This window comes from Mytilus galloprovincialis, chromosome 13 (assembly GCF_965363235.1).
Source record: "Mytilus galloprovincialis chromosome 13, xbMytGall1.hap1.1, whole genome shotgun sequence".
Taxonomy (NCBI): Eukaryota; Metazoa; Mollusca; class Bivalvia; order Mytilida; family Mytilidae; genus Mytilus; species Mytilus galloprovincialis.
Genome location: NC_134850.1, coordinates 25,648,855 through 25,707,229, shown reverse-complemented (window position 1 = coordinate 25,707,229; position 58,375 = coordinate 25,648,855). Strand labels below are relative to the sequence as shown.

At 30.9% G+C, this 58,375-nt stretch overlaps 2 protein-coding genes across 2 annotated transcripts; both read right to left on the bottom strand.

Moving 5' to 3' along the window:
* Positions 1–4,913: 4,913 nt before the first annotated feature.
* Positions 4,914–8,810, bottom strand: LOC143057444 (RNA-binding protein FXR1-like). Its single transcript, XM_076230751.1, has 5 exons — positions 8,754–8,810; positions 7,124–7,176; positions 6,798–6,894; positions 5,188–5,336; positions 4,914–4,941 (listed from the first exon to the last, which is right to left on the bottom strand). The coding sequence occupies exons 1-5, from the start codon at positions 8,808–8,810 to the stop codon at positions 4,914–4,916; spliced, it is 384 nt and encodes a 127-aa protein (XP_076086866.1).
* A 10,084-nt stretch (positions 8,811–18,894) lies between these two features.
* LOC143057441 (uncharacterized) lies at positions 18,895–57,624 on the bottom strand. The gene is made up of 15 exons (XM_076230747.1): positions 57,510–57,624; positions 55,099–55,151; positions 54,471–54,567; positions 52,869–53,017; positions 50,384–50,477; positions 46,036–46,137; positions 45,198–45,362; positions 44,047–44,125; positions 42,545–42,633; positions 33,046–33,129; positions 29,327–32,095; positions 28,436–28,666; positions 26,372–26,568; positions 24,798–25,031; positions 18,895–20,660 (listed from the first exon to the last, which is right to left on the bottom strand). The coding sequence occupies exons 1-15, from the start codon at positions 57,564–57,566 to the stop codon at positions 19,820–19,822; spliced, it is 5,241 nt and encodes a 1,746-aa protein (XP_076086862.1). The 5' UTR covers positions 57,567–57,624; the 3' UTR covers positions 18,895–19,819.
* Positions 57,625–58,375: the final 751 nt, after the last annotated feature.

The following is a 58,375-nucleotide window of genomic DNA, read 5'->3' as shown; positions in this document are numbered from 1 at the left end:
CGGACCTACTCCTTTGTCTCAGAAGTTTCAGGAGAAGAACTTTGTAAAAGATTACAAAAATTTACAAAAAATTGTAAAAAATTTACTATGAAGGACAATAACTCCTAAAGGGGTCAATTGATTATTTTGGTCATTTTGAATTTTTCGTAGATCTTACTTTATTGAACAATTTTGCTGTTTACAGTTTATCTCTATCTATTATAATATCAAGAAAATTTCTATAAAATTACTTATTCTGAGACAGCAACTAATCAACAGGTTGACTGATGTGTCTAAAAATTTCAGGGCAGATAGGTCTTGACCTGGTGGACATATGCATCTTGTGAAAGATTTGCTTGAAATGCTTTGGTTTCAGAGCTCGAGATTATAAATTAAGCCAAAAACTTCATTTTACATGTATGTTCTATGTTTATCCATGGAAGCCATCTTGGTTGATGGGCGGGGTCAATAGATACATTTTAAAAACTAGATACCCTAAGAATAATTTAGGCCAAGTTTGGTTTTATTTGGCCCAAAAGTTTTAGAGGAGATTTTTGTAAAAACTTAAGAAAAGGTGTGAAAACTTGACTTTAAAGGGCAATAACTCTTTATGGGGTCAATTGACCATTTTGGTCATGTTGATTTATTTGTAGATCTTACCTTGCTGAATAATTTTGCTATTTACAGTTTATCTCTATCTATTTAAATATTCAAGATAATAACCAAAAACTGTAAAATTTCCTTAAAGTTACCAATTTAGGAGCAGCAACCCAACAACGGGTTGTGTGATGCGTCTAAAAATTTCAGGGCAGATATATCTTAATCTAATGAACATTTTAAACCATGTCAGATTTGCTCTAAATGCTTTAGTTTCAGAGCTATAAGCCAAAAACTGCATTTTACCCCTATATTCTATTTTTAGCCATGGCAGCCATCTTGGTTGGTGGGTCATTGGATACATTCTTTCAACAAGATACCCTAAGGATGATTTAGGCCAAACTTGGTTTCATTTGACACAGTAGTTTCAGAGGAGAAGATTTTTCTAAAAGTTAACGGATGACGACAATGGACGACAGACACCAAGTGATGAGAAAGGTCATCTGGACCTGTGGGCCAGGTGAGCTAATAATATTCAAGATAATAACCAATAACAGAAAAATTTCCTTAAAATTACAAATCTAGAATCTGCAAATCTGAAAATTTCAGGGCAGATAGATCTTGACCTGATAAACAATTTTACCCTCCCACCCATGTCAGATTTGCTCATTTTACAAATGCTTTGGTAACAGAGATATCAGCCCAAACAACATTTTACCCCAATGTTCTATATTTAGCCATGGCTGTCATCTTCATTAGTTGGCCAAGTCATTGGACACATCTTTCTTAAACTAGATACCCCAATCATGATTGTGGCAAAGTTTGGTTAAAGTTGGCCAAGTAATGTAAGAGGAGAAGATTTTTGTAAAAGTGAACGACAACAGATGACGGATGAAGGACAACGGAAGAGAAAAGCTCATTTGGCCCTTTGAGCCAGGTGAGCTAAAAAAACTACGTTTAAGTGTGAATGTTAAAATGTTGGAAAAAAAAGACATTTGTAGTTTGTAGAAAAAAAGTGTACATGCACAAAAAGAGAAGAACAGTTCAGCTAGTCTCACTTTTCTCTCTTTTTCTAAAGGTCGTACAAACAAATGTTAAAATTACTTACAATGTAAAAAATACTGTACATGTTATTCAAAACATAACAACCTGTGAAAATATCCACTTTTACTACATAACATTTGATAAATATCTGTAAAGAACTTACCAAATATTGCCTCTGTTGTAACATTTCTTTTAGTGCCTTCACATGTAAATCTGTTAGAAGTTCAGCCTTCTTGTTTAAATCTTCATTTGTAGACTGTTCAAATGTTAAAATTCAAAAGATTATTCTATAGAAAATTTGAGAAATGATCAGATTTATCTATGTTTCAATGGTTGGAGTTTCAACTTAATCTGAATTTCTGACATAATTTTTTTTTTTTGGTATATAACTAAAAATACACTTCTGTGCTATGATATGTATGAGCATATAGTATACCTTAACACAACTAGTCACCATAATTTCACGATGGTACAAATACTACAAATCGATTAACTGTTTACTTTCGCTTTATTTTTGTAAACTGTCATTTATTTTTAAACCCGAACCAGGCATATGCATTCTGTAATAATGCAAATCTTCGTTCTTTGGTCATTTGGCTTATGGACAGGATAGTTAAATTTAGTGTATCATTTTCAACTCCTACATTATTTTTTTTTTTAAATATATTCAATTAGTTTCTGCATAACACGTGCAATGGCAGTACCTTTCCAATTACTATTCATGTGTTGCGTCTAAATTAAAATTGTAACACTCTATAGTGACTGGAAAGGGTAGAAAATTCGTCAGATGAGAAAATGCTGAAGACACCTGGAAACAGCACCAGATCATACACCTTATCGCTAATCCCGGCTGACCCTGCCGCTTGAACTTTTGACGCATACAACAATCACTTTTCCATTGTGGCTTCAGACGTTTTGTTTTGTGACATCAAAATTTTACGGGAACCTGTGTGATATCCAGTAATGGCGGACAAATAGCGATAAGGTGTATTTATATATTGCATCTAATAAAAAGAAACTGAAATTTGGATAGTTCCACTTCAAGGTAAAACTATATTGTAACAGTGTAGTTAATTAATAAAGATACTATTAAGTGTTTTTCTGTATTGGCCTTGTTATTGGTCCTCTGCCAGCTGTATTGGCCTTTGGCTTGCCTCAGGTCAATACAGCAAGCCTCAGACCAATAACAAGGCCAAAACAGAAATACTTATGTAATAATATCATAATAGTTTAACTTGCATAATATGCAAAAATTAAACAGTAATTTTTTTAACAAAAGTTGCTCTTGAAACACTTACTTATCAGACTCATACCGGGATTGGGTCCTACCTAGATATGAAGAATTTCAGGAAACTCAGAAAAAATGAAACAAAAATTTCATGCATAGATAAAACTTCATAAGTATCCTTAAATGGAAAGTTTATCAGCCATATATTTGAAACACATCAAGCTGTACAGCATGCTCAAACAAATCATTCAGCAAGCTCTACCTGATATGTAATTCCTTTGATTATTTGATATAATTTAACTGTATTGTACCAAATGGTTAAATAACGTTTTTCACAGAGATAGTTTACACCTAATCGCTGTTTGGAAATCTGTTCTACTTGACCCGAGAATCTATTTCGCTTGATCCATGGGGCAGTGGGGGGCTGACCCTCCCCCTTTCGCGGGACAAATTTGGTTGATTATATAGGGAATCATTGAAGCATGACTGGAGTGCCCCCCTTTTTAGGTCAGTCAGCAGGCCCCCCCCCCCCTCAGCTGGTAATGACTGACAAATAGCGATAAGGTGTATTAAAAAAAGCATATCTAGTATAGACATGTTTAGATTAAACTTACTACAAAAATCAAAGATGATGATTCTTGACTGTATATTACTGCAAGTACACCTGAATGTTTGATGAATTCTGAATGTATTCCAGCTTCTTCACAACTACAAAATCATAATTAAGTGTCAAAAACATTCCCTTCAAAGTAACTGCTTTCAAAATTTGAAGAGCCTGGTGATTGTGTTAAATTATACATGTTATATTAGTAAAGAAGTATTTATGGTTTTGGTATTTAGTGGAGTTTTGTCTGAGAATAAACATAGCCTCTGACGTCAAACAACAATCACCATGCATATAATTATGATGTCAAATGTTTCAATTAATTATTGTCATGCAATATTTTGCAGAAACTTGGGTAATTTTATTTTTTAGTTAAATGGCAGAAAAAAATGCATTTAAGTGTAAATTATTACTTCTATTAAAGATAAATTTATTATTAAAGTTGAAGATTTCATCCATACAATACAGTGTGTAATTATAATTTTATATTTACAATGCAACCGTTTTTAAAATGTGTGCAGCAGATGTGTTGAGGAAGTTGAAAATACAAGTTTATAAAAAAATCATTTATCGATAAATAATTAAATGTCATCTGGCAAATATAAACATGTATAATGAAAAGAGAAAAGAAAACATACCTTGTTTTCTATCAAAACAGACAGGCAGAGCATTATTTGAACATTTCTTGTTCAAAAGGTTATATATAGGTTGCAGGAAGGGATGTCACCATACCAAATTATACAATTTCTTACTTCAAGTCAACTGATCTTTGCTATTACACATAATTGTAATAACAATTTAGGGAATTAATGAATCAAATCTTCAAATAAACTTACATGGCTTTGAGATTTTTTGGTACTTTCACAACAAGCTTTCTAAAAAAATCACTAAAAAAGAAATAAAACCACAAAATAGTTGTTTAGTCACAAGAAAACCTATAAACCGTGGATCATAATGTAATACAATTCTTTTTACAATTTTTTTAACTTAGGAAAATGATAATGAAATAGAAAGGCCTATTTCTAAGATGCTGCAAGAAAATACAAATAATTTCCTCCTGATTTTGGCTGTTTTAAGGAGGAACTTTGTGGTCAGCAAATAGTAAAAATATATCATCAGGACTTAAAAGAGCTACAGTTCTGCAGCTAAATTGTTGTCTGTCCTTAGACTAGTGACAGTCATTACAGTATTTTCACAAACTGGAGCAATAGCTTTATATATCCATCTTGGTGCTTAATCCAATGCTACAATTGTCGCAAAACCGTGCTATTTCAAAATTATGTTGCTATTGGGAAATGCTAGGATAAACACTGAATGATCGTATTTTTCTGATTCTTGCTCAAGTGATCCAAAGCAAATACAATCAGAAAATAAAAGAAAGAGATTCTAGAATTTGTTTTCCTCTTAAATATTTTTTTTTTGATTTTACTGCTTGTAAGTTTTAAAAACTGTTATGTTTTCCTAAACTACTGGAATGAAATGAAAAATACTGTAGAATCAAGTAATTTTCTTGGCATAAATTCTCATTTTATGAAACCTCAATATTTTTCAATACAATTCTTTCATATTTGTTTACATGATTATAGTCTTAATCTGCCAGCCTTCATTCTTTACATATTACGATAGGCGTTTTCTTCATCCTTTTTTCTAACTATTGTTGGTTGTGTTTGCAAGATATTTTTTCATTATGCATTGGTAAATACTGAGGTAGAAATATGTGTGCTCTAGAACATACCCATGGTTTATTTGGCGAATGTTGCCCTTCTTCACTAAATCCATGCCATCTCTGTCTATATATTCTATATAACAGTTATCTCCCTTTAGAACTTGAATCTTAGCTTTCCACCATCCTTCAATCTGATCTTCATCAGCCTTTGAATTAACCTATGATAAATACAATAAATAAAATTGAGAATGGAAATAAGAAGTATGTCAAAGAAACAACAACCCGACCAAAGAGCAGAAAACCTCTCTAAATCTTAAACGAGGTAAACCAGAGAACTGCCTTTAAAAATTTACTAGATTAATTTAATGCATACTATTTATTTATTTTAAACTTGTAGTGAGAATGCACCTGCATTATCTGTGAAAATAAGTTATGTGTTGCATAGAGTTGTTCATATACAAATGATCTTTATCATTTCTGTTTAATTGCTATATGTAATGTTCGGGTGTATTTAAATTGGACGAATAAACATAGAATTTCTGTATTGCAATGAACAAGATCTTTAAGCAACTTTTAAAGAATTTAAACCAAAGAGCAAATATAAAATTAAAAGCATGTGGTATGTAATCCATTGAGACAACTCCCCACCAGAGACCAAATTAGTAAACAAAGAAATATAAGCCTGTCTGAAATCAGGAACTTTTCCTTGGTTATTGTTTGTTAACATGATTAAGTTGGCTCTAGCCTATTCGAAGTTTCTATCAGCAATGCCATATTTTTTGTTATTTTAATCTTTACACAGAGTGAATCAATTTGGTCGAAAAAATTGGGGTCCCGGACCGTTTAAGCTCAAAATTTTACTTTTAAGGTTCATCATAACAAATGGACAAATATGGCTGTATTTTCACCTAAAAAACTACTATGTGTACAGGTTTACCTGTGCTGTTTGGAAAGTTTAAGGCCTAGCATCCACTAGATATATAAAAGTTAAATCCGTTTTGTGTTTAAGAAAGATAAAATCTTTTTTGGTTTTGGATGGGCATTGTTTTTCCTTTATGCAGAAGGTGTACAAATAAACAAACACCTGAATTACTTTGATACTGTCCACTCACTGAATCAGATAAACTCTTTAACTCGCCTGTAGTTGTGAAGATACCTCTTGTCAATTAAGGACAATCAAAACAATGCAAACCGGTTTTTTACCTGAGGGAACACTAAAAGTTGTACCACAACTTAGTTAATTTTCACACCTTATGCATGAAGGAAAAAAATGCCCATCAAAATCCAAGAGAGATTTTATCTTTCTGAAACACAAAATGAATTTATATTAACATTAATATATCTAGTGAATGCCAAACATTAAAACTTTTCCAACTTCACAGGTAAGTCTGTACTCAGAGTATTTTTTGGCATGTAAATACTGCCATATTTGTCCGTTTGTTATGATGAACCTTAAACAGGTATGTAAAAGGGACTATTTTTCAATGAAATGATAGGACAAAAATAGAGGTGTTGACATATTTCTATCAAAAAATCGGTCTGTGACACATGACCCAAAACTTTAATATACAAAGATGCAATATAGCTTCAAAGAATAAGCGGCAAGTATGACGCTTAACTGGTACCTCTTATAACTTTTTACCCTCATTTATGTCTTTTTTAACACCATTTACACAAACCTGAATTATGTCCCCTTGTTTGAAATCAAAACTCTCTTCATCATGATGTGGAAGCAGTCTTACTTTTTCAAATGTTACACTGGTTTCTGGCCTCAAACTAAAAAATAGAATTAATGATCAATGAATGATGAATAAAAACAAGGTGATTGTGTTATAAGTCGCTCTTGCTTGTCTTTGATTATTGGTGATTCATGTTGATCACTATCAATTAATTATCTCCACTGTTTTTTTACAGATCAATGAACCAGATATAAAGTTTTGTTCTTTTCCATTACCATTCATTTCAAAATCTCTTTCAGATTTATGTATTCATGTTACTAACTTACTTATCTTTGAAAACAACAAGAATTCCAGATTCTGTAATTTCTTTTATTGAAGCCTGCAATAGATGTGATACTTTATTGCATGATTATGTAAATGTTGTTCAGGGGCAATACTTATATCGTTCATGTTTACCGATATATATTTGAAGATGTATATGTTTAAATTATCTCCTCCTTTGCTTAACACATTATTTTGGAGTCTTTGTAATATATCTTTAATTCATGGATAAAATCATTGCACAATAATTTGTCAATTCTTTTTTTTTAGTTTTCTTACCTTTAATATGCAGGATTTAAGATATATAAGTACTGTTAACCAACTTATTTTCTCACTACCGTTAAATCTATTTTTATGTTTATTCTTTATCGGTAGAATAGCTTTGCAGCTATTAATTTTTGCGATTCTTGCTCCTATTTCCTTGATGTACATTACAATATTAAAGCATGATAAGTGAATATTTATTTTCTATATGTTTGCTACAATTAAGATTTATATATACAGTAAGGTCACAATATTTTTCTACTAGAGAAAGTTTTGAAAATGAATTTTACACCTAAAAAAGTTGCTTAACAGTAGTAAGTATTTGTTGCTTCCTTCTTCTTGTTTTTAAACTTAAGAAAGTTATACACAGGGGGATATATCATATTCATGTAAAGAAGAACATTAAAAAGTCATTTCAAAAGTTAATATACTGTTTGATCATTTAGCAAAGAGAAAATTGATTACCAGCTTACAAAGGGAAAGAGACATGGCTCAACGGAGTTCACTCCTTTAACCAGTAATATATACATATATATATATATATATATATATATATATATATATATATATATATATATATATATATATATATATATCAATAATGGACTTTTGACGAGGTCAATAAGTTTTATATAGACCTGTTCAGATTATATAGACCGAAGACGAAGTACGAGGGTCAATATACATGTAATATGACAGCTAGATCCATATATAACATATTGATTAAGTAAAAATCCTAAATTTCTATATTACATATTTAATGTAACGTGTTAGGAATATGACGTTCAATGTTCTTTCTGTGTATTTTTTAATTGTATTTCGCCAGAATTTTAACATGTTATTGAAAATATCATATTTTTTTTTAATTTTTAAATCAATAGCTTGTTGCAAAAGCATTCTTGTATTCTTATCATCTGCATTTAACATAAAATTCTTGAAATCTCCTGATGAACTAGCAAATTTTCTTTTCTGATGTCACGCTTCCTTTGTGGTTGTTATGTGTTACGTTATCAATCTAAATTTAGTAACATTTTCATATTGACCCCCAATATACGTATACATAGAAACATAGCTTCAATATATATACGTATAAATAGAAACAAGACGTCAGATACCTAGAATAAACTTTGAAACACATTACTGATCCTCATATCCAATGAAAACCGTTGAACATTTGAATGCAACATATAGTTATCTTCATCAATTCTTTTAATGCATTAACGTCAAACAGCATTATAGAAATAATCTGTGTTATTGATTGTACTTAGAAGCTGAGTATATGCTGGGTACCCTAATGTTTGCATCAACCATTGCTATAAATATATTTAAGAGAGTCGTTGATCCTTGATCCAATGATATACTACGACTCACCTGATAACATGCACCATTTGGCAAATAAACCTCTACTTCTGTATTTCTCCAATCCATGCTTTTAAAATGTACTTTTTATCTGAACATAGCTTCCATGTCATGCCGTCGTCTGCTTAAATATTTAAGACAAATCTAAATGTATTTGTAACCTATAAATTCAAAAAAATGATGCATAAAATCTTTCTGAAAGTCACTGACTTGAACATGTTGAATTTAATTTGGCATTTATACTTTAATTTGCTTTTTCAGCATTTTTCCATTACCATAAAATATTTGCGAAAAATATAACTGAGTTCGAAATTGTGAGCCATAAACACGATAAAAGTATGTCTCTTTTGAAATAGTGTCCTACTGGACACTTTTTCACAGAAAAGTATGTTTAAATGTGTCCGATGCAGTGAAAAAGTGTACTTACAATAGAACATAATTTCATTTAAGAATTGAATGCTTCTTTTTGTAATTTTATTCGGGTGTAAAACTGCTGATCGAAGCACTCTTTGAATGAAGCGCAGAAGCGGTTCATTCTAGCGTAACTAGTAAATGAGCGCACAATCAACACTTTTACAACTTGACTTCTGTTACCTGTAACCCATGGCCAGTATTCTGACATACAGTATGTTATATTTATTCTTATAGGTGATTAACTTATAAATTAAGTTCCTTACAGAATAAAGCCTGACAGTGGAGGATCGAGAACTTTTTATAAGGGGAGGGGGGGGGCACTGACTGTTTTAAGAGGGGGCCCGCTTATACGGTGATTTCAGTGATCTCCTATATCAACCAATTTTTTCCCACAAAAAGGTGGGAGCCCCCCTCTAGTTCTTTATTTCAGCCAATTTTAAGAGTAAAGGATATTTGTTCCAAAAGGAACAGGATTTATACCATGCTTTTTAACGTTTTCAATTTTCTGTTCTAGATAGGAGAAACAAACATATGTGTAGCCCATCCCCCTTTTTGTGTCATAAGTCATAAATCATAAAGCTTTATTTAGAGTCGGTATAAACATTGCAATTACAAACATGAGCTTTGAAGAGCTTTTAAAACCGACAAGTAAAACAAAACATACATATCAAGTCATTCACACAAAATTAAACATAAATTATGAGATAAAAACACGATAAAATTGTTTGCACATAAAAGGCACATTAAAAGCACATGAAGTAAAGAAAGTCCCTGCATAAAGTTACTAAAATTAGCACAAAGCAGCAGAAGCACTATAGTTGTGAACCAACCTCAACCACTGTAAGTTTCTGTAATTATTAAATGTCGTTGAGAATAGACTACTTTGGAGAAGATCATTGTTATCTAACAGTCAAGTGTTTATCACAGTGTTATTTATCTTATATCAACCTTTGTGACTCTACTTTCATTTCTGTTTCCAATGGGCTTGTTTATTTATCATCTTAAATCTGAAGTACACCACACGTTGATAGTACTCATCAAAAGTAAACAATGATATGATGATCATTAAACGGTTCAATATTGCATTATCATATTTCTATAGCTATTGATTTTTCTTCAAATATTTAAGATAGTACAATAAACCAACTATTATATAATTTTGAACAATATTCAAATAAAAATGGAAACCAGCGTACTTTTTTTACCGTTTAGTTCTGCCATATTTTTTTGGAAATCAGATGTTAGAAAATGTTCACGAAAGTTTTATGAACACATGATGAACAAATGCAACCTAATATTTATGTCACTTTTAAACATGTCATCCAATGAATAAGATATGTCAAGAAATGTTACTCTTATAATTCTCAAACTGGTAAGTTAAAAATGAAACCACATTTCTAAACAGACAAAACGATATTTACTTCTATATATAAGAATCAAAGTTTATAGTCAATATAAACAATTTTATATGTCACTGAGTATTCTAAATAATTATAGCAACTAATTGACTTTTGATTTCTTGATTGGATAATCAGGGGCAGATCCAGTCATTTTCCAAAGAGTGTGTTCCCAACCCGGGACAAAAGGGAAAAAAAGGGGGGTGTTCCAACCTTTATATCTTTATTCAAATGCATTGAACTTCCACAAATATAGGGTTTCCAACCTCCGGAACCTCCCCCTGGATCCACCACTAAAAATACCTCAGCCAGGACTCTATGTGTTCTGAGAGTCATACTCATATTTGAGAGTTTGTCATGTGATATGATAGTCCAAATAAGTATGACGTGTGGCAAGGCTATTTTAGTTTTTTGTCTGGGACACCTTCCTACATCATTACCTGAAGCCATTTTTAACGTCTGGACTTTGAGAGCAAATTACCATGTCAATTTCCAGCAGAACCGGAAAATATAATATATATCTCGCAGTTGATACAATATTCCAGAGCTTGCATATTCTATCCTTATTTCCTTTTGTAAGTGGTGATTTAGATTTCCTCATTCGGAAATAATACAAACGCTACAGCGAGTTGGTCGACTGTTAAGGAAGATCTCTTTCATAGATCAATATGTTGTAACCACATTCTCGTTTTCTTTCCCCTAATGTGACCTACCAAATGAGCACCTGCGATCATCCTTGTTTTTGTTTCGATTCATGTTGCTCAGATTTTGGAGATTTCTATGTTGTGTTTTGTGTAATGTTTCGTTATTGTCGTCCTACGTCAGTTTGTTTTGACGTTCCAGTTTGAATGTCCCTTTTATCTCTTTCCAAATAGATATATGTACATATATGTTTACAGTGTTTGTTTAAACCATCTAGATACCCTTCAGGATTCTCTCCAATTATGAAGCAAAGTGAGGTGTACATATTCCTATTTAGATATTTTACAAACATTTTAAAAAGTTTGAAGGCTTATGGTTGAAAACTGTACATGAGGGGTGAAAGATATCACAGGGACAGTCAAACTCATAAATCGAAAATAAACTGACAACGCAATGTTTAAAAAAGAAAAAGACAAACAAATAATAGCACACAAGAAACAACTTAGAAAACTACAGACTAAGCAACACAAACCCCATCTATAACTTGGGGTATTATCAGGTGCTCCGGAAGGGAAAGCAGATGAATACAAAAACAAGTATCTTCTTTCCTCTGCTGGTCAATAGACTTTTTTAATACTCATTGGTGCAAGTCTTTTTTTTTTTATTATACTGCCAATTGGATATGCATGTCATGCCACCTGGTCTATAAAACGGAAGAAATTATCAGATGAATAATTTCAGTTCAGATAATCCTTAATATGAAAATGACAATTCCTTTATCATCTTAATTAATATATGATTAAAGTCACATTTGTAAATTTATTTCTAAATGCATTTCAATACAAAATGACAGACATGTTAAGAAACATTTGTACTTTGTAACAATATAGAGTTCTAAATACAGGTCAAACTATAAAAAGCTCAACCAAATACTTTCTGACTGATGCACAAAATATCTTTACAACTGCAATGTGAGTCTAATGCATTAAAGTTATCCAACTGTCTTGTGTTTCCGAAAAACAAAAATAAAAAAATGAGAATTCTTCTGAAGTTATAAGTTATAACTTCAGAAGAATTATCATTTTTTTATTTTTGTTTTTATTAAGCAGTTACTAGGTTCTTCTAACATTGTTTAGGTATACTTTCTATATAACAAATGTCCATCATAACTACTTAAAGATAATTGTTTCATATCCAATTGAAAGTCATATCAATACACACTTGAACAAAGGAGGTATAATCAGAACCATTATTTCATCCATAGAATTACCCATTTTCCAAACAATGAATTTTACAGAAAGGCTAATTTAAATTTATATATTTGTTATTTAAAATGTAGATTTGTTTTTAATCAAAAAAAAATTATGTATTATAGTTTATAACAGTGTTAACTGATGGATATTTTCATAAGGAATATTACAGCCTTCAAGACCATTATAACTGACTGAGGACCAATAAGAGGGTCAATTTGAAAACACCCATTTCTTTACACTTTTATAAACCAAACCATCATGTGTAAATAAGATTTTGTGTGTGGAGAAGAAATATATTTATATAATTATTACAAATGCAATACTATTAAATAATTGATGCCCCGCTTGCATTTTGTATAAAATTATAAAGGGACTTATAATAAGTGAAGAAAAGTATAAGTGACTCTACTCAAATTTGTACTTGATATGATTGTTGTGGTAATTAATAAACATTTTGTATAAGAATCATAACATTTCGTTGAGGCAAACTAAAATTAGAGAACATAAACTTGTAACTTTTTATTGTGATGCAATGGAATAACATGTAAATGAAACTATAATTTTATTGTTGCCCTATTTAAAGTAATGTATCCCATATAAAATACAAGATTTCATTCGGGATTTTAAAACTCAAAATTATTTGATACACATCATGGAATGCATCATGTAATTATTAATGTGACAACTTGTTCAGTTCTAATAAGTCATGATTTTTTATACCTTTCAATTTCTTTATGTTTCTTTTCCCCCTAAATACCCTTGAGTTGGTAACAACTGAAAAACATTTATAGCCCTGATTAGCTATAATTTCCTTTTTTTTCATAAAATCCATATTTTTCATAATGACCTTGTTTTGTCCTAATGTTTTTCTTAATGGCTCTTTTTAAACATTATAGCCCTATTTATTTATAATGATCCTGTATTAATGCCCTGTTAGTCTGTAATGGACCCAGTTTTGTTTTTAAAAATAAATGGGCAGTTTCATAAATAGAGCACTAAATTGGTTAATAGATTATTTTACGACAGTTTCAAAAGTTTGTAAGGGTTCCTTGGAACCCAGTGTCTCTCCTAACTGTGCTGTTCGTCGCAGGCTGAAAAAAGAGGAGAACTCATTGAAAATGTTCCTTAAGGTACCAGTTCTTGAATGTAAGAAGCTCCTGTCCAAATTTGGTAGAAATCCAGGATGGTTTATGAATGCAATACATGTTCTAAAAAATTTCAGTGCAGACTGTTACAGTGTTTGTAATGTTAACTTGAAGAAAAAACTATAAAGTCCATTTATCATTGTTTATAAGTAATATACAGAAAAACAAGAAATAAACTATACAACATTTCCCTCTAGATACAAGCTTTTGATTATGAACAAGCTTCTGTCCAAGTTTGGTACAAATCAAGGATAGTTTAAGAAAGTTATTAAAAATTTTAAAACTTTAACCACAGAGTGAATGTTATGTTAACTGGCATAAAAAGTAAGTCTATTTATAAGTAAAATACTAATAAAAAGGATTGTTTTAAAAAAAATACTTCTGGATACTATCTTATGATCATAATAAAGCTTCTGTCTAAGTTTGGTACGAATCCAGGATAGATTAAGCAAGTTATTGAAATTTTATAACAAACAAATATGAATACATATAGATGATTGGTACCTTAAAAGAAATGTATGTGTTATTCTGTACATATATGGAATAAATACTTTTACATGATTAAGTCATAAAATAAATGTAAGAACATAGAAAATATATCCGAGATTCATTAGAAAAATACATGTAAATATTGTAGTGATAAATGCATTTATTATACCTTTTTAACATTTGGTTAGCATATATATATATACCTAATCACTGGTTAAAGCATACACCAAAACAGCATACAAGATAGTTCTTTACAGTTGATACAATGCCTAATTGTTCACAATAACAACAAGAAGCTCCTAGCAAACTGTTTTTTTCTTAACCTGTGAACACAGGCACTTGTCTCAGACTTTTCCCCCTATATATACCTTACAGGCATATGATACAGTTACAGGGGAGGTAATGACATTGCTAAAGTAAATTGTTATTTTCGCGACATCAAGCTTATAATGACTTATCAGGAAAAGATTTAGTTTTAGATTGATTTTTATCATTCTAACTTTTTTAACTTGAAAACAAATTTATGGACCCCTATTTTTTAAAATGCCATTTGGTTTGATTATGGGAGAAGATTATGTATGCCAATTTTCAGGAAAACATAAATAGTGCAGTTTTTTTTAAATTTGATAAATATACAGCATAAAATGATGTTTACTTCTACATTCATGAACATTTGATAAATATGAGTTATTTCTGAATAAACATGTATAATAAATTTTAAGGATACTTATAAAATACAGAAATTGCAAATTATTTAACAAAAAAACTGTGTTTATCTTTTAAAACAACAAAAGTTTTGTCTTGTTTTCTAAAGTGAAAACAGGGCCACAAATCTGAATTATTAGCAAATATACAAAAATTCGACCTCATTTTACTCAAAAGGTAGCACATGCAGGTATATTTTTTATTACATATTTCATTTACTCAGGTAAAAATTAGTCTATATGGATTTTCTTTTATCAAAATGTAAATAGAGGGTCAAAACTGTCTTGTATGCCCTTAATATAGCACTATAAAGGTATATAGGGGAAAAAATTCAGAGACAAGTTCCTGTGCCTGTGAACTAAGTTGTTGTAGAATAGTTAAAATAAATATAGCTAGTAGTGAAATAACCAACAACATTAAATGAATATTTTCCAAAGTATGAACAAGTTTTGCTAAGTTAATCAATTAACAAAAAAATGGTACTCCTCTTACATTATTCATAAATAATAATTTAATTTTGGATGTAACGCGTCTTCTGATTGGCTGAGTTTATTTTCTTATGAGCCCATAGACATAATTTAGTCATGTGACCGTGACGTCATCAACGTCTTTTCATGGTTTTCTACGGTTTAAAATGAAATTTAGAATTAAATTATAAGAAATGACTGTAATATTTTCTGTCTATTCGAAATAACATAAAAAATGTGGTGCACACTGTTAAATAACCCGCTACGCACGTTATTCAGTGTGCACCAAATTTTTAATGTTATTTCTTCATAGACAGAAAAAATATTACAGTCATTCCTTAAATGTATTGTTGTAACATGAAATGTTGTAATATAAAAGAAAATTGAAAACAACACTGCAGCTCTAGTCTAGACTAAAAATCCTCCTAAATTTTGTAGTGATCTTGTATTCTGAACCTATAACACATCAAGCTTGTGATGTTTAATGTTTTACAATTAATAACAGGACTTTATCTTGTCTAAAACAATCATGTCAAATAAGTTTCATCCCAATCATGGTTATGGAATGTGCAAATTGTAAGTCTAGGTTAGTCTTTTCATGCATGGCTTTCCTTGAAATTATGCTGAATTAAATATAATTTTTTTCTTTTGGTCTTTAGTAAAATCTATCTAAATATTTCCAATGAACACAATGACAACACATGGTTTCTTTGCAATGCACAACTACAAATATTCATAAACAGAAGTCAGTATTCTTATAAAACGTATAACATATTAAATAATATTAATGATTAATTCATAACATGTTCTTAGCAAATAAAATTCTTATCTAGTAGTTGACATCTTAAAAAAAAGAAATCAGTTGTGTCTGATATGGTCATTGCACCAAAAAACTATGACAATACACAATTATTTGTTAATAATCTAGCCGATAGATGCTAAAAATCAACTAACAAAAAATCAAAGATAATAGTTTTTGTGTTGTTTTTTTTAATTTCCAAGTAAAAACTGGAAGATTGATTATAATATATATATATACATGAATATAGATGGCACATTTTCTTCAGGCATTACCACAATTTTTCAATTCAGGACATTGTACTGAACATGCATAAAATACTTGCCATTGGACATCAGAAAAACATAATCAATCTATGAATTATGTATTGACAAAATATATCAATTTCCTTAAAAAAGTTTTAAAAAACATTTCTTAGTTACCTTAATTTCCTATCAGGAGGTTTCATAGTTAAAACTGTTTAGTGTACAAACATGACAAACTAATTGCATGCCATGATGATAAATTATCACAGTTTTAAGATAGCTTTGTACTCTAATCAAGGTATAAAGGACTATATGTGTTTCTCTTTATCTAAATGAAAGAAACTTGCAATTGTCAAAAAACTTTTTTTTATCCAAACATTTTAATAGCAGGATATTTAATAAAAGTGGTTGTAAGCACTGAAGGGTAAAGATTGCTTCAATTTATCAGTGGGAAGTTTGTTTTTATAGTGATCAAGATTATAACACAATGTTGACTGCTGTACCCCTATTTTTGACTTTTTTACCTTTTATGTCCATATGTCTGTTTGTTTTGTTTACGGATCATTGTCAATATAATAAAATTTGATGCAACTGTCATAAATGCGTGTGGTTTAACTAGCTAAAAACAGGTTCTATCCTCCATTTACTACTTAACAAAATGTCTGTACCAAGTCTGAGTAATATGACAGTTGTTATTCATTCGTTTGATGTATTTGAGCTTTTGATTTTGTCAATTAATAAGGGACTCTTCTTTTGCAGTTTAGTATTTTTGTGATTTTACTTTTTAGATATTGCACTGGTTGTAGTTGATGTAACAGCAATTCTAGACAAAGGAAGATAATTCCAATTTTTAAAGATGACTTTAACAATGACATCATTTATATTTTCAAAACAGATATTATATTCCTGCACCCTGCAAAAGTAATGTAATTTCTTGACAAGTGTAATATCATTTTGTGCCTTAAATATCTGAGCATGTATTACACATCAATATATTTCTTGAAATGTTCATGGATAGGATGTATTGAATGTTATGATAAATGCACTATATATGAGCATCAAAAAGGTAGTGATAAGCCTTGAAAGAATCAGATTTCAAGTCAGTACAATAAAGTTGTGATTGCATTCACTACCTAAATGTGAATGTGAAAACTGATCACAAACAATTTAGTTTAATTTGGAACACATCATTTTATCTTCAAATAGCCACTGGAAATTTCTGTTTTAATATCTTGACTACAATACAATGAAACCTTTCCCTTTTGGTCATTAATGCATAGTTACTTACTACATGGAAAAAGTATATATATGTATGTACTCTGAAAATTAAAAGTCAAATTCAAGCCATTTGATTGGACAATAAGTTGTAAGTATGCGATAATTATGGTTTCTTAGAGTTGGCTGTACTGCCTTAAATAAAGGCAACAGTAGTATACCACTATTTTAAATTCATAAATCGATTGAGAAAAAAAAATCTGTGTTACAAGCTAGAACTGAGGGAAACACATTGAATACAAGAGAAGAACTACGACACAACAGAAACACAACACTAAAATGTAACACACACAGAAACTAACTATAATGTAACAATGGCCATTTTCCTGACTTGGTACAGGACATTTTAAGAAAAAAATGGTAGTTTGAACCTAGTTTTGTGGCTAGACAAACCTCCCGCTTTTATGGCAATGCCAAATATAACATTAAAATGACAACATTACATGACAGGACTTTAATACAAATTAAAAACCAATTGTTCAGAGAACAATTGAAGGTGTTTTCGCTAGTAAAGATCTATTTTGATATTGAAATATGAAAAATCAGTTTGAAATGTTAGTTTCTATGGCTTTATGATGTATTTATATGAATTTAAAACAAAGGTCAAAATCTAGAACGTCCTATTAACCTATGACCTTGACCTCAATTTCAAGGTCACAAACCCAGGACCTTAAATCAAAAGACCCTAGGTATTTAATATGTTTGGTTTATGAGTAATAGCACTTTACGTGTAATTCTAAATGTAAGATGGACAAAAACTCCCATTTATTGTATGCACATTCTTTCAACCAAAATATACAAGTAAGGATATGGCGCAACTAACAATTTAGTGAAAATAATTTGTCGATATCTTATACGGTTTTTGAAAAGAAATCAAAATAAGCCAAAATAAAAAAATTAAAAATATGACCTTGACCTACTTTTTATTATTTTTGACCAAGGACCTCAAATCTAAAGACCCTTGGTTTCTATCACTTATGGTTTACCATTTAGAAATGCATATCACTTAAGTCAATGAAAAAGGGGGAATAACTCTCATATGGAGTCTCCGTAAAGCTTAGGTCCAAATGAATATCCTAATCCTGAAGATGTAACCAGCAATTTGGTAAAAAAAAATTGTCGTAATCTTTTAAGGTTGCGAAGGAGCAGTGGCCACAAGAAAAAGTGTTTGGGGAGATAACTCTTACAACGTAAAAAAGTATTTTGTTACGCGGTTGTAAATTTTTAAAGCGTATAATCTATACGATATCATATTCCAAATATCTAAGCGACATCTTTTGAAACATCAATACTACGCAAGAAAAAAATATTAGGCGAAAGAAAAAAAAAAGAGAAATAAATAATAATAATGAGAACAAAATCAATAGGTCTTTCCACGGAAAGGTGGAAAGACCTAATAAACATGATAAATGGGAGTGCATATAGAACAGAGAAACAAACGCATAATAGCTATCAAAAGTACCAGGTTTATAATTTAATACGCCAGAAGCATGCCTCGTTGACATAATTTACCGGTGATGTTCAGATAAAAAATGTTCAGACGCCAAAACAAGTACAAAGTTGAAGAGCACTGAGGACCAAAAATTCAAAAAAGTTGTGCCTAATACGGCTAAGGTTTTCTGCCTGTAATAAGAACATCCTTATTATTTAGAATAATTCATACTTTTGCAACAGTAAATTCATAAAAATGACTATATAATAGATATACATGGCAACACCAAAGTGGTGACTAACTACAGAAAAAATATGAATACATAAAACAACCTATACCAGCACATAAAATGCCACAGCCTAGTTAGCTGAAGAGATCAACGCAAAAAGTTACTTCACATTTCTAAATTTGTCCTAAAAACTTACCAAAAATAGGATAGAATAAGGACAGAATAAATTATTCAAGATTAGGTTTGTAATAATATTATTACATTAATATAAGCTTAAACTCCATGATCATTTTATAACTTGACCTCTCACATTTGATATATTAATGTGTTCCTTTTGGCAAACTAAGTAAGCACTCATGGAGAACAATTTAAAAACAAATAGCAAACTTAAGCTAAACAATATTAATTTATCAATAATTGCATTTCTTGGCTTTTAAAAATATCAATAACCACTTAAACATCTTAAATAGGATAACAATTACTTTTTTTACAAAATCCATGTGATAATCCCTTCAACAATCAAGGCATAACTTTTGGTTAGTTGATAAATGCCTCTATCTTTTTACTAGTGTATAAACTGTTGTAATTACAATATAACACAATCTTTGTCCTGCTTTCTTCTTCTGCCTTTGATATTGATTGTAGGATTACTGTTGCCAGAATTTAAATTAGATTGAGAAGTCTGAACATTGGATGAATGCATATTTGAATTTGATGACATTGAACTGTTTCCCATACTTGTGGCTGGAATAGAAACAAGATTGTGTCTTGTTGCAGCTCCAGAACTGGTTCCCCTTGACACATTGGATCCGGAAATAGAATTAGAATTATAACTTGTTGCTGTTTGTAAACTGGTTCCTCCTGTGGAGTGAGCATAAGCACTTGTGGAAGGCATACTTGAGTGTACTGGTTGCTGAAAGGCTGACAAAACTGGAGGGATCTGCACTGAACTTAGTGCTGTTACTGGAGAGATTCTCCTCTGACCATAGTCCTTCTCTCTGTAGTTAATAAGGTATTCTGGATAACTTTGGCTCCGATCAAAAATGACAAAAATTGATGGATCTATTGGGTGGTCAACACAAGAATCATACAATTTATGACTCTGCCCTGGTATTTCTGGTGGTCTGCGATAGGTTCTACTACCTTGTGTAAATTTTCCAACTAACACTTTGGCTCTGAACATGTATCTATCACCGAAATCTGAGGACGGTTTTGTGTAATTATGACTATAGATTGCATCCCTAGCAAAATATGATCCCTCTCCAAAAACTGTTGCGTTTTTACCACTTTTTCGAAAATCAAAATTGTTTATGCAAATGCCTCTGCAAATGTCTAGAGAATCTGTGCCATGAAACAAAGTTCGTTCATCTATTGATGAAAACGTGGGATTGTCTTTTTCTGCATCAGCATGCATGTGTTTCTTCTTTCTTTAGTCAAAAAAATAAAAACATTATAATGATTACAATTTTCAATAATTTTTCATGGTACTATATTAATTGCACATTAAACAAATTTATTTTAATTTGATTGCTATAAAGGATTAGGTTAAACAAATGTTAAAATTTGCCCAAAGATTTTGATGTTCTGAAATTTCACATAGAAATAGGTGTTATACATTATTATTATTACTTCAAAATAATTTCGTTTTGTCACATCACAATTTAAACAAGAATGTCTCCAAAGTACACAGATGCCCCACTTGCACTATCATTTTCCATGGTCAATGGACCATGAAATTGGGTACAAAAACTTATTTGGCATTGAATAAGAAAAATCATACCATAATGAACATGTGTACTAAGTTTCAAGTTGATTGGGCTTCATCAAAAACTATCATGACCAAAAACTTTAACTTGAAACCCCCACTTTCATTTTCTATGTTCAGTGGACAGTGAAATTGCAGTTAAATGTCAAATTTTTGCTTTATAATTAGAAAAATCATATCATAAGCAACAAGTGTACTGAGTTCATGTTGATTGGACTTCAGCTTCATAAAAAAACTAACTTGACGGAAGAAAGGATGCACGGATGGATGGACGAACGTACAGACCAGAAAACATAATACCCCTCTATCATAGGTGGAGTATAAAAAGTCAGTTTTGTCAATTAACATTATAAATTAACTCCTTACAAAAAGATATTTTTTTGAATACTAAGGCTTTGTACTGTATTTGACCTTTTTAACTTTTTTTTTATTTGAGTGTCACGGATGAGTCCTTTGTATACGTAGACAAAAGGCTTGTCTGGTGTAAACTCAAAATTTTAATAGAGGTATCTATAATGAGTTTATTTACAACCACTGAGTCAATGCCACTACTGGTACAATTTTTATTCCCCAAGGGTATCACCAGCCCAGTAGTCTGCACTTCAGTGTTGACATTTATAAATTAACTGCCTACAAAACATTGATTTTTTTTAAATACTTAAGGCTTTTCTACCTCAGGAGTAGATTACCTCAGCTATATTTGGCAAAACTTTCAGGAACTTTTGGTCCTCAATGCTATTCAACTTCATACTTTATTTGACCTTTTTAACTTTTTTTAATTTCAAGAATCATTGAGTCTTTTGTAGACAAAACGTGAATACAAAATTTCAATCCTGGTATTGTGGGTAATATTTTCAATTATTCTATCAGTTAAATGTATAATTCACTGTGATCTCAACCCATGATAATTTAATAATAGCAACTTTTGGTTAGAGATCATTCTTTTTCTAGATTGCAGCCAAGGGTTTTCTCTAGCTTTTAAGTCCAAAAAATGCACAAAATTTTAGTATTTGGAATATTATATATTCAAAATGTGCTGCTTTTGAAGCCAATAATGTACTCTTATGAACAGATTTAGTTTTACAGAGCAGTAAGGCTTTTAAAATAGATCCACTTAAAAACCAAATTATTGCCAATGTGGAATATACATTTGGATCCTTACTATTTCAAAAAAAGATAGAAAAGTTTTTGTCCAAAATTTTATGGGAAACCCAGCAGATCTGTTTTATAGAAGTATGCAATAAGACACTTGGTATTTTATTTTTTTCATGGAAACAGCAGAAATATTAAAGTCATACAATAATATAAAATTAAGGTTTCCATATAGTCTTGAAACTCGATGCTCCGCAGGGCGTAGCTTTATACGACCGCAGAGGTTGAACCCTGAACGGTTGGGGCAAGTATGGACACAACATTCAAGCTGGATTCAGCTCTAAATTTGGATTGTGATTAAATAGTTGACACAGCATAGGTTTCTGACACAGAATGAATGTGTTCTAATGAACTTAAAATTTTTGTTTTCTCTTAGAGCAATTCACTATGCTGTTGAATATTAATCCTCTCAAAAAAATGTTTGAAGAAATTTTCTTTTTTATTTATGAAATTTCAAATGAGAAAAATTGAACCCAATTTTTTTAATCACATCCCCCTTTCCCTTATTCCAAAACTAATCTCAATTAAAATTTCTAATGGAGTTTGTAACAATAACTACTCATTTAAATACATCATAAAATATTAAGATGTAAAAAAACTGCTTGTTATCACTGAATGGTAAAGATTATTTTAATTTATCAGTTGGTAGTAAAAAGTGAATATACATTGTATATTAGTGAATATACATTGTATATTGTATATAACAAAGATTTAAGTTGATTCTGGACAAAGAAAGATAACTCCAATTAAAAAAAATTCTTGCTATTGCACAATATTTTGCAATTAGATATTTCTTGCTTACTATTCTGGACAAAGAAAGATAACTCTAATTAAAAAAAAATTTGCTATTTCACAATATTGTGCAATTAGATATTTCTTGCCATTGCGCAATACTGTGCAATTGAAAAGACTTGCTATTGCACAATACTTAATATAATAATTTTAGATCCTGATTTGGACCAACTTGAAAACTGGGCCCATAATTAAAAATCTAAGTACATTTTTGGATTCAGCATATCAAAGAACCCCAAGATTTCAATTTTTGTTAAAATCAGACAAAGTTTAATTTTGGACCCTTTGGACTTTAGTGTAGACCAATTTGAAAACAGGACCAAAAATGAAGAATCTACATACACAGTTAGATTTGGTATATCAAAGAACCCCATTTATTCAATTTTTGATGAAATCAAACAAAGTTTAATTTTGGACCCCGATTTGGACCAACTTGAAAACTGGGCCAATAATCAAGAAGTTAAGTACATTTTTAGATTCAGCATATCAAAGAACCTAACTGATTCATTTTTTGTCAAAATCAAACTAAGTTTAATTTTGGACCCTTTGGACCTTAATGTAGACCAATTTGAAAACGGGACCAAAAGTTAAGAATCTACATACACAGTCATGACAGTTAGATTCGGTATATCAAAGAACCCCAATTATTCAATTTTGATGAAATCAAACAAAGTTTAATTTTGGACCCTTTGGGCCCCTTATTCTGTTGGGACCAAAACTCCCAAAATCAATACCAACCTTCCTTTTATGGTCATAAACCTTGTGTTTAAATTTCATAGATTTCTATTCACTTATACTAACGTTATGGTGCGAAAACCAAGAAAAATGCTTATTTGGGTCCCTTTTTGGCCCCTAATTCCTAAACTGTTGGGACCTAAACTCCCAAAATCAATACCAACCTTCCTTTTGTAGTCATTAACATTGTGTTTAAATTTCATTGATTTCTATTTACTTAAACTAAAGTTATTGTGCGAAAACCAAGAATAATGCTTATTTGGGCCCTTTTTTGGCCCCTAATTCCTAAACTGTTGAAACCAAAACTCCCAAAATCAATCCCAACCGTTCTTTTGTGGTCATAAACCTTGTGTCAAAATTTCATAGATTTCTATTAACTTAAACTAAAGTTATAGTGCGAAAACCAAGAAAATGCTTATTTGGGCCCTTTTTGGCCACTAATTCCTAAAATGTTGGGATCAAAACTCCCAAAATCAATACCAACCTTCCTTTTGTGGTCATAAACCTTGTGTTAAAATTTCATAGATTTCCATTCACTTTTACTAAAGTTAGAGTGCGAAAACTAAAAGTATTCGGACGACGACGACGACGACGCCAACGTGATAGCAATATACGACGAAAATTTTTTCAAATTTTGCGGTCGTATAAAAACTAACAGAAAGTTTCTAATCAAATGGCAAAATCAAAAGCTCAAATACATCCAACAAATGACTAATAACTGTCATATTCCTGACTTGGTACTTATTTAGAAAATGGTGGATAATAAATACACCTGGTTTTGTAGTTAGCGAAACATCCCATTTGTATGAGTGTCACATTAAATTCCAACACAAATATGTATGAACAAAACAAACAGACAAACAAAGTTAAAAAAAAGTCACAAACAGAAATGACACGATTGAAACTTATAGGGTTGTGTCATACTATCATTATGCATTGTCCAGGGTAATAAAAGGCAAACATATAATTTAAATTGTACTTTCCATTTTTGTAAAACTGTTCAACACTAACTATAGCAACTATCAAATATTGCCCAAAGAAGAAAAATAATATAGTATCACATTGCAGGCAACAATTAAGATTGACCTTTCAATAAAAAGCTTTTTCTTTTTAAACTTACGTTTCATAATCAGACCACAGTTTCCTGCTCTGGACTCTATAAATTGATCTAACTTCATAATTTCCCCGATTCATGGTCTTCTGGAATGAACTGAGGACATTGTTGTATTCACTATTAAATGAAGAAACTGTTTCAACCAATTCAAACTCGTTAGCAAGATCCCAAGGATAAAAATGTGCTGGTTTAGAATCTTCACCATAAAGTTCAATTGCTTTACTCACAATTTTCTGTGCACTGAGAAAGAACAATCATAATTTTAACACATTAACATTCTGTTTTTAGACTTCATTCTTTGTTCATTAAATAAATAATTTAAAGAGATGCTTGAAAAATAATTAATTTCTTCCCTCTTCATGTTAAATCAGTGCATATTTTTCTTTTTGTCATTTAAGAATGTGTTTTGATGGTCAAAATCATGAACGTTTTATTTAATTTAAATACAATTTTCTAGACTTAATGGAATTTAGAGATTGACTTTTGATGAAGACAGTGTGTTGAGTAAATTCCTACAAAGTGACAATTCTTACTATTGAGAAGATCATTTTTTGCTTAAGAAAATCTTTCAAAAATCATTCAGTTTGAAAATAATCATAAGATGTGGATGTGAACAAACTATTAAATGATGAAATATTTGAAAATGGCAATTAAGTACTATTCAAATCTCCAAAATGTTCACAGTTATGGCATTTTTATTCCAGAGATATCTTCTCTTCTTGTGTTGAATTTTCCTACTTGCACTAATTTATTTATCAAAATTGTAATGATTTTTTTTTGCTGTATTCATTAGTAATTTCCTGTCAAGCTTTCTAAAATAAATCTTGATGTGCCTCTTGGTTGTCTAAATGTATTTACATGTATTGTTTCTAATGAGTAACAATACTTTATCAGAGTGATTAATTGTCTTGCAGTTTAAAATTTATGACTGCAACTGTTAGAATTTTTACCAGGTATAATTAGAATTTGTTGGTATTACACTATACATGCTATATATAGTCACACAAACAGGTCTTAAATATACAGTGGTAGTGTGATTGACATTTAACAAAGTACTGTCAGTTGAAATTGGTGCTAAAGGGCCATATTCTATAGAAATTAATGTAGGCTTCCAAGGGGTATATCTCTTATAAAATAATTGAATGTACTGATTTTTAAATGATATTGCTGATATAAATTTGATAAAAATCTGGCAGACTAATATTTCCAAAGGACATAACTCTTTTAAAAAAAAAGTTGATTAGCACTGATCATACAAAAATTTATGTAAAAGTGCTTACGAAGATGATCGATGGATTGACACACGGTGGAACTATTAGTTTGGTACTACTTTTTCCTTTGGGGATAAAACTCAAAATAGCATTATAACTTGTGTCCTCTATTTCTTTAATTGTTTTATAGATATGTTTTGTCTAAATTATCCTCATTTGTTTACCCCATACATCAATGGAGTTTACAAATATCTGTGTATACAACAACACAAAATGAATGATAACTATATTTTGCACTGAAAGTATAACATAAATATTATCAAGTCTTCTTTTTCAAACAGTTGTACCAGTTGATATAAAAACACTTACTATTTTTTCTTTTCAAGATCCTCTTCTGAAACAAATAATGGACGTCTCATGAGCACTCTAGTTGTTCCATATTCCAAGTTGACCTGTTCCATTGAATTGAAGGATAGTCTATACTTTTGTTTATAGTTTTCTCTTGAAAATAAGTAAGTCTTTTGTTGTTTTAGAAATTTCACCTCCAATGTATAAGTTTGTAAATCCTAAAATAAAGAGATAATTGAATTAGTTTTGATATAACAACAGAAGAAGTTACCATAAATGCATTATCTAACTAATTTGAATGTGAATAATATTATATGATATATGTCCCAGGTTAGGGGGAGGGTTGGGATCCCGCTAACATGTTTAACCCCACCACATTATTTATGTATGTGCCTGTCCCAAGTCAGGAGCCTGTAATTCAGTGGTTGTCGTTTATGTGTGACATAATTGTTTTTCATTTATTTTTTTTTATATAAATAATGCCGTTAGTTTTCTCGTTTGAATTGTTTTACATTTTCTTATCGGGGCCTTTTATAGCTGACTATGCGGTATGGGCTTTGCTCATTGTTGAAGGCCATACGGTGACCAATAGTTTTTAATTAATGCCTGTGTCATTTTGGTCTTTTGTGGATAGTTGTCTCCTTGGCAATCATACAACATTTTCTTTTTTATACTTTCTTTCTTTGAAATTTATTTTTCATGGTTTTTAGTCCATTTTCATGACCCTGCCTTCTGACCTCAGGTTTCTAGATGGTTTGTGCTAAAACCAACATTTAACAATTTGAATAAACAGACAGAGAAGGATTTTCAAATAAAATTATTTATATTATAAAAACTTTACATCCGACCAAAAATAGAAGAGCAATCATCTCTCAAAAAAGGGACAGCATGAACAAAAATCACCAAAAAATTGATTATTTGTCATCATTTCTGCGTTTCATATATAATATAAACACTTCTGTTAGGTATTATTAAGTTACAGATCAAAACTCTCTTCATATCAACACTGTTGATTTGTTCAAATCATTCTTGTGAATATGTTTGAAACTTTTACTTAATACAAGAGCAAAAGATACACTTGTACACTTGTACAATTTCTTCCATATGTACAGTAAATGGTAACAGATCATTCTCTGCTAATAACTTTTATTTTTTTTTATTAAAAAATGAAATCACTATTTCTACATTTCTTTATAAAGATTATGGTTTTATTATAATTAACCTATTAAACTATGAATAAATATAAGGTTTAAAATCTGCGTTAAATTTTTAATTAAACCAAGACCAATACCTTTAATTACAAGCACAATTTATAATTTCTTTTTCAGTGATATAAACCTTTTTATCAAACAAAAAAATATTTCTGAATGACAATGGGAAAACTGTCAATATCAAACTTGATCTTAATTCATCTTCTCATCAATATCAACATATTAAAGTTTAAATGTAATGGTTAAACAGTTTTCAAGTTATTGCACATAAAATGGTTGAACCCATGTACCTGCCTACAGTCAGACTAATATACAAAAAAATCTGATTAAAAATATTCAACTTGAGACCAAAACCAATATAGATTAATGCTATCCCTAATAAACTACTTTCCAATTCAGTAACTCATGAAAAATGTTTGAATATTTGAATTTATAGATTTTGTCTAATGCTTAGTCCATTGCTGTGTGTGTTACATTTTAATGTTGTGTCCTTGTTCTCCTCTTATATTTAATGTGTTTCCCACAGTTTTACTTTGTTACCCCGATTTTGTTTTTTGTCCATAGATGTACAAGTTTTGAACAGTGGTATACTACTGTTGCCTTTATTTAGTTATTCTAAAACTATATCAAAACAATGACTGTTTTCATGAAAGTTTACGAACTATTCCTAAAAGCCTTTACCTCCACTCATTTATGATGACATTAAGATTAAACAAAATATATTGCCTGTAACACCTTTTTCAACAAGAAAAAACTTAATTTTTGGTCAATATATGCTTAAATCATAATAAATGTTGAACTTCAAAAGCTTTTAAACTTTTATCTTTAATAAATTATACCTTTAAATTAAATATATTTATTTTCAATGACTTACTGTATCATAACATAACCATACACCATGGTCATTTTTCCAATACCATCTCCATTGTGTCAGATAACTATCTACTGATAAACATCTCTCGCCAAATGATGGTGTACTGAGACGTCTAATATCAGCCCTATTAGTTTTGCTACCAAAAGCATCATAAACAATCCAAAACATATGCTCATTCTGTACTTCAAAGCTTATGTGAACTGTACATATGCTCCCTGAATAGGTAGAATCCTATGAATAAAAAGATTTGATCATGATAACCAATAATGACTTCACTCAGAGACATCCTTGATATTATTATATAAAACAATAAAACTTTAAACAAATAATTCTTTGAAATTAAGTCATTAGAAAGTCAAGTTGAACTTGATATATTAAAAACTATAAACCATTAAAAAAAGGCTTTCAATACGGTAAATTTAAAAGCATATTTAAGCACATTCATACTCATTAAAACACTTCTGACAATGTAAGAGGAGCATTATGTCCTCTTAATCTTAACATCTCAGATGCAGATTGTGCAAGATTGGCAGTTATGCTACAGATAAAATTTCACATAAATTTCATTGTATCTAAGATAATAACCATCACTGGAAGTTAAGCAATCAAATGTTCACTGTTTTTTCCCTGTGTTCACGCTTTACTAACCAATTGTAACCTCTAGTTTTCATAATACTTTACAGGAACACCAAATAAAAAAGGAATAGTGCTTTGCAAAACCAAAGATTTTATGATTCTGAAATGTACACTGCTTCGACCACATCAACTATGGATTTTACTTACCCTCTATGGATCCTTAGATGGTCAGTAGGATACTATACACCTTATAATATAGCAGCAGTTGTCTTAAATTTAATAGAAATTCATCTAGTAAACATATCAAATACTAACCTTTATCTGTACACTCTGCTCAAGAGAACAATAGGCATTTTCAATTTTGAAGTTGTCCTTTGGTAGAAATGATACCCATTCTCCATCTGTCTTTACCTGCCATAAGTATGGCACACCATGTTCCAAATGCAAATCTGTACAAACATGACTTTGGCAATATTTCTTTGTTAATGCTAAACATATGTGTTTTTTCCCAGCAGCCTCTTCCAATAGACTAGCATCTGATTCTGGAGTAGCCTCTGTAACTATAGATTCACTAGGAAAAGAATATCTTATTCCAATGTTATCATGTAAAGTTGATTGATTTCCAATAAACGAAGACTGTAATGTTGAACGACGATTAAATCCTCTACTCCAATCTGTCTGACGTTGATTGGTTGTAGATTCAATAGTTACTTCCCTTGCCAGATCCTGCACTGTCATCTCTGTATCTACCACTTTTTGGGGCTTTTCGAAATTAGGAGGAACATAACTCATGATTCTTTCCTGTTTAGTTGGCTGATTTTCATTAAACTTTGATTTTGATTTTGAAACAAGTACAAGCCCATCTACACCTTCTAACCAATATTGATCTGTACATGCTGTAGTTCTAGATTTATTAAGAGCTTCATTAATTGAATCGAAGTCTATTGTCATTTCTGTATCTACCTGTTCTCTTTGCTTCAAATTAGGAGGAATAGTACATGTAGTAATCGTTTTTCTTCCCTGTATAGTTGGTCGATCTCCAATAAACTTGGATTTGGATTTTGAAGCAATCATATCTTTCCGTTCTTCCCAATATTGATTTGTACTTCTAAATGGAACATTTTCTTCCCTTGAACGTGTTGAAAGGTTATCCAATGTTGCTTCTGTATTTACCTGTTCTGTGCGATTCTCAAACTTAGGAGGGACATAAATCATTCTTTTCAAAGCATCTTCATTTTGATTGGGAAGATGACAAGATGTTAACACCCACTTATTGTGGGAGTCTGAAAATGAGTGTGTAAACTGACAATTATCACCTCTGTTGCATTTACCCAAGAAATAATTTTTACAGTAGTGAAGATATGGGCAAGCCTCATATTTATTCTCAGTGTGTTTACAGCTATCTTGCTTGTATATATAATTAGGGCATAACCTTGGAAACTTCCAGTTCAGTAAGACAATTATGTCCGAGTCTGTAAAATTTTCAAGCCCATATTTTGCTTTGATTCTAAAATTTTGAGCTGAATCAAAGTCATGAGAAAGGTTGCAATCCAACGACCTGCAATTTCCTCTCACAAATTTCCTACATACATGAAAGAAACTACAGTTCTGATTGTCACAAATTGTCAGTTTTGAAGGGTTGAAAAAGTGCTTGCAAATGTTCAGTTCCTTGTAAAAAGGAGCAATGTAAACAATTTTTGGACCATCTCTGTAAATATGAAACCTTTTGGACCTAGTATTAAACCATTCTCTCATTCCATCAGATGGTGGAAATAAATGAGAAGCTATACAAATAAAAGTACCAAAGCTGCAACCACCGCTACATGACTGAACTAGATTTTTTAGCACCTGCATTTCATTTATTCTGTCTAATTGTTCTTCCATAAGTCTTTTCTCTTTCATTTCTTTACTTTCAACCCATGTTTTGACCTTTGGTGTATCATCTAATAAAGAATCAAAGTTTACTAAAGATTTTGTAAAATCTTCACCTGTTGAAAACTTGTCATCCAAACTAATTGATAAAGGGGAATATTCATCAACTTCCATCATTTCTACATCTGAATTTATATCCTCATCAGATTCATCTTTAAATTGCTGTCTTTGTTGATGATGATAACTTTGGTAAAACCCTCCTCTTATTCTACTTCCGGACCTTCTTCTTACACCATTTCCTCTGATTGAAGAATTTAAATATCTTTCTGCTCTGTCAATATCATTTTTTATATTTTGTGTACACCAGCTATCATAAATTGAAAGGCTGTCATCACTCTGTTGTATCCATTCATCACTACCTTGATAACCTTCTTTTTGACCTTCATGCTTTTTATTGATCCCTACTTCAATATGTTTTGGAAAATAACACTCCTCTGCCCTTGTTCCTGTATCTTTTGCTTTAGGTTTATTCCAGATATCTTTATGTCTCACTCCACCACTACTTTGTTCAAAAACAATACCACCAACATTATCATCTACCTCTTTTTGTTTCAAATGAGTACCAGCGTTAATTGCATCATATTTTAACCACAAACCCTCTTTCTCCTCATCTAAATAAGCAAAATGTGAAATTTGATCCTCACTTGGTTGATTATCTCCACTATTCAGCCTTTCTCTATATCTTCCTCCTCTTCCACCTCTACATCTTCTTCTTGGTCTGCTACCATTCCAGCTACTTCTGTTTGGTGGCTTGTGAACTGGATAGTGTTGTTCACTGTTGATGGAAGCACATGAAAGTGTGTCATCTGATGAATCTCCAGAATCTGCAACCAGTGTTTTAGAATCTAATACAAATCCATAATTTTTTTCAGTAGCTCTGACATCTTGCTGACTGACATTCGATTTCATGTAATTTTGATACTGTTTGCTTTCTTCTTCTGTGTGATTATTTCTTCCTCTTTGACCTCCTCTAAATCTATTTCCTTTCCCACCCCTACTTCTTCTACCTGTTCTATTCCCTCTCCTTCTGCTTGGTGTGTGCTGAATACTAGAAATGTTTTCACTGCTTATAAAACAAGAAGAATTTTCATCATCTGACCATATGTCACTTCTTTCAGCATCTCTTATATCTATTTTGCTAGTGTACAAGTTCTAAAATATACAAAAAAGCTGTTTGTATATAAATTTCAGGACACTTTAATAACCTTGTAATTAACAACACAATAAACTTTGATAGACATGATGAAGACAATTGTTAATTGAAAAAGTATAATCACAAAAATACTGAACTCCAAGGAAAATTCAAACGGAAAGTCCCTAATCAAATGGCAAATCAAAAGTTCAAATACATCAAACGAATAGAAAGCAACTGTCATATTCCTGACTTGGTACAGGCATCTTCTTATGTAGAAAATGGTGGATGAAACCTTGTTTTATAACTAGATAAACCTGTCACTTGTACAACAGTTGCATCAAATTCCATTATATTGACAATGATGTGTGAACAAAACAAATTTTGCATTTTTGGTGGATATATATCTGATTTCATTGTTTAATAAGGTTTGAATACAAGCCTATAGACCAGTTGAAAACAACCTCTCAAGGGCTCCCAATCTGAAAAAAATAAGTTTTATGTCTTTTTGTCAGGTTTCTTCTTGCAAATATTTAGTTGAAAAGTTATCATAATACATTTAAGAAAAGAAGTCATAGATACGGTTACAATGAAAGACAATTGACAAACACATTTAAATATGGCTGGTTTAAACTAGTTTTGATAGTTTTCAACCCAAAGAGCATTTGATGAGTACACAATTTTTACAGATTCAAACATGTATATTTAAATTGAAAATTCTAAACTCTTTTGCTTTCCTTGCATCAACGTATAAATGTTTCATTTGCTAACATTGGTCTCACTTTGACTTTGATATGAAGTACAGCAGTAAGTGCACTGCCCATAGCTTTTGGTAGTATATTTTATAGTGGTTTTGTGTCATAAAGTTATACATGTACACCATATCCTTTCTGGTCCATTATATAACATTTTTGCATATTTATATTAAAAGCACTATACAGTTCCTAGTGATTCTTTTGAATTTAATTACCTTCAGAGCATCTAGTTTGAAATTAATCAAAACCTTTGCATTTTCTATGGATTCTGGTGTACCTATTATGTTAAAGACAACACCCTAAAAAAATAATAAAAATATTTCACAATTAACACTGATTAATTTTAATACCAATTCATGGAAAATGAATTTAATGTGGGGAATTTTCACCAGATGACTTAGGCTCTACAAAAAACTAGAGGCTCTAAAGAGCCTGTGTCGCTCACCTTGGTCTATATATGTGACTATTAAACAAAGGAAGCAGATGGATTCATGAAAAAATTGTATTTTGGTGATGGTGATGTGTTTGTACATCTTACTTTACTGAACATCCTTGCTGCTTACAATTATCTCTATCTATAATGAACTTGGCCAAGTAGTTTCAGTGGAAAATGTTAGTAAAAATTTACAAATTTTATAAAAATTGTTGAAAATTGACTATAAAGGACAATAACTCCTTAGGGGGTCAATTGACCATTTTGGTCATGTTGACTTATTTGTAAATCTTACTTTGCTGAATATTATTGCTGTTAACAGTTTATTCTATTTATAATAATATTCAAGACAATAACCAAAAACAGCAAAATTTCCTTAAAATTACCAATTCAGGGGCAGCAACCCAACAACGGGTTGTCCGATTCATCTGAAAATTTCGGGGTGGATAGATCTTGACCTGATAAACAATTTAACCCCATGTCAGATTTGCTCTAAACAATTGGTTTTTGAGTTCTAAGCCAAAAACTGCATTTTACCCCTATGTTCTATTTTTAGCCATGGCAGCCGTCTTGGTTGGATGGCTGGGTCATAGAACACATTTTTTAAACTAAATACCCAAAAGATGATTGTGGATAAGTTTGGATTAATTTGGCTCAATAGTGTCAGAGGAGAAGATTTTTGTAAAAGATTACTAAGATTTACGAAAAATGGTTAAAAATTGACTATAAAGGGCAATAACTCCTAAAGGGGTCAACTGACCATTTCGGTCATGTTGACTTATTTGTAAATCTTACTTTGCTGAACATAATGGCTGTTTACAGTTTATCTCTATCTATAATAAAATACAAGATAATAACCAAAAACAGCAAAATTTCCTTAAAATTACCAATTCAGGGGCAGCAACCCAACAACAGGTTGTCAGATTCATCTGAAAATTTCAGGGTAGATAGATCTTGACCTGATAAACAATTTTACGCCATGTCAGATTTGCTCTAAATGCTTTGGTTTTTAAGATGTAAGCCAAAAACTGCATTTTACCGCTATGTTATATTTTTAGCCGTGGCGGCCATCTTGGTTGGTTGGCCAGGTCACCGGACACATTTTCTAAACTAGATACCCCAAAGATAATTGTGGCCAAGTTTGGATAAATTTGGCCCAGTAGTTTCAGAGGAGAAGATTTTTGTAAAAGATTACTAAGATTTACGAAAAATGGTTAAAAATTGACTATAAAGGGCAATAACTCCTATATGGGTCAACTGACCATTTCGGTCATGTAGACTTATTTGTAAATCTTACTTTGCTGAACATTATTGCTGTTTACAGTTTATTTCTATCTATAATAATATACAAGATAATAACCAAAAACAGTAAAATTTCCTTAAAATTACCAATTCAGGGGCAGGAACCCAACAACGAGTTATCAGATTCATCTGAAAATTTCAGGGCAGATAGATCTTGACCTGATTAACAATTTCACCTCTGTCAGATTTGCTCTAAATGCTTTGGTTTTTAAGTTATAAGCCAAAAACTGCATTTTACCCCTATGTTCTATTTTTAGCCATGGTGGCTATCTTGGTTGGTTGGCCGGGTCACCGGACACATTTTTTAAACTAGATACCCCAATGATGATTGTGGCCAAGTTTGGTTTAATTTGGCCCAGTAGTTACAGAGGAGAACATTTTTGTAAAAGTTAACGCAGGACGACGACGACGGACGATGACGACGGACGCCAAGTGATGGGAAAAGCTCACTTGGCCTTTTGGCCAGGTGAGCTAAAAAGCTTTTGGTGGCTGGGTGTTACTTTCCTTGTTAGTTTTTATCTTGTGTCGTAACATAGTACATGATATATAAGGCATGAAGATGGAATTTTGACAGATCAGCTTAATTATCTAGTGTAGAGGATCTTTCAAATTAATGCAGGATGCAGTTGCAGAAATAATTATTTTATATGAATTTGGTTAAATATACTTACCATGAAATTACATTTATATTATATAGAATATGTTTGCTTTCACAACATGTTCTCATCGCAATTAACTAGGTGATTAAAAATTACATCCATGAGATGTACTCACCTACGTCATAGTTCACCTGTGTAACATACACTAGCTTCAGTTTTAATTTTTGCGTTCAAGAGAACGCATGTTTCTCGTCGGCAAGGATTTTTAACAGTTTACTGTTGAAAATCCTTATGTTTTATAAAAGACATTATTTGTTTTTCGGAATATCGGTATACGTTTAATTTAATGTGAATCAGAATACAGCGCTTCTGCCAAGTTTCTGATATGCACGTTTTTCGTCATTTTTACAGCTTACGAGTCTGGAAATACGACGACATAGAAAATGACCTTTGTTTAGCCGCCATTTTCAAACATTAAATCGGGTCCGAGGAAAGGCAGAATTTAGCTGTCAAAATCGGACATGTTACGTGAGTGCTACGTTTTTAAAAAGATATATATTTAAACGGATGTTTAATTTTTTTTTCACGCTCAGCTGACCGGATTTTCACTGCATTAGAGCAATGCTACGAAACGGGTCGAGTGTAAAGTTTGGATAAAGTCGATTGTTTACAATTTGCAGTCTGTACATGAGACTGTGTAAACACATAACTATATTAAAATCAGAATAGGTATTTTGACCAGATCTGATTGTTTTTCATGTGGAAAACATCCGTTTGGGAGCGTATACCACTATTGTCACTAGAACCTCAATTGGTTCAGTCGATTGTTTACATTTTGCAGTCTGTTACGTGTACACCTGGTACACGAGACTGTGTAAACACATTACTATTAAATCAGAATAGGTATTTTGACCAGATCTGATTAGTTTAATGTGGATAACGTCCGTATGGGAGCGTATACCACTATTGTAACTAGAACCTCAATTGGTTCAATAAATTTCAATCAGAAAAGGGAATCTGCCCATTTCTGATTGTTTTATTTGGAAAACGTTCCATACAGGGAGCGTAGACCAACAGTGATACTGTTTTAACAGTTGATAAATACATCACAATCAGAATAGGGATTTTGCCCACAACTGATGATGTTTATTTGGGTTAACCTTCCATTCAGGGAACATAAACCATATTCATTGAAAATAAAACGTGCTCAATGGATCACTATGGAATTAAAATAGAATAGGGATTTTGCCCAAGTCTATTTGATTAATGTTGACATGTTTCATACAGGAAACATAGGAACTAGAACAACATGCATGATTTAGAATCTGTAAGTTGCATTCATTCTAATAAAATACAGATTTGATACTTTACATAAAATTAAATCATAACTATTTATTGATTGCACATTGATATTTATAGAGCATAGAATTGCACGTGGATGATTGTTGCAAATAAAATAAATTAGAATCAGACTAGTGAATTTAAGTCCAAGTCTATCTGACTTTTCTAGACATCCTTCCACCCAGGGAACATTATGTCTACTTTTATTATATTTTAAAACAACACAAGCATAGCTAATATTTGGTTGCACATTGTTTCTTGTGATGAACCAACAGTTTAGTCAATTAACATATTTGCTCATATTGATAATATATTGAACAAGTGTCTGGAAATAGTCAAGACAGATATTAAAGACACTAAAATAATACATTGTTATCTAGTACAATACAAATGTGATTGCAGTTTAAGCATACCAATACATACTTCTTTTAAATATGTCCAGTTTGAATCAGGACAGTAATTCTTAGAAGCCTGAAATATTTTTCCAGAACAGCAAATTGCTGTAAATATTTAATTATTTTTTTACTGATAAATAATTCTCCAATGCTCTAACAGACATGGAGACAGTAAGAATGGAGCACTGTTCTAAATACAGTTGATAGCTTGTGACAACTCTTTTTACTAATATTAAATTTCATGGTCTGAGTTTACTTATGACAAGAAGAACATGAATATTATAAGTTTGAACTGCTATAACCAATTGTTTGTTTTTGTCGGCAGTAAGGAAACAAAGGCTTTTATATGTTTTTTTATGTAAACATTAGAATGTCTATTGAATAAAGAGTTTAGGGGATGCCATGATGCATTTCACAAAGACTCATTCAAGGTAATGGCTTATATATTGATTACATAATTCAGAGTGTACATTGCCAATGCATATAATATAATATGTACTAATTCTGTTTTGTTTTGAGTACACAAAAAAGAGGTGATAACGTAAGACTTAAGAGACTATCTTGCCCTCACTATATGGGAATCACTGTCAAATTATACATATATTTCTTCCAATCATGAAAGCAAAAGGAGTTTGGATGCTCTTTTAAAGATAGAAAATTATGCCTTAATTTACATCTTAAGTTTTCTAAGCAATGCCAACAGATGGGCAAGTTTCTGCTATAAGGATTCATTCATTGGGTCTGTTTTATTCTTAATGTGAGATTGGTAGAACCCAACAAGTTATGCAACGGCTACACATTGTTTTTCCTAGAGTTAAATATTGATTCAGAATTCTGAAGTATAGAGGACTCAAATATGCTGATTTATAGAAACAAGATTATCATTAATTTAGATCTTGTAAAAAAATTAGTAAAATATTGGTAAATAAATAAATAAGATTTAAAGCATTGTGGATGCAGGATTTATTTAAAATGCTAGACATGGTCTAGGAAATTGAAGTAGTTCTCAAGATTTGAAACTATCTATTATACAGCTCTTTATATAAACCTTTTATTTAGTCAGTCTTTACGAGATGCAGAAAAAAAAAGAAAAAAAAGAAGAGGTTTTTTTTGGAGTAACACATGATGTACCAATATAAACATATAATATATATACATTAAATTGGTTCTCAAATTTTAGCACCAGTGTAGAAGCAGTTAATCTAACAGCAAAATGTAGGAAAAGCAATTTATTCAAAAGACTGATTAATAGTTAGCAAATAGTTTTCAATAGTCTAAGAATAGTACATGGAAGTAAAATATAGTATGATAATTCCATGATTATATCAAATCAAATGCGAGATATTTTCTTAATATTATACCTAAATATTAAAATGTCACTGTTTATTTTTATTTTTGCTCATTATAAGCATAAAACTACAAAAATCTAGTCTGGTCAAAGTCAAGTTGTGTATTATCTACATGCAGGAAGGTTTTCCGAATGCATGTGATTTTAATCTCGGAATTGATGGTAATTATTCACTTTTCAATTTCCATATTACCAGCCAGAATAATATAAATATTTAGCATAGAGTTAGTATCTTATGCAAGAATATGCTACACAAAATTGAAATGTGTTTATTTTAAACAATTACTTTGAATTTTGTTTCAATATTGTTTTGAAAGATGTGATTATTTAAATCACATTAATTTTGTTTTTGCCAAATCTGGCGACAAATGCAAAATTCTTCTGAGTGGGTTGAAGTCACAAAATACTACCAAAAGCTGTTTGGTTTATATATATTGAATCATATTAGAATGTATAGGATTCAGATGAGGTGAACCAAGACAGAAATAAAATGAGCATTTTTGATAGTGAAACCATTTCTGAAATAACTAAGAACACTTAAGGATACTGCAAGTTAGTACAAGTGTTTTCCATATTGCCAAACAAGTGTTTTCCATATTGCCAAACAAGTGTTTTTCTTTAAATACAACTATAGAACTATATTTGACAAGTTGCATTTTAGTATTTCTGATAACGAAATAATTTCTGAAATTAATATAAACAATTGTCAAGAGCAACATACAAGAGTTGTTCATTATGTCAAATTTTTTGTTTCTTTAAATTTGGAACTGTACATGGCAAGATATTCTAGAAAGTTAACCGTTGTGAAATGTTAATTAGAAATATCAAAACATTTTATTTTAGACAGATTTTTCATAGCTGGAGAAAATCATCTGTTAGCATTCTTTTAGGATTTATAAGGACAACAATCATGGCTTTAATTCAGCTCAACATCCAAATGTTCGGTGGAAGCAGTTATATCAATGGAAACATGTATACTGAAACTTTTCCACTGATTTGTCCATTTCTGTATTTTTACACTTGAGTAGTCCAATACAAAACAAAAATATTGTTCATGGTTGAAATGGTAGACATTGTATTCAAAGGTTCTACCACTCATAGAAATTTTATCAGATTTTTAAAATTTGGTCAGTTTAGAGAATTGTCATTATACAATAGTACAAGACTTCTCTTGATGAAAATATTTTATTCTAAATCTATAAAATATTAAAAGTAGTATATCTAGCAGAGAAACAAATTCTCAGGGACTATAACTTTAAAAAAAGTTTAAAGATTAATCCAGATTTAGCATAATCATGAAACAACTTTGGTTTGAGTCTTTAATAAACTTTGATTGTATTAAGGACACCTATTTACAAAGTATATTTTAATTGATTATAATTCTTTAATTAAGTAGAAAAGAATTTATTTCGAAAGATGTGATATTGATCAGGTTATCAAAAGACGACAGCAATCATATATTATCTGTTATTATATTAATATAGAGAAAACAATGGAAAGTTAAAGAAAGGTAATAATGTTTCCAAATAAACTTAAGTTTCAAAGTGGAAAGTAATGAAATTAAGGTTGGATTAGTTCTTGTCGATTTGTACAAGCAACAAGAACAACCTATTCAGAAATAAATGCTTATTTACTGTTGCATAAATATTACAATACATTTAGCTCATAATGAAGGAGCTTTAATATAATTATTTCTATACTGACCTGCAGATTATTTATTTATCAGATATAGAAAGATTGGGGTATTTTTATACATGTGAGTGCCATGGAGACAACTCTACATCAAGTCTATTAATTTTGCATACTTGTATTTATACAATCTGCAAAGTTTGCCATTGATACATATAGTTATGCAGCATATAGCTTCATTGTATAATAAATTCAGTAATTTCGGTTTTTACTAATATCCGTATTTTCAAAATTTAATGGAGTTACTTTTTAAAAAATTTCACATAATTTTTTATATGTTGAAATTGTATGTGTGTGAGAGAATTTATCCTCCACCAAATGAAATACTGCTTGTTAATCAGTAAATATTCTATATAATATAAATGTAATTTCATGGTAAGTATATTTAACCAAATTCATATAAAATGGTAATTTTTGAAATCTCAAGAAGAGATTTTATATGAATTTATAGGGTTAAATATACTTACCACAATCCACCACCACCCCTGGAATAAATTCAGTTTTTTGTTAACTTAATTGAAATTATTCAATTATACGACAAATTAAAACTAAAGCTAGTGTATGTTACACAGGTGAACTATGACGTAGGTGAGTACATCTAATGGATGTAATTTTTAATCCCCTAGTTAATTGCGATGAGAACATGTTGTGAAAGCAAACATATTCTATATAATATAAATGTAATTTCATGGTAAGTATATTTAACCCTATAAATTCATATAAAATCTCTTCTTGAGATTTCAAAAATTACCATTTTATTAAAAGTACGTCTGAATCAGTGACAAAACTGTGTACCAGTATGTATTTGAATTGTGGTTAACCTATTTCAATAAAATCGATGAAAATTAGTATCAACTGAAAAATAATGATTCCATAATATATATATATATAGGCTCTGACTTAAACCTTATGTTTCCAATCTAAAGGTTTACAGCCGATTGCAATGAGTGTGTAAGCAATTGTAATACATAGTATATATCTTTGAATAGCTTGCTCGCTAGCTGAACCTTGAAGTCATTATTAAGTAAGGTATACTACACTCCTTTTGAAGTAGCCTAGTCCTGGTTATCTGTCTTACTAGTCTTCTCTTAAAGGAGGATAGTTTACCTTGCCTACGACTTCAGGGTTTAGCTAGCAAGCAAGCTAACCAAAGGTATTACCTTTGCCTACACACTCAACACAACAGGCTGTAAGATTAAAAGAGCTCACCTCTTTGATTGTATCATTCACCAGTGTTGTCAGAAAACTGACAATAATGAAATTTTGAGTATTAAGAAATAGGAAGATAACTGGTTTATTATATTGAATAAAAGAGTTCCAAAGTCCAAATATGATAACAAATTGTGTAATGGAAAGGTTGTTAGTATGAAGTGTATGCTGAGAAATTAAAGAAATATACATACCATCCAGCTCACTAATGAATATATATATAAGCACAGTAATTATATTCTATGTTTTGCTGCCAAGACTATATAGCTATAGTCAAGTTTTTTGATACTGATTGCTAACAATGTAGCTACTGATCAGGTTTGATTATGTTTATAGAAGCAAGTAAAATTAGTTCAAAATTGTCAAAACATATTTATCCTTCAACTTTTCATTTGATGTTATTGTGAAAGAAAGTTATATCAGTATTGAGCTTGAGCAACACTGTATTTTAGCATAAATTTTTGTTTTCAGAGATATTCTTGTAAATAATGCAGATAAATTGTACGCCAATTATATTATTACTGTACACAGAATACAGAAGTTTGCTATAATTCTCTCTTTGCTTTGGAGGTACTTAATTATGTAGTGATGCTTCACAGTGGTTTTACTCTTACAAATTGAGTTTTCCTTCAGACATGTAGCAGATAGTAAGTCAATATTTATGAGGGTAACTTTATCCATGTATTTTGAGGGCAAAGTTTGAAATGCAATACAGTTACCTTTAAAAGAAAAAAAACCCATCCCATTTGAGTTATATTTAATACATAAAAATTTCCTTAATCTAAAGTCATAGGAAAGATAAGTTCTTGTCTTCGGCACTGTTAACATTGTAATAGTCAAACATACACACCAGATATTTTTAAGATTTAAATATGCTTCAGCAGTAAATGAAATTTGACAAAAACATTATTTTCAGGTGAGAACTATATTAAGGTGGGTAACCTAACACTGCAGGGAGATAACTCTGTAAAATCAGCTAAACGTTTTAATTATGTTGTGTTGTTAAGGGAATATTAAGCTTCACAATGATCAAAATAAGTGTTTGTCAAACTGCTATATAACCAGTGTAATTTTTCTGATAAAACGCTTGGTTCAAATTTTTTGATTTTTTTATATTTTTGTAAAAGGGTCAAGTAAATAATTTGTCAAAATTTTATGAAAATTAAACGAGCCAAATTAATTTTAGTGAAAGTGTTGGGTACCACCTTAATAGACAAGTATGTTTAATATTAAGGAAATCAAACACCCATTAATTTTGGAATTTAAAATGGAGGCTTCCCTAACATTTCTAAATTAAAGCCTGGTAAACTCATGGATTTTACCACCTCATGATTTATGATATTGTTCTATCAAAATCCTTACTTAAACAAATATCCTTTTTATTTCTGAAAAACTTACATCTTGTTCAGTTTGCCTGATAATTCTGTCTACCATTGATTTATCTATGATCTCATCTATTGCTTTTCCAGCCTTGCCAATTATACGTCCTGAAATAGAACATTAGGTTATAATGTACCAAATAAAAATACATGGGCACAGCCATTTTATGAAGGGAACATGACATAGAGATACAAATATTTAACAAAGGACAGTCTCGACTTAGAAGACAAAGATATAATTCATTATAAAAATCTCTCTCTACCTTCTTTAGTCTATTCTCAGAACACAAAAGAAGATAAATAGAAAATCCTAATGTAAGGACAATCACTCTTATAAAAAGTGACAGTCTTCTAACTATATTAGAAAAATGTTACTTGTTAGTAGATCTTGCCTTGCTTATCATTTTTGTGATTAAAAGTGTCTTTTTATCAATTATATTTTTTTTCATATTCATATCAAGGCAAAACACAAAAACATTTATAGTAAAACTTGTTATAAAAGGGCAATTACTCCAATAAGAAGTCATTAGATGATTCTACACCAAACTGTCTTCATTGTAGATCTCATCTTGCTGATCAATTTTGGTAATTTAAATTTCTATCTATATATTATATATTATATTTTTCAGATATATTTATTTAGTCAAAACATCCCCAAAAAATGGTAAAAATTGTCACCAAAGGGCAATAACTCTAATGAGGAGTCGACTGACCATTTCCACCATGCAGACTTATTTGTAGGACTTGTCTTGCTGACAATTTTTGCAATTTAAAGTTTCCCTCTTTTTATCATAGTTTTCAAGATAACATGCAAAAATGAAAAAAAAATCGTAAAATTTCTCAATTGAGGGCAATAACTCCTATATGAAGTTGTCCAACAGTTTTGACAAATATAAATAATTAATAGATCTTAACATTTCAAATATTGTAGTCAGAGTCAGTTCTTCTTTTATTTATAAGGGTTTTAAAAAAAATAGACAAAACTTGAATTTTACCTGACTGTATGTTTTGTTTTAAGCCACTTCCGCCATCATGGTTGTCAGGTGGGGTAATTGACACATTTTAAAACAAAATACCTCAATGATGAATGTGGCCCAGTTGGTTCAATTTGGCCTATTAGTTCAGCCGAGAAGGTTTTTGAAAACAATAATGGAAAAGAGACTGAATTTACCATGGATGTAGCTCCATAAGAGACCCAGTGCACCTCATCCCCCCCCCCCCTAAAAAATATAAATAAATAATGAACTATGCATTTTGGAGCCAAAATATCTAATTAGGCATCGTAATTCAAACTTAAGGAACAAATATTTATGCTAGCTGTTTAATTTGTAAGAAACATTCTACTTTTGTGTCAGTTTTCTAGTTATAACAAAAACACATTCTCATATGTAGCCTTGAAGCCATCAAACTAGAAAAATTTAAAACCATAAAAAACTACAAAAAAAGAAGGAACTGGAAAATCAGTAAACTGATGCAAATCATATACAATATTTCTTTTAAACAATGTTGAGAAAAATTTACCTGCAAAATGGTGTGGTACTGTCAGTTGCTCTTTCTTAAACTCTAACAAACTTCTGGCTTTTTCAACTGCTTGTGGAGTCTTAAATAAAAGTCACTTAAAAAATGAAGATTTCTGTATCAGAATGAAATTGAAAAGAAACCAAATATTGACAATATGTTATTCAAATACATAAATTTCAGCTTTTAAGAGTATTATTCATCAATCGACCTTTGTTTTCCCTAGTCCCATGTAATCAAAAGAAGTCCATTCTATAAAGGAGTAAGTTCGGTAAGGGCCATATTTGGCCCCAATTATAAAGTTCATAGTTAAAAGACAATAAATGTTTTAAGTTGCCTTAAAGACATGTTAGAAAGTTAAACAGAACTGTTTTTGTCAAAGTTTAGTTCTAACACGTTGATTTTTACATCCAAAAAAGGTCAAGTTAATGGATTTTGGTTAAACTTGACAAAATCAGCTAGATGTCAACCAAATAAAGGACCAGGAAACATAGAGCGCAGGCGTCGACAAGCTTAAGATTCAAATAAGACATGTGAAATGTCTTCACAAACATTATTTTAAAAGATCTTTGTTGTCGACGTATGCGCTCTATGTTTCCTGTCCAATAATCTATGGAAATTTACCCATTTTCATCGACTTTTTCGTGAAAAATCAATATGAGTACAACTTGTGACGTCATAATGAAACGCAGAAACGTAAAATTTTCAACAAAATGGTTTATATCCTAGCTAGTCAATGTATTAGCTATAATTTATCGTGATATTGGTCGATAAATCCGAATTTGAAATTTACGCTAAAAAAGGGGGCCATTTTAGGACCTTATCGAACATACTCCTTTAGAAATAACTGTTTGCAATTTGTATTGTGACAAATCACATGTAAACACAAGGATGAGATCAAAGACACAATAGTTAGTACTGCAGTAGTATTTCACCTTACTTTGTACATGCAGGGAAACTACAATGATACCAGTGTTGCAACAAACTGTCTCTTATTGTCCATATTTAAAAACAATTTTTTATTTTTAAAGGGAGATAATCATTGAATTTTTTAATTTAAAGTCAAAACTTTGGCAAAGATGCCAAAACTTTACCTTTGTAAAAATGTTCACCTCGATCTACAAAATTTCATAATAATCAACAAACTTAAATACCTCGCCACAAATTTTGAAAAGATATCCATCTGCACATTCAAATTTAGTAACTGACACAATCCCTTTCATACATTCAGCTTTCTTGATGTTAGCATGTTTTCTACCAATGGCTAGTCCTGCTACATCTGACGTCACTATGAATGTTTCTGTATGCTTATTTCTTTCCTGAAAATAATTATTTTTAAAAATAATGATTACATTAACTAAATGATTTGCCTGCTTAACTGATTATGTCATATATTTGTTGTTGAAAATGTTTAAGAGCAAGATCTTAATTCATGCATTATAAAATCTAAATTCAACTCAACAGATATTAAATTACAATGAAAGTGAGTTAAAGGTCAATCTTAACTGGTCAAACAAACATGTGGACTTTACATTCATTTATAGCTCAGCCTTTTTTATTTATAATACAGTGTATTTGACCTCCCTTATCCAACATCTGAGTATTCCATCATCCTGCTTTAACCAACACATTTTCATGGTCCCAGAATCATTGCAGAAAAAACCTGAGTATTCTGACACTCTGCTTAATCCGAAAAAAAAAATTCTGTTCCCCTAGTGTTGGATATAACACAGGTTACACTGTACTTGAGAAATCAATTATAACCTTAAAACAAAAACTAAACATTGATAAAAAAATATATCAAATTTATTTGTACTCTCTACAACAGTTCAGCTAGTCTCACTTTTTTCTTTTTCTAAAGGTCATGTGCAAACAAATTTTCCATTTACTTACAATGTAAAAAATACTGTATATGTTATTCAAAACATAGCAACCTGTGAAAATATACACTTTTACTACATAACATTTGATAAATATCTGTAAAGAACTTACCAAATATTGTCTCTCATGTCTCTGTTGTGACATTTTTTTTAGTGCCTTCACATGTACATCTGTTAAAACTTCAGCCTTCTTGTTTAAATCTTCACTTGTAGACTGTTCAAATGTTAAAATTCAAAAGATTATTCCATAACAAATTTGAGAAATGATAAGATTTTTCTATTTTTAAATGGTTGGAATTTCAACTTAATCTGAATTTCTGACATAATTGTTTTACACTGCTGTGTTATGACATGTATGAGCACATAGTACACCTTAACACCGTCCTGTAATAAGTGGTTATGAAAAATGCAGAGAAAAAATATTGAAACCCAATTGTTTTTAATCAACAAATTAACATTTAAACATGACTCAATTCTGAAGCCGTTACTTAAATATTTACTTGAATAAAATTGAGAATGGAAATGGGGAACTTCCCTTACAGAACTGAAATGTTTGCAGCAGATCTGCTGCAAACTTGCTGCAGGTCTTCTGCAAACAAAAGGCTTGCAGGAACCCTTTGAATAATGTTTGCAGATGTTCGCAGCTAGCTGCAAACCTCCTGCAAACATTGCAGCTTTTTGCTGCAAGCTTGCGGCAAGGTTGCAGAAACAAATATGTTTGCAGTAAGATTGCAGGAAAAACTAGAATATAAGGGATGTTCGCAGCTAGATTGCAGGAATCTTTGACAATTTTATATGTTTGCAAGAGCATTGCAAGAAACTACATAAAACGACTGAGCATGCCTATAGGTAACTTCCTGAAAGATTAAGATTTGAAATTTGAAAATGTTGGTGATGTTTGTGTCATGATATATATATAAGTGTTCAGGGAAGCATTATAGTTTGGCAATTAACAGATTAGTTTTTAAAGACATTACTTGTAAGTACATATTCATCGTAGAATGTTAACTTATGAAATTCATTTCCTCCGAAAATATCTGCATGAGGTTTAAAATACTATGCAATTATATATACAGTACTCCCTCATATGCTTAGAGATTATAACTTACAAAATATATGTAAGTCTAGTTGAATTTTGTGACAATTTTAGTTTAACTATAGCTGTATATAATCATATACATGCGCAAAAAAAAATTCAAATAAATCTTTTTAACTTAAAAATCTAGATTCATGCATGTAATTCATTTGAGAACGTACTTGCCAATGGAATTAATTTAACTTATTAAACATGTTAAAAGGTATAAGCTTATGCTATGATAATTTTTCAAATGATAAAGTAAATGAATTATTTTATGAATGGATAGATGTAACATAACTTTTTAAGAATTTGCTGTGTAATATAGATAAAATGATGTGTACACAACATGACATTGGTTAATTGTATAACAGATTGATTTGAATAAAAATGTTTGCAGCAGGTCTGCAGCAAACACGCAGGAGAAAGATTAATTTGCATAAATATGTTTGCAGCAGGTCTGCAGCAAACACTCATTTGCATATAAATGTTTGCAGCAGGTCTGCAGCAAACAGGCAGCAAAACGATTAATTTGCATAAATATGTTTGCAGCAGGTCTGCAGCAAACACTCATTTGCATATAAATGTTTGCAGCAGGTCTGCGGCAAACACTCATTTGCATGGTAAATTGTTTGCAGCAGACCTGCAGCGTATTTGCAGCAAACACGGACTCTATGTTCGCTGTGAGTCTGCAGCAAGTTCGAAGCAGACTTGCAGCAAATGTTTGCAGGAGGCTGATTTTTTCAGTAAGGGTTGAAGTATATTTTAACTTGGCAATGCGTAACATTCAAAAATTAAACAGTAATTTTTTTAAACAAAAGTTGCTCTTGAAACAGTTACTTATCAGACTGATGCCGGGATTGGGTCCTACCCAAATATGAAGAATTTCAGGAAGCTCAGAAAAAATGAAACAAAAATCTCATGCATAAAACTTCATAAGTATCTTTAAATGGAAAGGTTATCAGCCATATATTAGAAACACATCAAGCTGTGCAGCATGCTCACATAAATCATTCAGCAAGCTCTACCTGATATGTAATTCCTTAGAAAAAATTTAACTGTATTGTATCAAATGGTTAAACAATGTTTTTTCACAGAGATAGTTTACACCTAATCGCTGTTTGGAAATCTGTTCTGCTTGACCAGAGAATCTATTCTGCTTGAAATTTTGAAAACATACATCAATCACTTTTCCATTGTGGTGTAAAATATTTGTCTATTATGACGTCAAAATTTTACGGGAACTTATGATGTCCTGTAATCATAGGGAAATCCAGGGGGTACTGCCCCCCCTTTCGTGGGAAAAATTTGGCTGATGATATAGGGAATCATTGAAGCATGACTGGAGCCTCCCCCCTTTTAGGTCAGTCAGCAGGCCCCTCCACCCCTAGGAAAAGTTATGGAGCCGCCACTGGTAATGACCGACAAATAGCATTAAGATGTATTGAAACAAGAGGCTCTCAAGAGCCTGAATCGCTCACCTTAATTCTTTTGGTTAAATCTCTCATCAATGATTATTTTGGCTTTTCAATTTATTTAAATGTTTTTTGGATCGTCCTATTTTCTTCAAAAGCCAAAAAAAATAATCATTTTCTCCTATGTTCTATTTTAGCCATAGGAGCTATGTTTCTTGACATACAAGGAAATAAAATATAAAATTTATACTAGATACTCTGAAACTCATTTAGCCTAAGTTTGGCTGAAATTGATACAGCAGTTTCAAAGGAGAAGATTTTTTAAAGTAAGTCAACATGACGAACAAATTGTGAAAAAAGTCTTTAAAGGGCAATAACTCCTTAAGGGGTCAATTGACAATTTTGGTCAAATTGACTTAATTGAAGATCTTACTTTGCTGAACATTATTGCTGTTTACAGTTTATCTCTATCTATAATTATATTCAAGATAATAAACAAAAACAGCAAAATTTCCTTAAAATTATCAATTCAGGGGCAGCAACCCAACAACAGGTTGTCTGATTCATCTGAAAATTTCGGGGCAGATAAATCTTGACCTGATACACAATATTACCCAACATCAGATTTGCTCTAAATGCTTTGGTTTTTGAGTTATAAGCCAAAAACTGCATTTGACCCCTATGTTCTATTTTTAGCAATGGCGACCATGTTTGTTGATAGATCATAACTTCGGATACAATTTACAAACTAGATACCCTAAGAAACATTCAGTTAAAGTTTGGAAGTATTTGGCCCAGTAGTTTCAGAGGAGAAGATTTTTGTAAAAGATTACTAAGATTTATGAAAAATGGTTAAAAATTGACTATAAAGGGCAATAACTCCTAAAGGGGTCAACAGCCCATTTCCGTCATGTTGACTTATTTGTAAATCTTACTTTGCTGAACATTATTGCTGTTTACAGTTTATCTCTATCTATAATAATATTCAAGATAATAACCAAAAACAGCAAAATTTCTTTAAAATTACCAATTCAGGGGCAGTAACCCAACAACAGGTTGTCTGATTCATCTTAAAATTTCAGGGCAGATAGATCTTGACCTGATAAACACTATTGTCCCATGTCAGATTTGCTCTAAATGCTTTGGTTTTTGAGTTATAAACCAAAAACTGCATTTGACCCCTATGTTCTATTTTTAGCAATGGCGACCATGTTTGTTGATAGATCACAACTTCAGATACAATTTACAAACTATATACCCTAAGGAACATTCAATTAAAGTTTGGAAGTATTTGGCCCAGTAGTTTCAGAGGAGAAGATTTTTGTAAAAGATTACTAAGATTTACGAAAAATGGTTAAAAATTGACTATATAGGGCAATAACTCCTAAAGGGGTCAACTGACCATTTCCGTCATCTTGACTTATTTGTAAATCTTACTTTGCTGAACATTATTCCTGTTTACAGTTTATCTCTATCTATAATAATATTCAAGATAATAACCAAAAACAGCAAAATTTCCTCAAAATTACCAATTCAGGGGCAGCAACCCAACAACAGGTTGTCTGATTCATCTGAAAATTTCAGGGCAGATAGATCTTGACCTGATAAACAATATTACCCCATGTCAGATTTGCTCTAAATGCTTTGTTTTTTGAGTTATAAGCCAAAAACTGCATTTGACCCCTATGTTCTATTTTTAGCAATGGCGACCATGTTTGTTGATAGATCAAAACTTCAGATACAATTTACAAACTAGATACCCTAAGGAACATTCAATTAAAGTTTGGAAGTATTTGGCCCAGTAGTTTCAGAGGAGAAGATTCTTGAAATAGTTTACGACGACAGACGACGACAGACGACGAACGACAGACGACGACGGACGCCAAGTGATGGCATAAGCTCACTTGTCCCTTCGGGACAGGTGAGCTAAAAAAGCATATCTAGTATAGACATGTTTACATTAAACTTACTACAAAAATCAAAGATGATGATGCTTTACTGTATATTACTGCAAGTACACCTGAATGTTTGATAAATTCTGAGTGTATTCCATCTTCTTCACAACTACAAAATCATCAATTAGGTGTCAAAAACATTCCCTTCAAAGTAACTGCTTTCAAACTTTGAAGAGCCTGATGATTGTGTTAAATTATAAATGTTATACATGTATTAGTATAGAAGTATTTATGGTTTTTGTATTTAGTAGAGTTATTTTTATTTAAATGGCAGAAAAATGGATTAAAGTGTAAAAAATTCTATCAAAAGATAAGTTAGTATTCAAGTTAAAGATTTCATCCATACAATAATATAATACGGTGTTTAATTATAATTCTATATTTACAAGGCAACAGTTTTTAAAATATGTACAGCAGATGTGTTCAGGAATTTGAAAATACAAGTTTATCAAAAATTGATTTATTGATAAATGATTATAATGTCATCTAGCAAATATAACATGTATAATAAAAACAACACTTAATAGAATCAATTACATACCTTGTTTTCTATCAAATAGAAATGCAGAGGTTTATTAAAAAAAATCTAGTTCAAAAGGTCAAAGATTGTAGGAAGGGATGTTACCCAGTACCAAAATAAAAATTTTAAACTTCAAGCTAACTACATGTAATCTTAGCACTTTATAAACCTAATTGGTGTGAGCTTTTGCCAGAAGCAATAACAACATTTTTATGCAATAACAATTTTATGGAAGAATGAATCAAGTCTTTAAATAAACTTACATGGCTTTGAGATGTCTTGGTACTTTAACTACATGCTTTCTAAAACAATCACTAAAAAAAAAATATTTTTAAGTCAATAAAAAGTCATTTAATTTAAACAAAACCTAAAAACTGACTTAAAAAATTGTGATAAACTTCTTTTGACATATTTTTAACTTAAGAAAATAATAATGAAACAGAAATGCCTATCAAAAATACAAAGAGTTTCCTCCTGAATTTGGCATTTTTAGTTCTCAAGGTACCAAGGACCCAAATGAGCTTATGCCATCACTTGGAGTCCGTCGTCATCTGTAGTCGTCTGTCTTCGTAAACTATTTAAAAATTCTCCTCTGAAATTCTGGGCAAAAACCCTGCAAACTTTAACTAAATGTTCCTTTGGGTATCTAGTTTATGAATTGTATCCAAAGTTTTGATCCATCGACAAACATGTCAGCCATGACTAAAAACAGAACATAGGGGGGAAATGCAGTTTTTGGCTTATATCTCAAAAACTACAGCTTTAATTTAGGGCAAATCTGATATGGGGTAAAATTGTTCAATTGATCCAGAACTATCAGCCCTGAAATTTTCAGACAAATAGAACAACCAATATTGTTGGGTTGCTGCCACCAAATTAGTTGTTTTAAGGATTTTTTTTCAGTTTTTGGTTATTATCTTTAATATTATTAAAGATAAAAATAAACTGTAAACAGCAAAAATGTTTAATAAAGTAAGATCTACAAAACACTTTATATGACCAAAATGGTCAATCGAGCCCTTAAGGAGTTATTGCCCTCTAAAGACAATTTCACACAAGTTCTTTTATGTCTTTTAACTTTAAAAATCTTCTCAAATGAATCAAGTATAAATTTTGTATTTCATTTCCTTGTATGTCAAGAAACATAGACACTATGGCCAAAATGGAGCATATCGGTAAAAAGCAAAATTACTCATTGATGAAAGATTTAAGCAAAAAAATAACAGATGAGCAATTGAGGGTCTTGAGAGCCTCTTGTTTAAGAAAGGACTTTGTTGGTCAATGATTTCCTCATACATAGTTTGAATCTTCTTTGAATTGTTGTTAGCTGGGAAACCTTAGCTCTAATATATATAGATCCTTATGACTTTTTATGGTCATCAAAAGTAAAAAAATATCATAAGGACCTAATAATCACGGTTCTGCAGCTAAATTGTTGTCTGTCCTTAAACTAATGCCTGGTTCTGCAGCTAAACTGTTGTCTGTCCTTTGACTAATGCCAGCTGTTTTCCTATAGGCATACTAGCTTTATGCCATGGTGCTTTTTAAAATTATATTCAATTTGCTAATATTCTAGGAAAACAGTACTTTATCAAATTGCATGGTGCTATTGGGGGATATTAGGAAAAACACTGAATGATTTTTTATGTCTTGCATTCAAGTTCATAATTTTCTTAATTAGTGATCCAAAACATACCTAACATTTGCATTTAATCAGTAAACTAAAAATAAAGATTTAAAAAAAAATGTTTTTAACTAGGGTAATTACCCTATTAAATTAAGTTTCTACAGCTTGTAGGTAACACACACTTTGTTATATTTTCCTTCACTACTGGAATGATATGAGAATACTTTAGATTTAATTCCCCTGACATACAGATTCTCATTTTTTGAAACCTCAATATTTAAAATCTAGTTCTGTGATCAATGTATGTCAAACTTTGTTTTAACTTTAAATGATTTACATATTCTATTACAAACCCTTGATTTATTGGTCGAATGTTGTCCTTCTTCACTAAATCCATGCAATCCCTGTCTATATATTCTATATAACAGTTATCTCCCTTTAAAACTTGAATCTTAGCTTTCCACCATCCTTCAACCTGATCTTTATCAGCCTTTGAATAAACCTATGATAAATACAATAAAATCTGTCTAAATCTAATAAAGGGAAACCAGAGACCTGTCTATAACATTTTACTGGGGTTATTTAGCAGATAAAACACTGCATATTCTTTGATTCATAGTCATTTAACATGCTTAACCTATATCTTGTGAGAAAACTCCAGTATTATACAGATTTTCTCAAATCATTTCTGTCTTTTTTATGTGTAATGTTCTGGTGTATTTAAATTGATAAATAAACATCAAATATATGTGGTAATATTTCATGTACAAGATCTTTATAATGGGGACTTTACATGTATGTAAGCAACTTTAAAAGAATTTAAACAAAAATCAATATAAAAATAAGAAGATGTGGTATGATTGCCAATGAGACCCATCTCTGTCAGAGAGCAAATGACACAGAAATAAATGCCTGTCTCCAGTCAGGAATTTATAAGTGATTATTGTTTATTAATGTCATGAATATAAGGTTAATATAAAAAAAGAAGATGTGGTATTATTGCCAATGAGACAACTATCCACAAAAGACCAAAAATACACAGACATTAACAACTATAGGTCACCGTACGGCCTTCAACAATGAGCAAAGCCCATACCACATAGTCGGTTATAAAAGGCCCCGATAAGACAATGTAAAACAATTCAAACAAGAAAACTAAGATCATTTAGGATTTGGTTTAGTATTTTTTCAATGAGGTTGAATCCAAACTGAACAGTCATTATTGGATGTGGACACTGGTCTGTATATAATTGTGTTTACTACTGACTTCTGAAGTTGTGGATGATTTATTTCAATAATGATCTCTTTTCATTTATATAGCATCATATTATTAAACTACAATACATGTACATTTATAAATACTGCTATGATTAAATATTCATGAACACAGGTGAATATTGCGAAAAAATAAATCATATTCAAATTAATTTAATGCAAAAAGGTTGTGCCATTTTTGCGATTCAAGAGATGTATGTGATGAATATCATTACATTATGTCATGTAATGCTCTGAATCAAGAAAGAATGAGGTTGTTACCACACTATTGTACTCTTCGTCCGAATATTTATAAATATCAGCAATTGATGAGCTTTAATAATTATATTGTTCTTGAAAAACTTTGTAGATTTCCAAAAATTATAAATATGAGGGTTCCTCCTCCTGGTTAGTTTGTAATTTAATGTTTATATTTGTATTGTTCATATGTGCTTTAATATTTAATGTAATTGTTTATACACATATATTCTTTGTAACTATTAAAATATGTAATTTGATTAACTCATTGTATAGTTAATGAGAAATAAAATTCATTCATTCATTAAAAATTTCATGAAACTTTCATCTAAAATGTCAATCTTCTGTCTGGTAGTGGTAAGTATAAAGCTTTACTGGTTCCTCTGTTGACTATTAACACTAAGTCGTGTTTTTTTTCTCTTTTTAACACCATTTAAACAAACCTGAATTATGTCCCCTTGTTTAAAATCAAAGCTCTCTTCTTCTTGATGTGGAAGCAGTTTTACTTTTTCAAATGTTACACTGGTTTCTGGTTTCAAGCTGAAAAATAGATAATATGATCAATGAACAATGAATAAAAAAACAAGGTGTTTGTGTCTAAGTATCTCTTGCTGGTCTTTAATACTGGAGATTCATGCTGATCACTATCACCAAGCATTTGTATAGTAAACAAATCCTTGCTATCACTTAATATTTGTAATTTAACAATCACCTTCAATCACTTAAAAAAATCATCACAAGAGTGATTTTAATCATATTGAATCCACTTATATTTCAAGGCTTAAGGGCCAGCTAAAACCTGCCTCTGAGTGCAGGATTTGGGGATTTTCTAGCTGTGTTGATAACCCATTGGTGACCTTCATCTGTTTTTTGCTCTTTGTGTCTTTTTAATTGAACATACATATTTAAGATTAAATGAGTAGAACTTCTTGATGAATCAGAGAGGATAAAAAACTCATTTCTGTCTCATTTCAACTGTTTCTTAATTACAGCCTCAATGTACCAGATAAAATTTGTTCTCTTTTCATTCACTTAAAATCTATTTAAGATTTTTATTTCCCCATTACTTACTCATCTTTAAAAACAACAAGGATTCCAGATTCTGTAATGTCTTTTATTGAAGCCTGAAATATCAATATTTGCTTTAAGGTGGTACATAACACTACAGGGAGATATAACTCTGTAAAAATCAGCTGAATGTTTTAGTCAAATTCTATTTATACGTAATACTAAGCTTTTCAATGATCAAAATTTGTGTTTATCAAACTGCTAAATATACATGATATACCCAATGAAATTTTTTCGATATAGTGTGTTGCTCAAGTTTTTTGAATTTTCAATTTATCAAAGGGTGAAAGTAAATATTTTGTCAAAATTTTATGCAAATTATATGAGCCAAGGTGTTTGATGCCACCTTAAAAGTACATTTGTAACTAAAAAAGAACTTACAGTGAGGTGAAAGTGTTTTTGCTCTGTATTGAGGCCTCACTATGACTTTGAGATGAAGAACTGCAAGAAAAGCGCTGTTCCTTAATTTGTTATTTGTATTTTTTTGTGAGTGCATGTACCGGTACTGATTTTGGGTCATGGACTGATACACCATATTGGTTTTTTTTTTTTATTAATTACAATAATTAGTATACTTTATTGCATACATTTGTAAATGTAGTTCAGGGGCAATACTTATATCATTCATGGTAATATATTTGAGATGTAAATCTAGTTTGAATTATCTCCCCTTATGCTTACTACATTATTTTCTTTGTGCTTGATGCATTTTTGGAATTAATTCTATTCTATCAAGGACATATAACTAACATTTAATATATATATGTCCTTGATTCTATGTATAAACAAATGATAAATAATTAGGTCATTATTTGTCTAGATTTCTTTTTTTATTAAGAATTCTAACCTTTAATTTGCAGCTGGAGATAATTAAGATATACATGTATAGTATAATACTGTCAACCAACTTATATTCTCAGATAATTTATTTGATGTTTTTGCACTTACTCAGTATTGGCGCAGCACTGAAGAAATAATCCATGGAAGCCACATATTTGTTGGAAACTTACCACACATGGCTCAGCTAGGCCATGTTTATTTTGTAGATTTCTCCGAGCTCTTGGGCACTTATTCTTTTTGTTATGCATGCATCCAAATAAGAACAGAAGTTCTGTAGTCTTTTTTCAATTGCAATTTTCAAAACAATATAATCGACATAGCGTTTGCAAATAGGTTCCAATCGTAGATACATGGGGATTTTTATTTAACATGTAGGAGGTATTTTGTAACAATTCCATTATTATTTATATCTCTGAGTCTGCGCTAAGTATAGATATATCGAGGATTTTATCATGGTGTTGTTAAGATTAAAGTGAAAGAAACATGTCATATTAGAATTTATTTTCATGATTCAAGCTCATATTTTCTTGATGTTAATGTATAACTATAAAAGCATGATAAGTGAAGATTGAAGTTATATATGTTTGCAATGATTTAGATTTATAGCAGGGTCACAATATTCTTCTATTATATGCAAAAGTTGTGAAAGTGAATTGCTTTCCATTAATAATTGTTGCTTAACAGTAGTCTGAAAGTATTTGTTACTTAATTCCTTCTTCTGGTGTTAACTCAAAGAAAGTGGAACAGACGGGGGCTACATCATGTAAATGTAAAGAACATTCAAAAGTCAATTTAAAGGTGGAAATAATATTTTGATATTGCAAAGAATAAAATGTTTATATTCTTAAGGAGGATTGACGGTTCTGGCTTACAGGAAATAACTCCTATAACATGTATAACTAGTAATACATGTATATATATTATGTGAAATCAACACTTCGTAAAATTAAGGACGCCATCACGAGTTGGTTGACTGTTATGGAATAACCGTTTCACAAATGATATCGGATATGTTCCTAATACGTCGTAACTACAATCCCCTTCCCTTTCATAAATGTGACGTACCCAACAAGACTTTACTGGATTTGTAATAACATAAGCAACACGACGGGTGCCACATGTGGAGCAGGATCTGCTTACCCTTCTGAAGCACCTGAGATCACTCCTAGTTTTTGGTGGAGTTTGTGTTGTTTATTCTTTATTTTTCGATGTTGTGTCATGAATGTGTACTATATTGTTTGTCTGTTTGTCTTTTTCATTTTTAGCCATGGCGTTGTCAGTTTATTTTCGATTTATGAGTTTGACTGTCCCTCTGGTATCTTTCGCCCCTCTTTTAGCATATATGCTGGGTCCGCTAAGGTTTGCATCATCCACCATTGCTATAAATATATTCAAGAGAGTTGTCGATCCTTAATCAGAAGATATACTACAGGGGCCGATCTAGCAATTTTTAAAGGGGGGGGGGGTTCTAACCATATATGTTTCCATTCAAATGCATTGATAGTCCACAAGAAAGGGGGGTTCCAACCCTCGGAATCCCCCCTCTGGTTCTGCCAATGTATACTTTGACTCACCTGATAACATGCACCATTTGGCAAATCAACTTCTACTTCTGTACCTCTCCAATCCATACTTGTAATAAGTACTTTTTATCTGAACATAGCTTCCATGTCATGCCGTCGTCTGCTTAAATATTTAAAACAAATATTTTAAATGTATTTGTAATCTATAATTTAATTAAAAAAAATGATGCATACAAACTTTTTGAAAGTGACACTAATTAAGACTTTAATCTAATTTGGCAATACTTTAAATTAATTTGCTTTTTCAGCATTTTTCAACTATCATAAATTCAGAAATTATTGTGAGGTCAATTTATTTTTGCAGAAAATATGACTGAGTGAGTATTAGTGAGCCATAAACAAAATAAAAGTATATGTCTTGTGAAAAAGTGTCCTGATTCGGACACTTTTTCGCCATGTGTTCAAAGAAAAAGTATGTTCAAATGTGTCTGATGCTGTGAAAAAGTGTCCTTTATACAATAGGACATAATTTCATTTAAGATTTGAATGATTCTTTTTGTAATTTTATTTGGGTATAAACGTGTTGACCGAAGCTAGCACATGTACATTTTGGATCACTCAGAAGCGCAGAAGCTGTTCATTCGAGCATACCACTTTGAGTATTAAATGTGCGCACAATCAACACTTTTACAACTTGACTTTTGTTACCTGTAACCCATTGCCAGTATTCTGACATTGAGTATGTAATATTTATTCTTATAGGCGACAATAATTATAATGTAATTTTCTTATTTACAGTGAGTAACAGTAGTAAGAATTGTGGAAGAAATAATAGAGTATCAATTAATAAGATACATTCCTTACAGAATAAAGACTGTCAGTGGAGGATCGAAAACTTCTTATAAAAGGGGGGGTCC

What these genes read in the sequence shown, in the direction of transcription:
- LOC143057441 (XM_076230747.1), bottom strand. Translation starts at nt 57,566, where the DNA reads ATGGATTGGAGAGGTACAGAAGTAGAAGTTGATTTGCCAAATGGTGCA. An exon ending in CTTGTTGTTTTTAAAGATGA is followed by an intron (nt 54,568 to 55,098) that starts GTAAGTAATGGG and finishes TCTATTTTTCAG; the next exon opens with CTTGAAACCAGAAACCAGTG. An exon ending in TCAAACTAGATGCTCTGAAG is followed by an intron (nt 32,096 to 33,045) that starts GTAATTAAATTC and finishes TGTATATTTTAG; the next exon opens with AACTTGTACACTAGCAAAAT.
- LOC143057444 (XM_076230751.1), bottom strand. Translation starts at nt 8,810, where the DNA reads ATGGATTGGAGAAATACAGAAGTAGAGGTTTATTTGCCAAATGGTGCA. An exon ending in CAAATGGTGCATGTTATCAG is followed by an intron (nt 7,177 to 8,753) that starts GTGAGTCGTAGT and finishes CATCTATTGCAG; the next exon opens with GCTTCAATAAAAGAAATTAC. An exon ending in AACAAGGGGACATAATTCAG is followed by an intron (nt 5,337 to 6,797) that starts GTTTGTGTAAAT and finishes TATTTATCATAG; the next exon opens with GTTAATTCAAAGGCTGATGA.